General features: G+C 40.9%; 3 protein-coding genes across 3 annotated transcripts; 2 read left to right on the top strand and 1 right to left on the bottom strand.

Annotated features, from left to right (window-relative positions):
- Positions 1–11,780: 11,780 nt before the first annotated feature.
- cttnbp2nla (CTTNBP2 N-terminal like a) lies at positions 11,781–27,454 on the top strand. The gene is made up of 7 exons (XM_073468436.1): positions 11,781–11,865; positions 14,757–14,861; positions 22,812–23,045; positions 24,193–24,300; positions 25,035–25,223; positions 25,333–25,503; positions 25,664–27,454. Exons 1-7 carry the CDS (start codon positions 11,827–11,829, stop codon positions 26,585–26,587), a joined length of 1,770 nt encoding a protein of 589 aa, XP_073324537.1. The 5' UTR covers positions 11,781–11,826; the 3' UTR covers positions 26,588–27,454.
- Positions 27,455–32,881: 5,427 nt separating this feature from the next.
- wnt2ba (wingless-type MMTV integration site family, member 2Ba) lies at positions 32,882–43,258 on the top strand. The gene is made up of 5 exons (XM_073468990.1): positions 32,882–33,414; positions 36,453–36,673; positions 37,517–37,794; positions 39,380–39,644; positions 41,359–43,258. The coding sequence occupies exons 1-5, from the start codon at positions 33,248–33,250 to the stop codon at positions 41,586–41,588; spliced, it is 1,161 nt and encodes a 386-aa protein (XP_073325091.1). The 5' UTR covers positions 32,882–33,247; the 3' UTR covers positions 41,589–43,258.
- Positions 43,259–50,167: 6,909 nt separating this feature from the next.
- Positions 50,168–69,634, bottom strand: st7l (suppression of tumorigenicity 7 like). Its single transcript, XM_073469053.1, has 15 exons — positions 69,466–69,634; positions 69,000–69,082; positions 67,472–67,631; positions 67,333–67,387; positions 67,040–67,155; positions 66,777–66,855; positions 66,486–66,574; positions 65,682–65,782; positions 65,413–65,527; positions 65,197–65,269; positions 64,995–65,097; positions 57,666–57,816; positions 57,079–57,171; positions 56,853–56,992; positions 50,168–53,183 (listed from the first exon to the last, which is right to left on the bottom strand). The coding sequence occupies exons 1-15, from the start codon at positions 69,632–69,634 to the stop codon at positions 53,088–53,090; spliced, it is 1,623 nt and encodes a 540-aa protein (XP_073325154.1). The 3' UTR covers positions 50,168–53,087.
- Positions 69,635–72,089: the final 2,455 nt, after the last annotated feature.

The following is a 72,089-nucleotide window of genomic DNA, read 5'->3' as shown; positions in this document are numbered from 1 at the left end:
AACATGCGGCTAAAGGAAAAGAGATAACTTGTATCACTCATTATATGTCACTGACCTTCAGAAAATAGCAACGTTATCATAGTTCAGTGTTTTAATTAAAACTCTAATGAGTGCAGTGAATGGTCCAAGGACTCCAAGGCTGATTTATGACAAAATAATAAATTACATACAGTAATGAATATTTTCAATTATAGAAGTCCTGGCTGACAAAATCATCAGCCTCAATGGGCTCAAATGAGACAAACGTCATCCTGTATCAGCTTGAATTGGATGTCATTTGGGAGCCATAAGTGTTTTCTATTTTTGCATTATTAACAGTTGCATGTATGCTCTTACTGATAAGCAACAGCAGCACACACATGTGCACAATGCTGTGCTGATGGGTGTAAATGTGACAGCAGGAGGACATAAAAGCCCAACTGGGTCTCCCTGTCTTGACCTAGTTTGTGTATAATGGTTTGCATCATTTACTGCAACCAGTTTTTCAGAGACATCAAAGCAGGAGACGCAAGACAGCCATTCGACTGTCCTGGGAGAGAGGCGGGCTAAACAAGTTAGAGTAAATCCATAATAATATTTTAATGAGTGATGCCGTGCTGAAACAACAAGGAAGTTGATTAAAGCTGCAGTAGACAAAACCCTTGCAAACCTCCCACCTCTCTCTGCTGCATTGTATCGCTCTGCTAAGCCCCTCCCACCAGATCCACAGCTTCGAACGACATCAAAACCTCATTCCTAGTAGGGTCCGGTCTCAGTGGTGTGAGCCCCGGTTGCTCTTGCTGCGACTTGTCATTTCAAAGACGCCCTTCCAGCGGTTTACAACCCCAGGGCAGAGTGCTCGAGGCGTCGGCGGCAGCTACGATGCATTCTAACAGTTGGTTGAGAGGCTAGTACACCACACACACACACACACACACACACACACACACACACACACACACACACACATTCAAAAAAAGAAATAAAATAATGTTGGCACTAGATGAAAAGTCAGTGGCTCACCGGAGTGATTGCCATCGATCCTGTGGGAAACATGAATGTGTGTACCAAATTTCATGGCTATCTAGTAGTTTGGAACATTTCACTCAAACAAACAGATCAAGATCAACCTCATTGTGCCGCCCGATAAAAAAAAGTCTGGGGATCACGGAAGTAATGAGGATGCATCCCTTGGGCTCCATGAATATCAGTACCTAATTTCATGGCAGTTTATTGAACATCTGAGTCTGGACCAAAGTGGCGAACCAACTGGTCCACAGACGACGTTGCTATCCCCAGTGCCAAATTGCTGTGGCTAAAACAGTTTTTCTCGTGTGATGAAGTGCTGATTTTCTCTGTGGTTTTACGTCCTCTTAAATGTTTTATTATTAAGTTTTGTACTATCGACTAAGACAAAACTATAAAAACTTTGGATGGACTATTTTTGGACATTTCAAAGACCAAACAATCGATTAATCAAAACATTATTGACAATTATTAGAAATAATTGTTGGTTGTGAAGTTTTGGGTTCCATTATAGCCGCTAAACCAAGAACCATAAAGACTTTGGAACGTCTCGCATGTTGGAGGTTCAAAAGAGAAGAAGTGTGTGTGTATGTGTGTGTATGTGTGAGACAGATGGAGAGACAAGACATAAAAGAAAAAAAAAATCAAAGAAACTGGTACAGTATGTCCCAGGTTGTGAAGACTGTGGCCAATCAGCCACGGGTCAATGGCCATACGCACACAACGAGATGTCAGCTATGATGTTGTGATGACATTTAGGTGATATTTTCATGGACAAAGTTGATTTTGACTTCAGAGCTACATGCATGCTCTGAACCTGATGGGCTTCAAAAGTCAAACTATTTCAATCTGTCACTTTGCTGAGGACAGTGCAGGTTTCAGACACAGTCTTAGTCAGCATTTCGCTCGCTAGCTACTTTTTACATTAAGGGAGTAATTTATTCAATGGAGCACCTTTAAAAGACTTTGTTCTGTAACAGACTCACAGCATTAATGGTGAAGAAGATTGCTGTTCTGACATTTTTGTGCAGTTATTCTTTAAAGTATGAGCGTACAAGCGCATGTCGCTCACAAACAATGCATCATGACATTGTCTAACTTGTATCCATTTGATTGTCATATCCCATAAAACAAACCATAAACTTTACCATTTACTTTACTGTATCTTGGGGTATTTTACCTTCCATGTGACTAGGTAATCCTAAAACTGACTTGATGATATCATCACATCCAATTCTCTTTGGCTATTATTAAACCTCATTTATAAAAGCTCTGTCACTAACCTTATTCTGGGGCTTTAATTTCCAACTCAATTAGATTAGAGTGAAGTATGACTGAGTACTTTACATTTTTTCGGCGGTGATTTTCAGACATTTTTGGCTGTGTCCAATTTCCTGGCATGTTATGTGTGTGATTTGTGGGAAATACCCTATCTAAATACCTACATCCGTTTGCCATTTCTGTTAAGCGATTGATTTTTCCAAAGCCACGTCTCATCCCTCTTCAGCTATTAACTAACAGTTCAAAAGAAAAACCTTTTCTATCAAGTTTCTCTTCATAGCTGTTCCAAATGCTGCACTCTACAATTTGTCCATCACCTTGGAGTTTCCAATGTTCTTTTTTTACTGATGAAAATGACCAAATTTGGTGCCTACTCTAAGGATCTTTGCCTTGGTGAGAAATTGTGGTCTATTTCCAGGCCTGAAAGAGGGCAGTGCACAAAGAAAACCCAATGCCGGAGAGACATACAAACAACAATCTACTTCAACTGGTCTGATTGGGCCTTTGAATCAATCTGTCTGGGGAGCGATAATGACAAAGCTGGAGGTAAACACTGCACTATATGAGCAGTCACAGCCTGTGATTTCACATCAGAGAGCGAATTAAGTTACTCACAGGCAAAGCCGAATGGTATTTACTCAAGTCCAGCCATACATATCGGCTTGATTGTGTTTAGTAACACATACTTTGATGAGTTCAAGACATCTTGTCATGAAAGTGACTAAAGAGTAACAAACTTATATCATCTAGGCATGCTGTAATTGGTCTGTCTCACAAAATCGGCTTTCTATTCAGACTGTGTTTGCTACCTGCTGCTCATCTTCATGTAAACGGTCTGAAGAAAAAAACTTGCTTCACATCATTCAGTGATGTCTTCAAGTATTTTCTCAGATTTTGGTTTTCTTACAGGGATGCACCTGCAAATCCCCTCAAACAGGTCTTTGATGCAGAGGGGGGTGGAGGGACACTTTGAAAGCTCTCACCGTTTGTGTCTCTGAATCGATAGTGCCACCATTTCAACATAAAAGTGAAAAGTGCCTGGCTTTCAGAACTGCACCAGCTGAATAACACCCTGCCATGTTTGTCCTGTGGGACACTTCCAGCAGCTCAAAAGGCAATCTATCCTTTGACTATTGATCAGATACAGGGGGGAAAAACTGCTGAAAGTACTTTTTTTTTGTTGATCAGTGTGATAAACATACACATTAAAGAAACATGTTATTTAAACAGATATGGATTAACAATATAGAACTGACAGTGCTTATTCAGACAAAGCTCCTGTGGGATTTAGAGTTTATCTCATTAACTTCATGTCAACGAAAACTTGATAAACATGACGAAAACAATACCAATACCTAGGTAATTACAGCACTAACTGTATTATATATCACATTGTTGACTACATAGTGCTATTTATGAACAGATCTAGAATTCACATCCATGTAGGACGATGCCACACTTCACACTTCGTTCAGTACCAACGCAGGAACTAACCATTCAGGAAACCCCTTCCCACAACAGTGTCTTCCCAGTGAGAGCTTAACAACTGCAACTATGAACGGCAGGCCTGCGAAGCTTGTAATAAACCTAATGCAATGTATAAAAAGCATTTAACAAGTGTTGTCTTGTTAAAACCCAAAACACAAGGGAAGAAGTCTAAGTAACTCTTAGCATGCCTGGCCAACTGCTTACTTCTTACAGTAAAACGTCATTACCGCCAAGGCCAAAGAACACATCATTGGTCGACTACAATAGTGTGTAGGGTTACATTTAAAAATTCCTGTTCACAACTCGCACATACATTGCACAAATTGTGGAGGCCAACCATTCCCAACCAATCAGTGCTTGCCGTCTTCCATGACCTACGCAATGGCATCGGAAAGGAGACGCTGATCAACTTCCAGAAGCAAGAATGTAAACAAACAATGACGTCTGAAACTGTGTGTACGACACAGGCTGTCTTTTGTTCGGAAATGCCTCGCAGCACCAACAACATTTTTCTTCTGCTTTGGCATGTTTACAGTTGAGTGGTAGAGTGTTCTGTGCACATTGTTAAATACTGGGCAAGAGAAGGAAACAAAATCTGACAAGCTTGTCTTTTTGTCTGGACGTCATGAAGCGCTCAAGATGCGTTGCTGGTTGTTGTCCGCCTCACTGCATGGGATAAAACGATCAATCATCGTGCCTGATGCCTCGCGTCTGTCAGGTCAGACTAATATCAGGCTGATATCGCGTGTTGTGTAGTCTGAACCCAGCATAACAAGTCTTCACTTCTGGTAAAATTTTCAAAACAAAGGCACCAAACTTGGTTAGGTTTAGGAAAAGATCACAGTTTCACTTAAAAATAATTACTTCCTCACCTGGCAGAAAGTCCTATGAATGAACCACCTCCAGTGCAGTCTTTCTTTTTCATTGAATTGCATTTGTCCATTGATCCCGGTACTGCACCTACATACAGTTTGTACTTTTCCCGCCTCGGTGAGCCAAACCGTCACCCTAATATGCTGACTTCTAGTGGATCGGCGCATCTATTTCACTCTATGCCGTGAGACTTAGCTGCACAGGCCTGCAACTAACATTTGTGTTTTAATAAAACTGTAACGATGATCTTTCTGTAACTTTAACCATTCTAGTTGCCATGCGCAAAGATTGCACGGTGGAAATTTAAGAAAGTTTTCTATTGCTACAAGCTATTGTTATTGTACATATGCCCAGGGGTTTTCTGGGAACATTGAATATTTCTTGCCTGGCTATAGACTGGAATATGAAAGCTCATCTTGTTTTTCTGTGCAGACAGCTGCCAGTGCTGAATGTCACAGATGGACTGAATTCTTATTAAGCTTTAAATCAACAACAAATTCGCATATACTAATAAGATATCAGCTGTATTTTTTTTTTATTATAAAGTCACCTCTGGTGGTACTCTCACTTTTAAAAGTTTAATAAAATTTTATCTATAAAAAAAGTCGCTAAATCTTATCAGCTGCCTCTTATCAACCTTCTCTCTGAAAAAGTCTTGCTCTGCAGATAAGTGTTTAAATGTGCATTGTAAAGCAGGAGAAGAAATGATAAAGGGCCTTTCTTGAGTTCTTACGGCCTGGATATTTCTTATGAAGTAGATAATCTAATTCAGTTTTATAACAGTGTGCATATCCATGTGCTCTCCTTTGAGTTATTACATCAAATCTGTTGAAGATCATTTTCCAGATCAGTCACAAATAGAGTTTTGTAAAATGGAATAAAACAATTGTCCTCAATACCCATCATTAAAATTCACACTGCATATTTGTTAGAGAGGAGCAGACACAAGGAATTAGACTTTTGGAGTGTAGGAGCCATTATGAGATTAAATTACCATTCATAATTTTGCTATCTGGTGCTTTTAGCCTGGATGGTTGCCTGGATAAACAGGCTGCCTCTTCCAACAGAGATATGCATGTTCCGTTTTGTGCCATTATTTATTCAAATAGCGGTTTTTAGACAGTACTTTGGGCATCATTTGGGAGCAGGAGAGAGTAATTATATCTTCAGACTGTCACATTGCCCTTTTATGTTTATGCCTTTGATGACTTTATTAGTTGTCTGCATGGGTGTTATTGATCATGCTATATTGCCAGCTGCAGAGAGGAAGCTGATCTTTTAATGCCACGAAGCCTCCCTGAGTCCAGGAGATTGGGTCGAGTATTGGGTCCAGCAAACTTGTTTAAGCTCAGCTGTTTTTGTGAGGGAAAGCAATGAACCTTTTCATTACTTTTGCTCACATCATAAAGGACTCACAAAGTCACATTTCAAGGTTTTAGAGCTTCTTCGAGTTTAACATGGCATTTCTTGTAATGACTTTAAATCAAACTTTGCTGGCCCCACAGTGCCTCAAAACTGCCAAACTCCCTGCATAGTTTACAAAAAACAACTCACCTTCAGGAAGATGAGCTGAGGTGTATTCAGCCCAGACAGGGTCATAAAACTCCCCCGAGCCCCATGCTGATCAACACACTCCTGGTTTATGACTCACAAGATAACAAAGACTGCAGTGGACTTCCAAATTGATGGGGTTTGTTTGTGGAGAGAAAAGGCCTTTGTCAAAAAAGTTGGTTCAAATGTCGCCCATGGTGCTGATAAATCACCACATAACACGCCAAACCTCCATTTGTCCCTCTTCTCTTGTAAGCCAGTGATTTGTAGTTGGCTCCATTGTTGTCAGCTCATGCCTAAGTGGGCTGTGGTTTGTCTAAGCTTGGAGACTTTTTGTTGTCTCAACCATAAATTAGATTGGTTATGTGTTTTTCAGTTAATCCCTCCAGAGATCATGTTCATCTTTCAGTGACTGAAGTCAAAATGCACTTAACAGGGAACACTTGCCTAGTTTGGCATGGGTTTAGAAGCCAATTAATGCTTTACATCAAAGTGCTGTAAGTAAGCAACTTGCCTTCATTTACAGTGAGTACATGAATAACAAAGAAGTCCTGGCATAAAATTCCACATCCAGCTCCTGCCACATGATTAGAGAACAAGTACGTGTACATCAGTAACGGTGACACAGTCTGATGCTTGAAGACACATTACCACTCCGGTGATATGCAAATGATTAATCAGGACTGCTTCAAGGTCAGGCACTTGGGCAATTTACATTTAACATGGCCAGTGGCAAAACAAATCAATTTCCCGGCCTTAAACGGTTTACCAGCGACACGCATGCAATCAGGTGAGCTGAGCACGTAGACGTGTGTGTAATACTGACAGACTGACTCACTGAGGGGTATTGAGAGGTTACATCCTCCCACACTCTTGAACGCATCCTCTGTACGGGGAATCAGTTGCAAAAAAAAAAGTGACAGATATGGAGCAATAGATGAATAACTAAAACCCCCACAGAACTGGGTGCCAGGCAACAGATGCTGATAACTGCCTCAGATTAGGTCCTAGATTGTCGTCGGCTCCTGCCAAGACTCTGATGCTATATTTACTCCTCCCTCTCTCCATCCCTCCCTTGATCGCGTCTGTGCCACCGTGGTGTGTCATCTCCACATTAGGTCTACGATGGAGCGCCAGGTGTGAAATGGAGATGAAATATTCATTTCGAATGCCGGAAAACTTTCACTTAAGCAGGTAATGATATGGCAGAAGTAAAGAAGATTGAAGTTTCATAGTATATTGATTCAGGCTTGATTGGGGCCCCAGATGTTGGGGGTAAATATGGCTTCATGAGTTTTAAGGGAAGTTTTGAAACATTTTCTTTTGATGGCACCTGGAAAAGCTTTCATACAGCTGAAGAGCTGAGCACATATCATAACCTTTAGCGGAAATATTCTTTATCATCCAAGCAGCTATTTTGAAAGTCAAAGTGTACTTTTTTTCACAATGTTCTGCTCTGTGCTGAGCTAAATGTCAATGTTCTGTTTGGACTTGGATTCAGAAGCCCGCTAAAAGCAAAGCCAGGACACCTTTGGAGAAATTAGATATGGACCTGACAAAAACACCTCAGTCAGCGATTATGTCTGTAGAGATAAGGAAGAGAGTGTGTGTGTGTGTGCGTGTGTGCATGTGCGTGTGTGTGGGTGGGTGGGTGGGGGGCGGATTGGTGTGAAAAAGTACAAAAAAGAACAGAGAGAAGTTGTGCTGACACAACAAAGTTTTGACTTGTGTTTCTTTTGGACTGGAGTTGCAGGGTTTCCGCATTAAATAGGTTTTTCGTATCAAATTACAGAAAAGGGAAATCCAGAGGGGATAGAGCAATTTTCATCCAACAGTGGAGGATTATTCAGATCCTTTACATAAGTAAAAACAGCAATATTACAACAATAGAAAATAAATGAGGGCCCTGTACCAGCCCAGTTTCTTCCAAGAGGGCACTTTCGCTGTGTTTTTTCGAAAACCCCACGAGTCCACTAGTCACGTGCATATTACATGTTTATATGTGCATATGACCGCAGTTCTGCGTTTTAACATCTGTATGGACCGCTGTGTTCAAAAATTTGTAAGCGTGACAACACTGGATGTTTTTAAGGAGACTTCGGGACAATGTCCAGTCGTGTTTGTGGCGATCAAATCATGCCTTTTCAACCAAAACATGATGTTCTTTGTGCCTCAACCTAACCAGAGCGTAAACACAGTGTTGTCACTGAAAACTAAACCTAAGGAAAAGTAAAGTTGCCACATAAAGAAATGTAAATTGTTTTTACTTATCTGTGGTTTTTGCAGAAACGTACTTCCCCAACATTTATTCTGGCCATTGGGTTGCCTGATCTGAAAATGTCACTTAAGTAAAAGTTTTAGTATAAAAGTATTAGCAAAATGCCCTCAATGTACCAAAAAGAAAGGCAGAAGCATCATCTTTTATAAGCTGATCATGTGTTTTGTGTGTATATTCTCCATCATTATGTAAAATAACTACTAACTATGGCTGTCAAACAAATGTAGTGGAGTAATATGTCTCTCTGAAATGTAGTGGAGTAAAAGTATGAAGTAGAATGACATGGAAATACCCAAGTAAAGTTATAAGATCTAACTTTTGAACTAAAGTACAGTAGCAGTAAGCAGAAGCAGTAACTTCACTGCATTTCTCAAACCAAACTAATATTTCTATATTCTTGATATGTCTTCCTCTATTCCATTCCACATCAACCTCTACAAATGTTCTGGTTTCACAGGCCCGCGCTGATAGAATCCTTCTAGAATCTCAAATTGTAAGCCAGCGACCTTTGCCCCGAGTAAATGGAAAACTTCACACTTTATATTGTTGGCAGGGGGAGAGACGAGGACACAGGACAGAGACTCTGAGGACACAGATTTTCCACAGCAGCCAGTCAGCGGGCTGAACGGAGCAGCTTAATTGAAGAGCCTGAAATAGAGACTCTCTATTAAGGCTGGAGAGGCTCCCTGCACCAGCAGCCTATCAGGAGTGACAATTCTCTGACTTTGCTCTCTGTGTACCCTCAAGATAGCAGAGGGAGAAAAAAGGGACACAATTACCAAACAGACACAAAGATGCTGCGTAGTCATAGATTGGAGGCTCATTTGTGCGTGTCGTGCCAATTTAGCTCCGACACGAGGTGGTGTGCCTGGTAACCTGCAGCCAAACTGCTACACCAAAGTGCACTTGTGTTTTTGTGAGATTGCAGTGTTAAATCTTAAATCACAGCTTGAGTATTTGCTGATTATATCTTATAAGTTAATCATAATGAATGTGTTAGACAGTAACAGTATGAGTGCTGGGTTGCCCACTGTGCTCCCCCACAGTTATGAGGAAAAGCCTGTAGTTCTGTACAATTTCTTGCATGTGGACAGTGATTAAACCACTGTGGTTACCCTAACTTGAGTTGTGGGAGCATTGCACTCTACTGGCAGCTATTATGTACTACAGAAAGGGCTCCAGCTTGCGGTTGGGACAGCCTTACATTTTCAGGTCTGAAGGACAGTGGATACCTCATCTTATTGTCGCACGGCACCTGGAGCTCTGTGCCTCACAGCTGACAACAACACAAAAACCATCAACACAGCTGTATCCTCCCCCTATAGAGTTAGACCCCCACAGTTGAGTTTGTGTTGAGTGCTGCTAATAAGACACAGGGAGTTGTGTGAAGTGTGTCTCTGAAATCACAGAATAACAGGGTACCTCACCGTAATACCTCCAACTGTTCCTCTCCTGAAAGCGCTTTTGGAGTTTGACACGGGCTGTCATATTAGCTCACCTACCAGTCTAAAGCTTTTGATTTCCCCAGGTGAACCCATCGACATTTATCTTGCCTTCCCCATTAAGCACACAGACATCTTGCAGCTCCACAGACCAACCACTCTGGCTCTTACAGTGACTGTGCCACCAGATGGCAGTCAATAATACTGTAATCCCACAAATCCAGGAATCAATGCAAGGGAAGCTTTTGCTGGAAAGATTAATAATGCTTGAATAATTCATGTAAGTAGTCAACAGATGGTTTATGTGGTGACATTTATAACATTTAATGCAACTTTCATTGCCTCTGCAATATGGAGTTGTGTTTTCTAATGTTGTGTCATGCCTCATTTTTATGCATAACACATTGTTTATGTCACATGTTTTTTTTTAGTTCCTTTATTAATACTTTCTGTGCATGGTTGTGCCCAATATTGGTATGTTAAACTGAATCAAATCAAATGTTCATCCTTTCAGCAGTGGAAATAAAGTAATTACCCAAAGTACTTAGATGTAAGTAGAAGTATTAAGTTGAAGTATGAAGGGTAATTTCTGGCAATAAAGCTACTTAAGTATCAAAAGTATGTGACAAAGTAAATGACACATATGTTAGCATGTATGTATACATTGTATAATATTAGTTGATTGATTATCTGCTCCAATGTTCAGCATTTTTCCTGTTATTGGAATTGGTGGGGTTTTTTGTTTTTTTAAAATCCAATTGCTGTTAAAATAAATGTATTTATAAATGTGATATAGATACTCAAAAAAGTAGCAGGACACAAGGATTTTAAACATTATTTAGTTTTTTAAACATCTGTTTAAAAAATGAAAATAATTTGACCTTGTACTGCTGTCTGTGAATGTTGTTCATTTCTGTGCAAAACCAATAAAGATATTTGGAAAAGGAAAAAAAAGTGTTACTTTGTCTCTGATGCAGCATACAATGTCACTGGTAATTACATCTATCAAGTAAATATAGTGGAGTAAAAGTATAAAATCTGCCTGCAAAATGTAGTGAAGTGGAGTACAGTACTTGAGTAAATGTACTTAGTTACATTCCATGACTGTAAGTACCTTTACTCAAGCGCTATACATAGGTTTAAGTACCTTAAAATTATATTTGAGTACTTTCAGATGCTTTATATTCCCATGCAACTAAATTTAACAGGCAGATATCATTTTTTAAATCCACCTAACAGTTGTAGTTACAAGTGACTTTTCAGATTACAATTACCAAAACATGATCAATCTCTAAAATTTGATGCATTCATAGAGATTTAACTACCTAACAGATGAGGTGGTTGAAATTATAGGGTTAGTGTTACTATAAGTAAAGTATTATAAGGGCCTATGCACCACTGCATCCTAAAATAACATGATAGTATAACTATAAACAATATCAATGCATCAAATTTCAAAGAATTATTCTGGACATGTTGGAAAAGTATCATAACAAACAACAACAACAATGTAATACTGTAAAAAAAAAAAAAAAAAAGTGCAATAACGTCACTAGAACGTCTACAAACAAACCATATGTCACGGTTTAACATTTTGTCCGGTAAAACAGTGTAAAGTCATTAAATAACTTGCTCTACGTGCCCATGAGAAATCCTTGAAGAAGAGGCAGCCACTGAAGAACTGCTAAACAAAGAAACCCAACCAAAACCCAAGAGGTGGGACGTCACTGCTCCTGCCCCCTTTTCCCAGAAGCTCGCCTCTCATTGGTCAGCGTCCGGAGCTCTGCCTCGCTTATTGGCTGTCTCTGCTGCCAGTCAGAACAGCGCCTGGTCGTCCAGTGTCCCGCTGCGTCGGGATCAGAGGACGCAAATCAAGTGAAACAAATCTCCTGACAGGAGAAAAAGTTCATGCCGGAGTTTTCACATACCTCAGAGGGACATATGAAGGTAAGAAGTCCGACAGAAAACTTGTTTGTGTTAAAGTGGAGGCGATATTTTCGCCGTGTTTTTGTCGTGTTTACAGTTTTGGTCCAAAAGAAGAGGAACACACACACAAAAAAAAGATGTAACGTTAGTTAGCAAAAGTAGTCTAGAGGCTACAGGCCGAACCGCTTGACCTGCATCTTCTTCTAAGATAAAATGGCACGAAAATGTGTTTTGTTCGTGAAAAATGTCGGCTGTCCTCATCAAAAAACCTTTTCAGCGAAGAAGAAAAGCCACAGTAACATCTCAGCGAGACGCTGATGGCCGTTTGGTCTTCTTCTTCTTCTTCTTCTACTTCTTCTTCTTCTTCTTCTTCTTCTTCTTCTTCTTCTGCTGGATAAATTCACATCCATTGGCTCCAGTTGTTAAGTAACTAACGCTCGTGTTACTCAACAATCTAGTTAAACTTATTCGTTTTTAACATAGGCTATATATTTTACAACTAGGTTGCATCAAAGCCATTAGGTAGCAAGCTGACCTACACAAAAAAAAAATAGGTTGGCCACCAAATCCAATTTAGCATACAGACATGCTGCATCTGGTCACACATCCTGATTACCACAACAAGGAAATGCGGCAGACCTCTCAGGCTGTACTTCCCCTCACTTGACCCTCATGCCATGTTCAGGTTTGTGGGCCAAAGAGGTTTTTACAGTCTGTGACATGTTTTCGTGCACACACTGTGTTTTTCCTAGTAAAACCAGCTGGAAGTTGATGTGAGGGAAAACTACTAGAGCCACTGAAATCTAAAAATAACCTGCAAATTGTTAGTGTAACTTTTGCTGCCATTCAACGTGAGCAGTTGACTTGAAAACAGTCCTGCGACTAAGTTGGTTTGGGTGATATGATTTGCTGTACACATTAAGAGTCATAAAAATCTACTCAGAAACTGAGGGCCCCCTCCTGGAGTGAAGCATATGTTTTTGCAGTAAAAGCTGCTGTGTGTTTTTAATAAGGTTACAGTGTTGCAGACGAGGCACATGGCTGACCGGGCTTAAAACAAACATGGATAAAAGGATTATGGACACAAGGCTTTCCTGATCGGAAGTGGAGCCACGGAGAACGTGTGGGAACATTTGTATTTCCCATGCTATCTCTCAGTGTTTGTGTGATTACCAACTCCAACTCGGTTGGGAATTAGGTGAAATAATATGAGGATCCAAACAAGCGTGATGACACATGTAGGCTCCCGCTGGGCCAGACATTTCTCATAACACTGCACACACTCTTCTCACAGTGATTACAGCGGCCTGTGAAATTAGCAAGCAAGCCTGTAAAACCAAAACCGAGGGAGGTGTGTACGCTGCAGTTTAATTAGCATTTTACCCATGTGGTTAAGCCACAGACCATGAGTGCTGGTGAAGGCAGGACTGAAAGACTGTGTGCCTCCTTTGTGAGAGGACGCTGCTGTAGGGATTAGGCTGTAGGTGCAGTTCACCAGGGTTATTCCTCTTCTCAGTTTTGCACAGTACTCTGCACAAGTTTCACAGTGTATTTCAATGCTGTCCTGCTCATCTGCAGCACCAGTTTAGCAACAAGTTTCCCTGTGGCAGAAGTTATTGAAGATTCCTGCAAAATATTGTAGCTTCTAGTTCTGATATGAAAGGTCGTGGCTCCTGTGTGTCATAATGCGACCAGTGCTCCAAGAGATCAGTCCACCCCCTCCGAATGACTTCATGATGTGGAAAGTTGTGGTGACCGCACAGTGCTCAGAGTCCCGGCCTGTTGAATGAAGGCTAGTTCAGGTGTTGATTGAAGTCAAGTAAACGGCAGCGAGAGAGTTTCTCAGAGAGAATGCTTTGGTGGATCGAGCTGGAGTTTTACTTCTGTTATTAACTAGTCAGCCAGTGCAGCGTGCCTCTATCCCTACACGTCCCACACGACGATTCTCATCCGACAAAGCATGCTTAGTGTAAGAACATCAACAGCTTTGATCTTATTTCAAAGAGCGGCCCGCATGCGTTCACTTGGCCAGTGTGTGGTTGGATGTTTGAGGTGTGGACACCGCAGGGCTTGTCAGCAGAACCAACACAGCTGTGAGATTAGAGTGCAGGGACACTACAAAGAGACCACATCAACTGTCATAGAGACATTATGAATGGGACGTGCAGTGGGAAAGCAAAACAAAGTGATTTGGTATTATTTTCATTAAACTTGAAAGTTAAGTTACACGCACATTAACAGTTGACTGTAAACAGACGTGGGACAGCTAGGATGCTGGAAGCTGACTCTCTCTTATTTGATGTGTGATGATCCATCTGTGCCTGATGAACATGTCGGCTTGTGGTGTTGCCATGTTTTTGTCACCTCAAAGAGCTGGAATATCCAAAACACACTAGGAAAATGAAATGCACCTTTAGACGGAAAATGTAGCCTTCAGATCTGAGTTGTACTGTTGCAGCTGTAAATTGTGCAGTTATTTAATGTGCCTGGATGACAGTAGTTTCCTTTTTTTAATTTTTCATGTTTTGCTTGAGCTATATTGCACACCTTGACTACTTTAGTAGATTTGTTAGCTGTCTGTTTTCTTTTCAAACAGGAGAAAAATGTTACTACATTTTTGCACACTGGTTCTGCGCTTCGAAATTACTCTCTACCCCAAGATAATGACTACATATCCACACAAAGCTCATAAATCAGTGGGCGAGATCAGTTAGATCAGATGTCTGTCTGGATGTCTGATTTAGAGTTGTTGGAAAACACCAGGCCTTTTTTTTTTAAGATTGAATTTAATAACTGAGAAATTATTGAGGGAGAACAGTTTTCCAAGTTTCATATAAAGGTTCTCAATTTTAAGAACTAAACCAAACCAAATCAACCAAGTTCTTCTTTTTTTTTATCTTATGTCCTCACAGTCCAAGCTGAATATGGAGAGTATGACCAAGCCAGAGTTGCTGATGCTTTTCAGCATCCTGGAGGGAGAGCTGGAGGCGCGGGACCTGGTCATTGATGCCCTGAAGGTACCTATCAATGGAGCTGTTTACATGAATATAACATTCAAGTGATTTGCACTGCACAAATCTGTCTTTTTAATATCAAACACACACTCCCTCTAGACTTTAAAGTGGCTGTTTTTAGATATGGAGCCATTTAATGGTGAGAGTCTTTCACAGCAAGGAAAAAGTTTTGAAGTATCAGAATAAACCTCTTAAACCACTGCTGCAGCATATTGCCACAACATGGCATGCTTATTTTGGTAGTTTGCATGTGGAGCTTCTTACATTGGCCACTCATGAGAAACATACGCAAGAGCTGTCACATTGTATGTGACTAATAAAAATAGTGGACGTCAGAGAAACAGCAGCTGTGGTTTGGGAGGTTTCTGTGAACATTTTGATACAGCTTTTCAACTACAGCCACAATTCTCTATGACAGAACAAACTACCAACTTTAAAAGCCTACAGGAGGTAGGCCTGCGCAAACCTACATTGGATGGCTACTGATGCCTGTTAAGATTTGTTGGTCATGGGTATATAGAGTTATGGATGCTTTTAATGTATCACAGTCATGCATTTGTTCGTGTAATCATAAGGATCCATACATAAGGATCTGGCAACAAAATAAGAAGAAAATATGCTGCAGATTTAATCAAAGTAATTCTCATTTCCTGTAAGAAAGGTTCTCTGTAAAGAAATGACAAAGCCACATCTGTGAAGTTAAAATTCCTCTGGATCCATCCAATTTGCTTGCAACAAACAAGTGTCTGTGCCTCTGGAGAATGGAGTAGATCTCTCAAGGCACTGTCTCATATATCATCCTTTTCATAACTTTAAATGAGTAGATGCGTCTCAGTAGACTTGAACATTAACTCAATTAGAAATAGCCACAATGTAGAGTATACACACACACACACACACACACACAGTTTGACACAGAGCAGCTAGCTCCAACATTAAGTTGTCTTACTTTGGCAGGATTAATGCTGCATTTCAATTAAAGGATTGTCAGGCTATTTTCCCACACTTTGTCCTTTGCTGTGCTGTGTCCTGCAGGCCGACATACTGTGGGTTTCAGAAACTATTTGCAGGGACTTAAGGATGTTTTGTCATTTATTTAAACAGTTGTGAATTTAACTCGATAAACACTGTCACTGTGATGCTGTTAATAAACCACAAACTTAAGATAAGCAGTGAATAAGAGAATTAATGATGGAGCGTTTTTCTGCAAAATATTCCCGGAACGCTGCAGACTTCATTCCAGCTATTTCATATTTGAGATTTACAGCCATTACGGTCTAGGAATGCAATTCACTTTCCTGGTGTAAAATGCACCATTGAAAGAACAAACTGGAGAGGCAGCCAGTGAACTCGACAGCAGCCGTTTAAGAAAGTCGGCTGCTGAATGTTCATGTGTTGTGTCTAGACCACATTCCTACATCTCTCCTGGGATCTGGCCATCTAAGGCAAGAGGAGTTACAGCACGCTGGGTGCCTGATGACTCAATGTGAGTGAGAGTAGGAGTGAACAAATAAACATTGGCCTTAACTGGAGCTTGAGAGGAATATGGCTGTGCTTCTTTCATGGCTCCATCGGCACAAACTGTTAACCCATTCAGATCTGGGATTGGATCAATGCTGCAGTGTTAAGTCTGATGGACGCTTTAGTTAAGGGTGTAATTACTGACCTGCAGGAAATGAATTGCAGGGTTTAAGTGAAAACTGAGCTTATGGAGGTAAACTAATCTCATCTCTGCAGGATACATCATTTGCCAAAGGTGACTTCATACCTTCCTGCTGTTGTGCTGTTAAGGAAGTAGCAATGTGGAATCTTGGGTCTCGCCCTCACATGAAAATGAATTGTTATCAGTACAGCGTCCCCCCGTAATACTTTTGTTTTCAGCCACACCACAGGCATGGCTCTGATACATGGCTGTTCTAACATTCATGGTCAACAGAGGACTGGTGATTTTCTCACTTTACCTCTGGACGATGCCACCATTGATGGCTGACAGTCATCGACTACTGAGCCCTGTGCCATCGTAACATCATGATTTTAAAGGCCCCACACCAGTGTGTCCCCTCAGAGTTGCTGGGGTTTGTGACATGGGAACAAAATTGAAAAGAATATGTTGTTGTTGCTGGTCAATGCACTACATCTCCATGTCCTATCTTAATAAACCTGCCCAGTTTGGTGACCCAAGACGTTCAGTTACATTGGTGGAAGTGATGTTTCATTTCCACGGTTCGCCTTTGGCGTGTTTCTCTCCAATTGTGGCATTGGTATTTGCGTCTCCTAAGCTTAGCTTTCTCAGTATAAACAGCAGGCTAACTATGCCTGCCAGGAAGAGATGCGAGAGTTGGTCTTTCTCGGTTAAGGGGGACAGTCAGAGATTATTGGCAACAAAAGTGACAAACAGTGGTGACTACAGTAGTAGTCATCATCCATCTTGATGTTTCACTGCGGATATCGTCATATGACAGTTAGTTAGACATTGCCCAACCCTAACAGACCCCACCAGGTCAACAGCTCTCAACAGCTACTTGATGGATTGGCACCAAAGTTTGCCTAAACATTCATAGTTCCCAGAGGATGAATCCTAATGACTTTGGTGACCCTTTCACTTTACCTCTAGGGCTATCATCAGGTCAAAAATTTACAGCAAAATACCTGCAAAAACAATTATTTTCACATCAGTCTCAGGCAAAGCAAACACTCTAAACTAAGTTGGTGAACATCAACATTGCTGCTAAACAACAGCATGTGGTCATTGTAACTGAGCAAGTTAACATGCTGACATTTTGCAAAAAGCGCTGCCACGTCTAAGTACAGGTTCACTGAGCTGCTAACGTGGCTGTAGTCTCATTCCAACAATAAGACATGGGCATGGACCTACAGTAATTATAGAAGGTTCAGTCATGTTGCTCACGTCTGTCTCAACTGATGTGTCACCGTCACATGTGACATGTGAGAAATGTTTAGCTCAACCACAAATCACCATGGTAATAACACCATTCACTGCTTTGCTTATCATGCCTTTGGTTCATCTGATGAAAAGTATTTAAAGTAGTATTTTTTTATGTGTAGTTGCCGTTCTCAGCGTTTTAAAAATGTAACATTCTTATCATTGATTTTTTTACAGGAAATAGTCCAAGTACAGGATGTGAGGTTAATGATGTGGTTTTTCTGTGGTGCTCTATATTTAATTATGCAGAACTATCACTGGCATTCTAACTATCCACTGCATTTTTCCCCTTGTGACTCACTTTTGCAGCTGCTCACACTGTGGCTTTCAAAAGGAAGTTAGTCTCTGGCAATGCTCGTATTTGGCACACAAAGCCCTGCAGTGATCCAGTAGTCACTCTGCTTTGAGAAAGGCACATGCGTCTCTACTTTAGGTTAAAGGGGGACTCAAATATGGAAATGAGGCTTTTAATTAACTTTCAAGTTTAGAGGTCAACCATGGTTTCTAGTGGAAAGCTCTTTAATACTTTAAGGTCCCATAATGCAGAAAGTTGGATTTCCTGCATTTTTGATTAGATCTAGGTGCTATATTAATACTGTGAATGTATCAAAACGCCTAATCCACAGAGCCCATGTTCAGAAACCGTGCGTTCAAATTAGCCGTCAGGACTTCCGCAAGGTGGTCATAACTATGCAGTCACCACCCTCAGAGATGCCTCCAGCTAGTTTATGGTTGCAAAAACACCAGCAGGGCTGTTGCAGAAACACAGTGGGCAGTGTCTGCTCAGGCCTTTGACAGCTGACCAGTAAGAGCAGAATGGGTTTTTTTCATATGGAGGGCCTTAAAGAGATGGGCACTAAAATGCAATGTGCAGTGCTGCAGCAATGGACAGGATGAGAAAAATTATGTGATTTTAAACATTAAAGCATGTAAAAAGTTTCTAGTTGACAGCCTAAAATTTAGCATACTATGGGACCTTTTATATATAAAAGATCTCTGGTACCAAATGCCATTACCCTGACTTTGTGTGTGAAGCCTCCATGCAAAGCAGTGTTGTACATCCCCATGTGACTGGTGGAGGCAGTGCAGCCATTGGCCACTATCAGAGCCAAGTTCCAACAACTGATTCATTGCATTTCATCCAAAATCATTTTTTAATGATGGATAGTATATCCTCAGATATCCAGTCTCTTTGCAGGGAACATTAAATACATTCATGGGCATTTCGGGGTACTTAGCAATCTCTCTGAGCAGCAATATAATATACAGGACTCCTGGGTAAGAAGTTCATATATCACTTTCCCTCAGTATTACACAGATCTTGTCACCAACACTGCATGGCTGAAGGAGTACAGGCATGTGTCAGCAAAAGATAAGCTGGATTGGAACCAGTGCAGCCATGGCACAAAGACAACTTCCCAAGCAAAAGTACACAGGTTGCCAAGAACTGTAGCCAGCAGACAAAAGCATGAATAATGGAGGTAGACTGTGATGCATAGCAGTCATGCTCTGAATGATTATGGGTATTGTACACATGCAGTATGATGTAATGAATAAGCATTGGTAGGTTTAGGTGTTAAGAATTAAAAAAGTAATGTCAGAAACGTGTTTGCTGTAATCCCTCATTTCGCTTCCTCCACCCTCTCTGCATCACTGCAAGATTGGTGGGGAAGAAAACAGCCTTCCTTTGTGTTGTGGAAGTGTACCTTATTGTGTGCATTGACAGGCTGGACTGGGAGCTGGGAAAGAGACAGAGTTTGTGTTAATAGAGGTCTTGTGATTTAGAAAAAAAATGAAAGAATTTAAAGGCCAATTATCCAGTTATGGAAATGTGTGCAGACTGAATAAATAGGAAATAACAAGGCAAAGCAGCGGCTTACACTTTTTTTTGTTTTTTTTTCTGTTAGTATTGCACATAGTTGCAGTGATTAAAGTCTGAGTATATATCCTCGGGCAAAGTGCTTAGGGTCAAGAATGGAAAACCTGATCCAAGCTTATTTAATTTAAGACCGTAAAAGTGACACATCAGAGCAGAGAGTCATTGACGGGAACAGGGATGGGCTGCGGGCCAAGTGTGTCGACAGATTTCTCTTTGAAGTTTTTTTTTCTTCAAAACTGAATATCTACCTTTTAGAAAAAGAAGAGACCGACCCTAAAACATTGATGAGCAGTATGAAATCTTGCGAACTGACTTCTCATTTTTGCTCTCATGTCTTTATGAATCATATTTGGTAGACAAATGTTTTTTCAATATCAATGAGATGTGACACCTGTGTTGTATAACATAATAGTGATGACAAGATCCAGGACTACATCGCACACAAGACTACTGTCAATGTGCTATGTGGTCAATGAGCTTTAGATACTGCCCACATTTGAGAGGCATTTTTGAATTCTCCTGGGCACTCTGTGTTTTCCTGTTTCACCCCTCCATGCCGTTTGATCTGCCTTCACACCATCCTCAGCGGACTGGATCAAATAACAGCAGCGGAGCCTCGCAGCCTTGCCCTCTTCTCCTTGTGCCACATCACATGTTGAAGATGACAATCACAAAGCCTCTGATCTGTTGTGGAATATTGTTTGAACTTCGGTTCTCTGTCCATAGTCAGCCATCATCAGTGCCTGTGTTGATCTAACTGGCTTTACTTAGAATAATAAGAATTCAATTGCTTTGATAAAGTGTGTTTTTTGTATGAACATGTCAGACATGATAGAATGCCTTGATTATCGCTCCAAATGGTGGACTTTTGAATTAGTTTCAAATCGCCTTAATTATTTATAAATTATTTCTCTTGACAATATTATGCACCAATCCAACACGCACCTCATTAAGTGGGCCAAGTATCAGACGTGATGTGGCTGATCCACATTACATCCAGTTTCTTTACTACGAACTATGAAGTAAATGTTGATTGCACAACGTAATGGCTATAGAATAATGATACCATCTGTATCTAGATTGGTTCCCTTTTTAAACTTTGCTTTTACTATACCCTTTTTTTTATACGATCCATCCTTGGGCTGGTGTTTTAAAGCGAATTCTGCTTTTTATGTTGCTGACCCTCGTGGAAAAAGTCAAATGGTTAGCGCACATAGCCTATGAGATTTTTACAGTTGTTGTGGTGACATTTCCATCACAAATAAAGTTAATCCACTGGGTCTTCACTTCCTCACTTCCTCGGAATGCCGTTTGTGTTGGTTCTTGCAGAGAACTTGCTTTGTTTACCTTCCACGTGTTGTTGTTGTCGCATTAATGAGGAAAACAGTAGTTACTGGATGTAACTCCAGTGCTGTGAGTGTGTGTTTAGCCCTCCAGCTGCATGTTATCATAGCCACAGTAAAGCACTTTTTATCATGCTAAGACAGTTCTGACAGTATTGAAAGTGTTGCAAAGTCCATGTCATGGCTGAACGTGACACCGGTGACGGTGACAAAACCGTAGTATCACCCGCCCCCTGTTTGTCATTGTTCGTCCAACAATAATACCAATGCTTGGAACTGCTTTAAGATAGCCAAGTAGCCACGGTTCTACTCCAATATAGTGCAATTTGGGAGGGTCATGGTATTCCAGTGTAAAACTCACACACAGTCAGCAGTTAAATGCTCTGTAAGACGGTGAGTCGGCTGAATAATGCTCTGCTGGCCAATCTACACTTCTTCTTCCTAAGTAATCTTGATATCAGTCATCAGGAGCGCTGTCCTCACCCTGCTAGAGAGGATACTGTTCTCTGTAATCTCTTGATCCTCTTTTGTTGAAACCTCACTAAGACACATTGCCAGCTTGGCTGTAGCCCTCCTCCTCCTCCTGTCTCTCCCCTTCTCTCTCTCTCTCACACACACTTCACCCCCTTTTAACGGCAGGCCCAAAGGCATCTGCTGAACCTGAAATGTCTTGCTGCCATTATCCCTCCTTTGTCATGAGTTAAACAGAGAACAGGTCTGCCTTGGCCAAAGCCCAGTCCAGAGCAGCTGTCCTGCTAAAGATAGACAGACACTCACCATCTGTTGCTCCTTCTTCCTGCTAGCGCTATTTCTCATGTATTTTTATGCATTTCCTCTCCCTCTCTTCCCCTTCTTTTATCTGCTGATCATTTAACACTCTAGTTTAAACTCTAGTTTAAATGGGAGAGATATAACAGCAGCATGTGCTAACTAAAACCTTTAAATCATGTTATGACTTCAAAGTTCAGTGGGGTGGATTTCAGTTTTTCAGCTGATAATGCCAGCTTAAAATAATTGCATCTAGGCTTCAATTTGACCAATTGTATAGAAACTTTGAGGACCATTACAGACTGTATACTGGTGCTCTTGCTAGTCTGCAATTCGAGGCAGAAGGTAGACTAGCTACAGACGTGCTAGCATCTCTGAGGCTGTAACAAGTGGCAACCTCAGTGCCTAAAAAATGGAGCCAACGCAGAAGTGCCAATATAGGCAGTTCCTCAAATGGCCATTTGGGGTTGGCTGCAAAAGCGAGTCAATCCCCATAGACCGGTATAGTAAAATGCCCAACTTATGATCACCAAAGGTATTACGATTCATCCTGAGGAGGACATGAATGTGTGTACCAATTTATAACAATCCATCTAATAGTTGTTGAGATATTTCCCTCCAAATGATTAAGTCATTGGGATTAATCCCCTGGGGAACAGGAATTTCTGTTCCAAACTTTCATGGCATCCGATAGTTGTTGGGATATTTCAGTCTGGACCAAAGTTTTGAACCGACTGACTGCCAGCATTGTCATCCCTAAAGCTATGCTGTGTACATGGCTAATAATGTCTCTTCAAATATGCACCGACTGGACTCAGCATCTAGTAACAGCTGAGACTCAGACATGTCTGAGAAGCCAGAAAACCGATCCAAGAGAAGATTCATTTTTTACAGCCAACTTTAAATCCCTCTGTAAATAACAGCATTCGTGCCAGAGCATAAGTAAGCCAAGAATTTCCTACAATATAACCTTCAGTCCACCTGTACTCCTCCTCATTCTTCTCTTCCCATCTCTACAGGCCCAGCGTAAAGAGCTGTTTATCCAGGAGCGGTATGGCAGGTACAACCTCAGCGACCCCTTCCTAGCCTTGCAGAGAGACAGTGAGGCTGTAGGAGGCCAGAACAAGGATTCGGGCTGTTCCTCCTCCACCTCCAACCCTCTGGTGGTTCTCAAACTGGTGGTGAGCCACTGCAGGAGGATGCAGGAGAAGATGTTGGCCCAGCTGGCTGCAGCGGAGAGCAGGCACAGAAGGGTGGGTGTGGATGTGTGGCTCTTAATGAAGGGAGGCAGAAACGAGCTGGTTCCTTATGTGGATAAAAAAACAATTGGCAAACATAAAAGAGAAAAGCTGGTCTCAATGTTGGAAAATATATGAAAAACATGAATGTAGAAGGCAACTAGTAAATTGCACTGGGGATTTCTGAAAGTATATAACAAAGTCTGACAGCAAAATGTTGGTATACAAAACAAATTTGATTACATCATCCCACTTCATTCAAACCTTTTGTTTTCTGGAGACTTTTTCCCCAGGTACAGCAACAAAAACAACAAAAAAGACAGCATTGTTTTCAGCATGAATTTCCAAACACATGAAAAGCACTTTCACAGGTGCAGGGTAACAAACATGAAAGAAGAATTATGAAATAAGTGCACACTGATGTCATTTTCAGTTTTTCCTTTGTTTCATGGGAGCTTGAGATGAGTGTGAGAGTGTGAACTATTTTTTAAGGACAGTCCTGAAACAACACGTCACTGTCTTCTCTTCATTATGAGTGCGACCCATAGACAAAATGAGCAATGTGTGAGATCACAAAATTCCTGTAATCTCATGTGTTTATCACATTAGTTTTACATGAAACACTTCAGTAACTAGAAGTAGATTCGCGGACACAAAAAATTCCAATACCAGAATTCCCACTTCACTATCAAATATTATTTCAGAGTATTTACAAAATAGACCACAAAACAGAGTTTTGTTTTGCAAAGAAGAATGAGGCAGAAGCTGTTTTAAAAATATTTAAAAGTCTACTATCAACATTAAATTAGGCCCTTTTATTATTTAAGTATTCAAATACCACTTTAATGTTTACATTTCTGTCGCACATAATGATTCCCATCGGGTCTTTTTGAACTGAACAAACACAAAGCACGCATCATTTTAGGCTTTTATAAAACCTCTGACTGAAAACTATACTTTTCTCTTCAGCCAGTGCTGAACATGATATTTAGATGAGTAGTAGTTGTTGATGTCATTTAGCTTAACTGCAATCATTGCTGCTTACAATGTAGTAATTATATTGCTTCAGAATAACTGTTACTAGTCTTCATTTCAAGCAGAGCAAACTCATGTGAGATAATGTCTTTCCCGACTCTCTGTCTCCCCGCTGTGTTGGCTTCAGGTCATTGCGGATCTGGAGGAGGAAAAGAGGAAGCATGCTGAGGACACAGCAGAGGGAGATGATGTCACTTACATCCTGGAAAAGGAGAGGGAGCGCTTACAGCAACAGGTGCCTTCGATTTAATAGCCACATTTTAACACATGGAGTTTTAAAAGAACTGTTTTAGTAAGTCACGTTTCCACCACAGGAACTGTCCCCAGGGACTAGGAACCTTTGGAAAATTTTCCACTACAGGGATTATGGTCTTTATTAGGTTCCAGCTCAGGAGGAACTACTTTCCTAAAGGAGAGGAACTTTGAGGTTGGGGCTTGCAGCGATGAACATTTTCTGATTTCAAGCACTCAGCATTTTTAAAAATCTGCAGTGACAAACCAGTGGGGCTGACTTCAGTGCTTCAAAGCTTCTTCCATTGCCATGGTAGTTGACGTCCAAGTCCGTATTTGAATGCGTCAGGATTTGTGTCATTATTTTAAGAGGAAGAAGACGTTGCATCAGCTGCACTGAAAAAAGTTGAATTTTGAAGCTTTGAATATTTGCAGAAAATTCTCAGTGAAGCTTCTATGTCCCAAAAATGGTACAATGGACAAACCCACAACCAGTTTGTTTTTTTGTTTTGTGCTTCGACACAAAATTAAGTTGCAGAAGAAAGTATATAACAGATGGACTGATGACGATGTTGTGTAGTCGTGCACAAACATTAAACATTGCTTTTTCATAGGAGAGCGGACTTAATTGCCTCAGCTTCCAAGTGGTGGTGGGAATGCAGCAAAAAAGTGAAATACCATCCACCAGTAAAACAGTGTTTACTACCTCTGACAGGCTCGTTTATTGTGTCTTTCTAGCTGGAATTTGAGCGGAGCCAGGTTAGGCGGTTGGAAAAAGAACAGCGGCGGATTACTGACCAGCTAGAAGAAGAACGGGCTCAGCACAAACAGCTCTCCTGTGCTTTGGCCAAAGAGTGCAAGTGGGCAAGCGCCAGAGCATTGGAGGAGGGTCACCGGCTTACTGAGCTGGGCCGTAAACTTGACAAGGTATTAACATTTTGTTTCCGAGCATACAAATTTATTTCCTTCCTTTCCGTTGTTACAAATGTACAGCCTGGCTATACTTTACACTGTGTTAACACGTTTTCTCACGCAGGAGAAGGAGGCTTGTCAAGCCCTGAGAAAAGAGCTGGAGGATGAGAGGAGGAGAGCCCTGAGAATGGAGGCGAGGGTCGAGGAGCAGCTGGCCGAGTTTGACACGGAGCGAGAGCAGCTCCGCTCCCGTTTGAAGAAGGAGGAAGCTCACTGCTGTCAGCTACAACAACAGGTGTGAACACTTGAGCACATTCATCATGCAGGTGGCAGTAGATTGCACATTTTACATACTATGACTAGCTTAAGCAATTTCCTCTACACTTTGATTAAATTGCGTTGTACAACCACATTTCTGCTTGAAACTGATCTTTTTTTCCCCATTTTGTGATCAGGTAGAAGAGCTGAAGCGGAAGCTGGAAGAAACAAATGTGATGAGAGATGTGAGGGGGGGAGTTTCAGTTCCCGTGGAGGCACAAGAAAAGGAGTGGGCCACAAAAGTTCCTCCAGGAAAAACAGCAGTAGACACTATTAAGGTTGAGGACATTGAGGAAGACGGAAACCAGCAACCTGCGCAGCCTAAAGTCAACGGTCACTGTCTGATGGAGATGGAGACCAATGGGCACAATGGTGCAGATAACGTCCACGCAGAGAAGATTTGCCTACAGAATGGGGGTGAAAATTCCCCATCCACTCTCCCTCCTTCCTCCCCCTGCGCCTCGCCTGTCCTTGCCAAACGCTCACCAGGCAGCCCCAGCCCTGGTAGCTACCACTCTCCCTACCAAGCCGGGATCAACCAGCGCTTCCACGCTGCTCGTCACAAGTTCCAGGGCACCGTTGAACCGGAGCCTCAGGCGCAGGTCGCAGTGCCTCCCCTCTCACCCAAGGAAGCCTCCCCTGTGAGCTCCTCCATAGAAGCCAGCCCAGTCAAGCAGATGGCCCGGAGCACCGTCACTCAAGTCCTGTCTCGCTTCACCACCGTCCAGCAGGGTGCCACAGCGAAGCTCGCAGCACCGAACAATTCCCCCTTTGGTACAGACTACCGCAGCCTGGCGGCGCCCTTGTCTCCCGTCATCGGAAGGGCCGCAGGAGGAGGACTACCACAGGGGATCAGATCACCAACCATCCCTAGGGCAGACAGGGGCAACCCTCCACCTATCCCTCCTAAGAAGCCCGGTCTGGCCCAGGCCCCTCCCTCCCCGGCCTCAGTGCCCAGGTCTGCCAGCCATTTCTCAGACAGCGCCCTCTCAGGCACCTGTGGCCTCACCTCAAGCCAGGAGGGAGTCAAAGAACTGGACATGGTGGTTTCTTCTAATTAACTGATCATTTGATCCGTCGATAAATTAGTTATAATTAGCTGCTACTCTGCTCGTGACATGATGGTTTAATCCACGTCTCATAATTATGATTGAGATATTGTTTTTTACATGACATGATGCTTATTTGAACAGAGGTCCCTTCAAACACTGTTATAATTGTATTTATTAGAGGTTTTTTTTTTTTAAATATGCGCTGAGGCACTATTTAGGTAGTGGTTCAGGTGCAGGTACTAATTAGCAGTTACAGCTGATAGTTTCACATGTGCCAATACTGTATGTTGGGCAAACCATACTGTTACAAGTCTTTTTATGGTGTTATATTTCCAAAGAATACAAATCAATTCATCACATGAAGAGGTCATTTTTCCCCTGATGCTTTGTCTCAAGTATGTTGCTCCATTATCACAAAAACAGTAATCTTCTGACCAAATGTAATAAGTAGTCCCTGGACCAATATATGCTAAACTGTCTCATTTCAGTGTGCACTCACATGTACTTAGCTGTTGTTTTTATAAAAATGTATAGTTCATTTTATAAATGTTCCTTAGCTATTAAATGTATTATAGTTTTATAATCCAATCAGTGTCATACTGAGCTGTGTCCATGTATTGCTTTATGTATGCTTAGCTATGATAATCTTATAATTTCAGATTATATGCAGGCACCATTGTAAAATATTAATGTTTAAGATTTGTGATTTGATCAATTTCATGCCTTTGTCATTTAAAAGAACAATTATGAAACATACAAGTATTTTATAGTCAACCATGGCTTTGATATTATAAGAGCCGCCATGTTGATTATCACATCCTTTACAGTAATGTATAGCTGGAAAGTGACAGATTTAATAAATTAATCTCAAAGATTGTCATGTATTCAGCTCTTTATTCATACTCTCATGGGAATTATATTTTGCGATATAGGATTGGTGTCGGTGTTAATACCAACAGTAGTACTGATCTAATGAGGGGATTCTTACCATTTAGTGTAGGGCTGCAACTAACCATTATTTTTGTCATCATTTAAGTTACTTTCTCGATGAATTGATTCATCTTTTGGTCTATGAGATGTCAGAAAACAGTAAACGATGCCTGTTCTAACATCTCACATCGTTTTTTTATCTGACCAAATGTCCAGAACTCAAATATATTCAGTTAATTATAAATTGTGACCAATAAAGCAGCAAATCATCTCATTTGAGCAGCTGGAAAAAGAGACTTTTCACTTGAAAAATGACTAAAACGATTAATTGAATATCAGAATTCTAAACTAATACAATCCGATAACTTCAGCTGTATTGTTTTTCCTCCATACCTGTACCTGACCAGTACAAATCTATTAGTAAGTCATTGATAACCATAAGTGACAGGGAATTTTGCTCTGCCAAATAAAATCTGATGGCATGTATTCATTAGATAAAGTTACTTCATAAGAATTTTTTGCCCAATAAGTGAAAGTGTAACTTAAATAAATGTCTAACAAATAAATTAAAATGATAAAAAAGCATTTTACTAGAAAGAAGTCATCAGCTTTTGTGTCTATAGATCATCTTCAGATCCATTGATGGATGACACCAATGTGCTTATTTCTTCACGTTCAAACTTCCTCTAATATAGTATGTTTTTGCACTACAGATACACATTAGTTTTTGTTTTAGTATTGTACTGTTGAAGAGTGTCCTCTAGAGGTCAGTACTTGATAAGTAGCCACACTAAGTAAGTTACAACAGGCGGGGAAATACAAAGATTCAAAATCCACCACTGTTTCTCTCACATACACACAGCAAACTGGATGTGTTCTTTTTGTTTTAATACTCAGTAGACTGTAACAACAATCTGTTGTTTACGGGTGTGTTAGTATCCAGCAATTATCATGAAATATACAATACAAAGACTGCTAAATTGGAACTGCATTGTTGGCTTTATTCTGCTGTCTTGTGGAAGCAAAGAGTTGATATCGTTTCTCGTGGAATAATGGTCAATATTTCTGTACTTGGCTATATTTGAATGCTAACAAGACGACTAACATTTAGCTCCTGTTGGGTCGCGAAGATAAGTTATGAAACCCTTAAGTGGACTGAACTGTTTGTTATTTTGCGCCCTGTGTTGCTTCAACTGTAAACAGTGCTCTAGTGGTATGTTGTTTAAGTGATGCAACTTATGAGAGAGACTGGGTGGTGGGCGATGAGTTTGCAATTGCTCAAGTGCACAGAAAACACATACGTGCTTGACAAAGCTCTTCTGTGTGTTCTATAATGTCACAGCATGTATAGTGTCTCTGTCTCCCTCTCAAACACAGGGACAGATGCTCTCGATCAGTCGGTGTGGCCTCAGAGCAACGCGCTGACTGGGCTCTCCGTCACACTAAATCCCCCTCTTGGTTGTCGGGGAAGGGTTGGCTGGTTAACGGGACGGGTCACCTCTTCTCTGCTCAGCTCACCTAATTAACATTCCAGTGTAGGACAGCAGGGCCGCATCCCAAATCCAGCACAGGCACGCCTGGTCCTCCAGCAAAGCCCCGTCTTTCTCAACCTCCATAAACACAGGCTCAGGTTGATGAGCTGTGAGGGGCCACGTCCTCGCTGCTGTCACTGCCAGCAGGACTGGCCGCTCGCTCTACTCTACTGGGAGACAATCCACAACACTGAGCAGGAGACGTAATAGTCTGAGGGATCCTAAAACCATTCTTATTTAGTGCAATAAATGTCAATGATAGCTTGTACAGTACTCATTCTGGTTTCTTTTTTGGCTCTGAGAAGTACTTACGCCTCACTTTCCAAACTTGGATGTGTTACATATCTGCACTGACCTGAAACATCTTTGTACACATTAATATTCAAGCTCTGACTTCAGGCACTGGGCTGCATGACTTGGATACAAAATTACGCCTTTTATTCAACTTTTATTCAAGCGATGGGTCATGACCCAAAATGGATCTTGGCTCTCCTTCTGTTAGGATTCCACATGACAAGAGGGGTAATAATTAACTTTTTTCCCCCTAAGAATAAATCTCAGAGCAGTAGATTACATTTCTTTCTAAGTGCCCAAGCTCAGAAAGTTGGCAAATCCTTTTTCCTGGCGTGGATGTGAACATTTTATGTTGTTGCAATTTGTTCTTAAGTTTGTGTGAGACATGCTTGTGATTAAAGCATTATATATATATATATAAATAAATGAACTTGAACTTGAACTTGAAAAGGAGTGCTGCAGCCACATGTCTCTCCTGGGTGGATCTGGTGCTGTACTTTATGACTGTTGCGCACAAAAGCAGACATACAATAAGACACATTGGTCTCATGGCTGCAGTGTCATGGCGTGTGAATGAGATGACAAAACTGAGGTCAAGGAGGGAGCACGTAACCTGTCAGGAGTTGAAACCGCAAATTTACGACCGTCTCATGTCAGAGCTGCTGCACAAAAGCAAAAAATACAGAGTCCAGCTGTCGTGATGACTGCTGTCACGACACGGATCCACAACAACGTGATGAACATCATCACTGGAGCAATCATCTGTGCTGGAGCTCTCAGAGCTCCAATCTGATTCTTATCCTCTTGCGCTCTTTTTCTTTCCTCCCTTTCGTCCCCTCTTCTCCGTCCAAAATTAGCCCGGGCCATGAGATGGGCCCAGAATAGGAGCCCAGGCCCCCACACTGAGCCTCTTAAAGACCACAGCTGGAGCTGGCTCAAAGCGAGACAGAGGGAGAGGGAGGGCCGGATGACGAGCGTTATCGCCACCATCACCTGCTCCCTGTAAAGCAATTTGTTATAGAGTTGTCACTGTAAAATCCATAGCTTGTCCTGGGGTAAAGAAAGACAGGGTCACATGTAATGAGGATCCGAGTGTCGCTCCAAATCCAGATATGACATAACTGAAGGACAAACAGCTGGGCTGTGTGTGTGTGTTTTGGTCCGTGTGTGTGATACAGAATAAGAAGTGAGGACGTTAACTGACAGACAGGAGGGCCGACAAAACGTTAATGTAGAGCAAGTACACAGTGTGTCCAGTTATTTGTTGTTTTGGAGAATAATGACAAAAAATGCTATTTTCTGATAAGAAAATGTATATTTTGGAGAATCCTGCTGAACTCCAAGATGACTCCATTACACTTGTTTTCTGTGCTGTGGTATTTTTAGCCAGCTGCATTGTTACTGGACTTTATATACTGTAGGTCTCTAACTAAAAAACCTGGACTTGCACTGATTAAACTGACCTGACACTCTCATTCACACACATAGCTTCTCTTCAGTGTCTTTCTTGTCCTGTTGGATACGTCAGTTGCAATATTACTTGTCAACAATTAAATTAATAGCCAACTATTTTGGGATCAATTCATCGTTTGAGTCATTTGTTTTTTTCATTCCAGCTCCTCAAATGTGATTATTCTCCGGTTTCCCTGTGACGGTAATCTCAATATCTGATGGACATTTTTCAGCATTTTCTGACATTTTATGGATCAAACATTTAGTTGATCAATCCAGAAAATAATCATCGGATTCTTAGACATTAAAAATACACGTCAGCTGCCACTTCTGGACACACAGACAACCTAGTGACTCAGTGAAGTCGCAGGAGCCAGAAATGTCCTTGAGGCAGGTCATATGTTTCCACATTGGCTCAATGAGACCAACCTGTTTCTGGATCGGGACTGTTGATATGAGCTGAACTGCAAACATGCACTCCGGTGGCATTACAGGAAAGGTTCAAGTGCTTGGAGCTGAGGGGGGGTGAGGTGGTTATTTACTCTCCCACCTTGAATCGTATGACATGAAGCCAACTTTTTTACAAGTTATTCATCATTTTCACACAGAAAAGGACTATATTAGAGTAGGCGGTACAACATATGACATAGATGTGTCAAAAGTCAACCACCTTGCAAATGTAAGAGGCTACTTCGACTGACTTGTGTTACTTACCTTTGCTTTACTGCATCTTCCAGTCCAATGTAGACTCTTCCAGCTTCTGGGCTGTCGGTGCCTCAGTCCAGACATCTTGATTTTGGATTTTACCTTTCCAGGACACTCAACTCTTCCCTCTGTGTGAATGGTAGCCTTGGTCCTCTTTGTGGGTCTTTGTGAAAGAGAGAAAGTCATGTGGTTTAAGTCCTACCAGTTCTGGTGGCACGTAGAAGTTGACATCAGCTCATATGTTAGCAGTCCATTTACCTAGTAGTTGTTGTTTTCTTCAGGTCAAGAATTGCAAATAACAACAACACTGGACAAAAAAATTAAATCATCAATCATTTAGTCAATAACAGAAGTAGTCTGACAGTTACAGTGACCTTGCTTTTCACAAAATTGTGTAGTTACAGTGAGGTTTGTGGGGAACCAATGAAAACACAGATGGTTTCATTATTCTAGATCCATGACATTGTGCAATCAACATTTACTTCATACACTGAAGCAGAAAACTTGTCTTCTGCAGTTTAAATCTGTGCAAATCAAAGTTATGAACCTTTCTTTGAATTAGTTTCTCAAACCTGAGCTCATAAGAGTTTAAGTTTTAGTAGACATCACCAGTTAAGAGTGCTCCGTGCAACAGCAAAGATTTGTTTCATGGGTTTAAATCTGCAAGGGCGTTGGCATTGAGACCAACAGACCTATGAAACAATGTCTAAAATGCCCCCTGGGAAGGATTACCTGTCTCTATGGAGACACCAAGTTCCTGTTTAATGATGTGTCAAAGCAGAAAGCTTGACCCCTCATAGCTTCAGGTTCCCAGGCAAAACTTTCTCCTCTACACTGATGACACAGACTGACATCAGCGGTGACCCTGCAACTTTTTATTGACTGGAAACACCAATATTCCATATAATGATGTGAAATTGGCTGGTCTAAAAAAGAAAAAATGTTTTTAAATTTGTGCAGAAATGACCCAAAAGTCTCCACAAACATATTATAAACGGAACTCTACAAAATATAAATGTATAACAACAAGGGGGATATTGCACAATGCTATTAGATACACAGTGAAGGCAGAAACTCCCCACTGGCTGCGTATTTACTGGTTGTTCAGAAGTGCCAAAAAGTTGGATGCGTTCATTTCTAACCAGTAGACTCCACAGACAGGGATTGCTTTCCATCAAACTAAATATACACATCTCCATTCCTGCTGTCTGTTGCTCCACATACCGCTATTTGTAATTTTTTGACAAAGGGGGTGGAGGATGGAGGGAGGGAGGGAAGGGGGGGTCACAGACAGCTGACGCACCGCGGCGGAGCGCTGCGCGTTTCGGTGCGCATCTTCATTCCCGGCTACAGGAGGAAAGGTGCGCACAATGTCTTCCCCATCCTCGGAAACAGTTCTCCCGCTCGACTCGTATCTGATTTGACTTCCACCACTTTGGCTGCCGTGTTTGCGCTCTGCAACTTCTCGAAGCTTTTCCAGTGACATTGAATTCGGTGCGCAACAGCTGAGGAGGAGAGGTGAATTTATTGTTACAAGACTGTTAAAGACATCTGAGATATTCCGCTCACTCATTTATTACAATCTCCGACGACGCTGAAGATTACAGATGAACTGACAGAGGGTCTGTCAGCACCAGTCACCTGATGGAGTTTAAAACCACTTTTCCTCCCTCTGAACTTCTTTCGGCTCTCCAATGATGGACGGCAGACGCTCGTCAAGGACTTTCACACCTGATCGCGCAGCTTTTGCCAACACATGAAAGGAAGAAGCATGTTTCCTCGGAGCTTATCGGACAGCAGCAGGGCTATGGGGATCAGAAATGGGACGAAAATCCAACATCACTCCAAACCCATCTCTAAGATATACTTCATTTTTATTCTGCTCCTGCTCATTTTCACACCGAGGGTGGGTTCATCGTGGTGGTGAGTACATCTGCTGAGATTTAGACCTGTTCTGAATGCACATCTGTAGGACTGGAAGCCTGAATGAAGATGCAGATGCAAGTGCAGGGAAACTTGTGATTTCATCCGTGAGGTAGACAGATTGCACATTGTCTTGAGATGAAGGCAAAAAGGGGTCTAGCTAACTTTCTTCTGCTTATTTGACAAATATGATCTGAAACTTCCATCTTGATGAAGACATTCTGTTGATATTTTTTGTCACCAAACCTCCAAAAAGTCTATATTTTCAAAAATTTCTAGCCTTTTTTTAAAGTTGCACTTTCATCTCTGCATGGGAATGTTTGTGCTGATGTCATTTTTTTTTTTTTTTATCAAACATCAATGCAAGGTGAGATGTTCAGCACAGCAGCAGTGTGTGCCATGAGTTTATGAAGATTAATGGTGTTCGGTTGGGGGGGTGGTGGGGGATCTCCCCTATCCATCCATCTTGCCCAGAGTAAGTGGCAGGTGCAGGCGCTGGTGCATGAATAAATGCCCCTTGATGATTTCTCCTGAGGTTTTAAACGCTCAGGGGAGGAAGAAAAAAAAAAAACCCTGCAGGGGTGTAAGCATGCACCCCCCCTCTCTGTTATCCCACCCACCTGAAATAGTTGTTCTCATGTGTCAGGTCACACTTGCAGAAATTGTTTTTGATGTGTAGCTACTTTATATTTAACCAGCCACAGTGCAGCGAGTCTAATTCTAATTTTTCTTCCTTTCTGGCCCTGCACCCCGACAACAATTACGCTCTGTTTTTCGGATGGATTTAGATTAAAAACGGGCCCTTTGTAGCCTAAATAATATTATGAATTGTAATTTCCCAAGAGAGCCAAATGCATGTTATCCTATTTGCTGCTTATGCAAATACTTTATGAAAAAGCTTTGATTAAAATTGCTGAGAAAATTCCGGAGAAAGAAAGAGAGACACGCAGAGCAGCAGAGGCATGGGTGATGAATACTTATTTAATCCTGGTTTGTATTGTTAGGGCCTATTTTTAACCATTGTGATAATTTAGATAAGCACCATGTGTCTTGCCGCCCAGGACCCCCTTCCCTCTCTCTTTCTATGTGTGTGTCCTCTTGGAGACAGTCAGGGGTCTCTTGGCACAGCCGGTGTGTACAACACACAATAAACACATGTAGTGCCTCTGCTCTGCTTTACTGCTCAGGCAGATAGTCGTAGTTAGAACGGGACTGGAACAGCCATAACGGGAGTGGAAACTGCCTGCTACGTCCGTTTCTGTCTCGGTGGCCAGGCGACACAAATGTGGCTGCGATTAGGGACTATAATGATATCCGGATGGAGAGTGGAGCGTGCAGGCTTAGAGAGGGAGGGAGGGTTGGTGGGTGGGGGGCCTGTGCCTGCATATGGCTGATCTGTGAAGCTGGGAGGGAAAGGCCTGAGCGGTCACTTGCACTGTAGATGACTGTCCTCATGTCCTGTTGATAAGAGGCCCCCCCAGTGTCACAATACCAGCAGCATGTGATCGGCCCTTTTAGGAGTTTAGGGATTATGTGTGAATAGAGCAGGAGGCAAAAGCCTGTCACAGGGAGAGAGGTGCTTTTCACTGAACGTGAGGAATTTAATAATCTCTTCTACATCCTGAATATCTGGGTCTCAAGTGGACGAGGGGTGTGGATGCGAAGAAAAATAGGCACACAAGTAGGAATCCAATCAAGAAACTGGACTTAAGGTGGGGTGAGTGATTCTGGAGTAGGATAGTTGATTGTTGAGTCATGTGTGAGACTCATTCGTCGACCTGGGAATGAGACTCAACAATACACTATCTCCCAAGAAACACTCACACTCCCTTTCAAAGGAAAGGTTTGTTTAGTCTGCACAAAAACCAAAGTGCAAGAACCACAAATTGCCTTTTTTTTTACAGTGAGTGAAGTGCTGATTATTTCCTCTACCCGGCTGCTGGGCACAATCATGATACCGTATAGTCTGGCAACAATAAAATAAAGTCATTTTTGCACTTCCATTTTTGTACAGATCAAAACAAACACAATCTTAAGTTTGGATAGGTGAGCTTTAGAATAAACATATTACCCGAAATGTCAAATCCTTCCTTTTTAAAGGTGCAATACGTCAGAACTGTCCAGAATTGTCGTTTAAAACGGTCAAGAAATGAACTAACATTATCAACAGAGGGTGAGGACACAACACTGTTGACGTGGCGTCAAAGATGTCTGTACTGTGTTGCAGAGATGTTAACTGAAGTTAGCCCGGCCTGTCTTGTTTCGTAATGCCACTTTGTACTGCGAGAGGCAATAATATAGTCCCCCGCAGTTTAAGCCGGGAGATGTATGCTAACAACTTCTGTGGATATCCTCCAATGTAATTATGTGACATCGACAATAAAGAGTAAAAATACAATAATTTCCACCCCTTAATGGTTGTACGCCTCCGTGCACTGGTCAAGTTGCTTTTTTCTGAGCTATACCGTTGACACAGTTGAAGTTGACCTTTGACCTTTTGGATATAAAAAAAGGTCAGAACTACATTATTTTATCCACTGGACACTTGTGTCGTTTGGTCACAGTGACCTTGACCTCTGACCACCAAAATCCAATCAGTTCATCCTCAAGGTGTTCTTGAGATGCTGCGTTCACAAAAACTGGACGGACTGACAGACAACCCACGGCTGTCACCGACGCAGAAGCATAACAAGATTTACTGTTAATGAAGCGAATAGCTGATTTAGACCATTTAAAAAAGTAAGCAGAGACGCTAACGATCTCGGAACAATCTATGTTTTTCCCATTGTTTCCATTCTGTCGACGTCGCCTGAATGCTGCCAAAAACCAAGCTGAATTTACTCTCATTACATCATTATGACATCATCAAGGGTTATTTTCTCAGACTTGACAAAACCCCTCCAGAGCGACAGAGGTCAACATACTGTACAGCTCTAGACAGGCTAAAAGGTTGTCCCTGTTGAGTGAACTCTGTAAAATTTGTTGGAGTACCCCTTTAACTTCTCATTATTAATACTGTGTTGGCTCTTCCCCCGTAGGTACATCGGAGCGCTGGGTGCTCGGGTGATCTGTGACAACATTCCCGGCCTGGTGAACAAGCAGCGTCAGCTGTGCCAGCGGCACCCGGACCTGATGCAGTCCATCGGCGAGGGAGCCAAAGAGTGGATCAGAGAGTGCCAACACCAGTTCAGACACCACCGCTGGAACTGCAGCACGCTGGACCGCGACCACACGGTGTTTGGCCGGGTGATGCTGCGAAGTGAGTCTGCTCGTGTGTGACAAGGATTTCTATCTGTGTGGTTCTCCGCCTGTGCGTGACAGCGGTTGTTTATGCCAGTGACACTCGAGTTAATCATCCTCGTAAATGTCTCCGCTGTTACCAGATAAGTGGAGAATTAATAGGTGTCTTATTATTAAATCAACTTTGCCTTAAAACACAAACAGAAAGAGAAAGTGTTGTGGGGTTTTCTTTTTTACCCTCTTCAGAATGAGGGAAGATTGGGAAAGTGGATGTTCTCCGAAAACAAGTAGCAGATCACCACACTGGTGATGTATAAACAGTAATAGGAGATGTAAATATTTGGGTAGATGTTTCTGGCAGCCAGACAAAGCTTTACTCCCTGACATATCGCCTGTGTTCTGCTTCGTTGCGTGAGCAGGAATGAGGACGGGAGGTGGGTGGGAAAGCCAGACCAAATAACCCCCAAAATCTCCTCTTGCCTGAAATGAAAACAGAGCCCAGTGACTGAGAGAGCTGCCATCTGTGCAAATTAAAAAGGTGAAAGGAGAGTCGGCTGGACTGTGATGTTATAGCTGACATGCAGCTACCTCTGTCTGGACCATCCACCATAAATGGACTGATTTCTGTGCTCCTGCTGTCTGGAATATACCGCAGAAAGGCTGAGCAGTAACACGATGAACCTGAGCACTAAAATCTAGAATCTTTACCAAACACAGGAACAGACCTGGTGTAGTTTCTGACCAAGTTTAACACACTCTCATTTATCAGATAAAAGTAGCAGTAAAGACATATTTTCTCTGATGATTAAACATTATTTTCTTAAGGATTTCATTGCAACAGCTCTCCTTCCTGTGCACCCAGGCAGCCGAGAGGCAGCGTTCGTGTACGCCATCTCTTCAGCGGGAGTGGTCTACGCCATCACCAGGGCCTGCAGTCAGGGGGAGCTGAAGATCTGCAACTGCGACGGCCACAAGCGAGGGCGAGCTAGCGACGACAGGGGCAACTTCGACTGGGGCGGATGCAGCGACAACGTCAACTACGGCATCAAATTCGCAAAGGCCTTCGTAGACGCTCGAGAGGGGATGGGGAAGGATGCTCGTGCGCTGATGAACCGGCACAACAACCGGTGCGGTCGGATGGTGAGCAGCAGCTTTAATGTTAACACTTTAATGTCACTAGACTTTAGACTTATGCTGTTGTCATTGGTCAGTTTTTACACTTTGTGAGTCGTACAGGTGTAGCTCCTGGAACATCGTAATAAATGTTGCCTGAGGACCATCATTTCAAGTCGACATGGCTGAGTGGGATATCACTCAGGATACTGAGTTTTGCATCCCGATTGGAACGTACTGTTCACTTATTATTTTCCTTTTTCTTTTTAATTTTTATGTCGCTGTTTGCTTAGGATTAGGCAGCAAAAATACTTTGTTGGGTTTAGGAAAACATGGTTTGGGTTAAATTAGACCCTTTCACAACGTTAAACGTGTTTGAAACGATAACTTGTCCCATCTTTTTCCCTGAGCTATGACATTAAAAAAACGTAATTGGTCATTTTCAATGATGGTCTGGGAGCAACATTAGTTGTGATGTTCCAGGAGCGAAACCAACACGTGATATAGGCCCGTACATGAAAGACAAGAGCACCATTTACCACAGTTTACCTTCTTATATTGAATAGACCTCATCACTTATTTACTCATTTTATTTAACGAAAAATCAAGTAGGCCTGGGCTGTACACGGTAATTCATTACCTTTGCCAAGGAAGGTAGATTAACAAAAACTACTAAAGGGATTTCCACAAAACTTGGGTGGAGGATGGGCCTTGGCCCACAATAGCCCCCTTTAATATTTCAGGGTGGATCCGGGTAAAGGGACCAATCCAGGACTTTTTTCTTACTTTCAACATACTCTAACATTGTTTTTTAAAAAATATACATATATATATATATATATATATATATATATATATATATATATATATATATATATATATATATATATATATATATATATACTGTATATTCATTAATTTCTCAGGGAATAATACATGGATCTTAATGAGAAAAAAATCAGGTGTATTTAGGTGGCTGGTATCTATGAGTGAGTACAATTTGATGAGGATCCTACATCTGGTGAGCTTAAAATCATAGTGACGCAGTTATGGGTGGTTCAAAATTTAGAGTGATACAAGGATATCGAGTTTGACTGACTGAATTAAAGGGGATTGTTATCTCTGGCGGAGGTATGCACTCTACTGAGTGCCATTCAAGTTTTCATAATTGATTCTTCTGCAGAGCCCTTTAGTGTATAAAACCTCGGAAAACAATGAATAATGCTCACTAGAATTTCTCAAAAATGTATTGTCTAAAAAAAATGGCTCTTTACTGAATTTACAGACAACTGACTATTTCACAACATTTATCAATATGGATATTGCAAAATATTAATTCGATTTAGCTTTTGGGGGAAGAAGAGTAAAATATCCATCTGGCATCTTGAAAAGGCAACACTCACAGCATCATTTGCTTTTATTGCATATATATGTATAAATATATAGTATAGATATAATGTTTCAAAAGCCATTGAAGGAAAATAATGTAAAATCCAGCCAGAGTGTAGAACATTTAACCAGCCACCGTGTAAGCAGAGCTGATCACACTTACATCGTGCCATGGGGCAACTTCATAGGCTTAACACCCTGTCACCTTTGACCTCCACTTTAGGCAGTGAAGCGCTTTATGAAGCTGGAGTGCAAGTGTCACGGGGTCAGTGGCTCCTGTTCTCTGAGAACCTGCTGGCTGGCTATGTCGGACTTCAGGCGAACCGGAGACTACCTGCGCAAGAAGTACAACACGGCCATCGAGGTGACCATGAAGCAGGAGGGGCCGGGCTTCAAGGTGGCAGACGGGGACTTCAAGGGAAGCTACAAGAATGAGCTGGTGTACGTGGAGAACTCGCCTGATTACTGTCTCATGGACCGCGCAGCAGGTGAGTGAATGAGTGAGGAACTCCACTGCAATCACTTTTACAAAATCTATGACATTTTGTTAAAGATATGAGACTCGTCCGCTGGCATTCCTTCACAGCTTAAACTTCAGTGATCTGACCTTTAACATCTCCTTTAATTCCTGGTGTTTGCTTTGTCTTGTCAAGCTCTGCCTCTCTCCTCCAATCCGGCTCCTTCAGTAGAGCGTGAAGGAGTTTACTAATTCACTGTTAATGGGTTAGGTAAGATAGCGCAGTGCATTATGTGCGGGGGACATGATGGCACTAACTTATCAGATTCTCCCCCTCCTCCCCTGCTGTTAGCTTGGTTGCAGCTTGACAACTGAGGAGTAATGAAGGTGTGTTCGCTCAAAGGAAAGGCTGTGTTTACTTGTTAAAAGGTGATCTTAAAATGAGCTTATGACTCTCCTCGCCACTAATCTCCATTGTATAGGAATTCACAGCCTAAGGATACACGCAGGCTTACTTTTCAAATCCTTCCTTTGGTCAGTATTAAGCTCCACTCCCAAGAGCCTGAGGGGAATATCTCTTCTTATCCTTTTCTCTTTACTTCAGGGATTCTCTGTTATTAGATGTGGCATCTGATCTCAGGCCTAGATTTAACACCTGAGTACATGGACACCTTTGTGTTTGGCTCTAAGACTATTCTGTCAGCGTGTCTGGAATCCAATACCCAGCTGAAGAGTGTGGGAAAAGTGATATTTTGCTTTGGAAAACAGCGTTTCAGTTTTCCACTGGTGTTCAGAGGTGTTCAGCTTCCAATATTAGCAGCTCTGGACATCTACAGTATGTCATCACTGGAGGTTTTCCCCAAATTAATGGAGTTTAGCTGATATGTGACCATGACGACCACGAAAAACAACTACTTATCAATGTTTTTATATTGCCATCGGATCAAATAACCGTGTAATGTGAGAGACAACCCTGCCGTCCCCCTCAGCTCTACAGAGCAGAGCTGCAACGATAAGCTGATTAATAGATTGACTGTCAACTATTAAATTAATTGCTGATTATTTTGATATTTTGATAATTCCTTAATTTCCCAGCTTGGGACCAATAAAGTATATCTATTCTATAGACGATTAATAAGTTTAGATACTTTCAGCTATTCAAATGTGAATATTTTCTGGTATCTTTAGACACTAAATAGAATTCCTTTGGGTTGTGGACAAAGCGAGACATTTGAACACGTCAGCTTGGGCTTTAGAAAAAGACATTTTATGGACAAAACACATCGAATAATCAAGATAATGATCAACAAGTTTATTGATAATTATAATCATGAGTTGCAGCCTACCGTTCAGCTCTCAGCAACCTAATGAATGCATCTTCTTTCAGTCAAAAAAACTCCAAATAAACTGTACACTGTAGGAAATGTTTATGATATGAACGTTACAATGTCAATATTGTGTTACCACTTGGTCAAGTCAGTTAATGTAGCTTCATGGACAAAATGCTTAACACTTATGGGTTACGTAGAAAACATTTTGTTTTCATTGGATGAGTCAGGATAAAATTGTAACCATGATTTGTCCCCTCTCTGTTTTAAAAATAATGAATTCATTTTTCATTAACATGAAAAAGTAAAATAAACTAATAACTAATATTCATTTCCAGATGTAGCATGCTTTTTTTCTACTGATGCTTGAGGAAAATTATGATTTTCTCTGTAATAATATATACATGTCTCTTTCAGGCTCCTTGGGCACAGCAGGCAGAGTGTGCAACAAATCCTCGAGAGGCACGGACGGCTGCGAGGTCATGTGCTGTGGGCGGGGCTACGACACAATGCGCGTCAAGCGCGTCACCAAGTGCGAGTGCAAGTTCAAGTGGTGCTGCGCTGTGGAGTGCAGCGACTGCGAGGACATGGTGGACGTCCACACCTGCAAGCCCCACAAGCGTCCTGATTGGTTGGACATAACCTAACGAGGAGATCTGACCAATCACAGTCACAACTGACTCATTAACCTGCGCGCTATTGACTGCATTTTATTATGGGATATATTATTGGGATCTCTTAACTATAATACCTCTGGCTTTTGATCCAGTGACACTTCCTGAGGCAGAGACTTCACAGACCTTGATAGTAAACTGGAAATTAGGCCCAGTTACTGATCGTGTGCTGCTTTAACAAGTGATTATAAGAACAATTTGTTGAGCTTTTTTAAGAGAAACTTTGGATCTTTGATACAAAATGGCTGAATATTATATTATATTATTCTGATGTAAAATGCACCCTTGGTTCAGGCAGAGATAATGAGGTAATGTCTGCTTTTTTAAGAGTATGTAAAGACTGTGTCAGCACGTGACATAGCTCAAATCGATATGATAATAATAGTAATATTTAGCCTGAAGAGAGAGAGTAAGAAAGAAAGAAAGTCTCTTTGAGTTATTGTAAAAAAAACACTGACACTGTATCATTTAAAATGATAGAGTCATTGTTTGGTACTGCAACAAATCATGTAAAAATGCAAAAGACAGTTGCCGCTAATTAGTGCAACTCTAACGAACTAACAAAAAGTCCGGAGCTTACGAAAAAAGTTCCTACTTGAGTAAGGCCAGAAAATTACACTGTGAACACAAACTGACCACAAACCGGAGCGCGAGGACGGACTTTCAAACGGACACAACAACAGAAGACATGAAGCTTCATATGAACTTTGGACTGATATCTCAAAGGGTTACATGTTTCACTCAGTATACCACAAGTTTGACTGTCTGTAACTGGTGTAACACATTCTGGCTGTGTTGCCTTATGGAAAACTTCTTAATTTCTACCTCTGGTTCTTTGTCTTGTGTTGTTTTTGTTTCAGTGCTGCACCAACAGCTTCAAACAAATGTCCGTAGGCTAGGGGTGGGCGATATGGCCAAAATCTTCTATTACGGTATATGTGATTTTATATCTTATACCCCTTTTACATCTGGTATTAAAATAAGATCTGTATCTGGATAAGTTATGCAGACAATAAATGATCCGATCTTGCATTTGCGTTTACACCTGGTATTTTTGATGCATCCTCGTTATTGCCATTGAGATCAGATCTCTGTCCTCACTCGATTTGAGGTGGCCGTAAATCAGCCCCGGATTCCCTTAAAAAAAACACAGCATTTTGTGAGTTGTTGCGTTATGGGAACCCTTATACACGTTGTCAAACACTGTCTGAGACAGATTCTTAATTATCCGCCCCCTTTTGTAAATTCGGCAAATGTAACACGTGAATTTATTCCTTTCTTTGTATTAAAAATATTGTCTCAGTTTGTGTTGGTGTTGCAGTACAGGCGTGAAGGCTACTCTCTAACTTCATAATTTAGATCCCTTGTTCTTTACAGATCAGCTGATTCGATGAGTACAATACACACTGTTGCACGCTGTCTTAAACCACATTCTGTGAAGTTCTGATGAAGGTTTACGATGTCTGCTACTTTTTGATTAGCCTCACCTTCATTACTGCCAGAATTGCGCTGCTGATAACCTATACTACTGCTTCTCCCAAACTAGAAGGCCTGATGTACATTAATAAAAAGTGTCACAACATTTTAATGCTGCTATATTTTCATAGATCCTATATAAAAATGAATAGCAAAATATGTATTGTAAGCTGAAGGAAAAATATTAAACAAAGTTTCTGTTTATGAGAGTTTAAATATGTATTAAGTCCTGTTGCCATTTTCAGAATAGTCATTATTACACGTGCTGTTTCCAATATGTGCTTCTCTGTGCTGGGTTGTATCTTAAGGTTGTAATCTTTTCTCACTGCTTTCTCACTGTCTTAATTACAAGGCCAACAGAGCATGTTTCTTTTATCATCGTATTGTGACAGCACACTTTTAAAATGCAATCTTAGGCAACTGTGCTTTCAGTCCTTTGTGCACATATTCACTGGCTCCGACTGGTTTGTAAGAAGTGAAGTATTTCATGAAACCGGGCCAAGACATTGCAAAGAGCAGTGAAGTAGCTGCAGACCCCGAATTTGACTTTTCAACATCTGGTTATGCAGCCAGACATCATGTGAGGCCATTGGAGACACAACCCTCAGAGGGGTTTATAGATCTAAATGAAGCTGACAACAAGCTGTGGATGCCGAGAGTCAACACATTTTTTCAAGTCCACGTAATGAGGAGGGAAGCCAAAGTAAAGTGCTTTGAACAAGGCCAAACGACACACACCATGTCAAACGTTCACAAGTCAAAAGTTAATTGCAAACAAAAGAGCCTGTTTTGAATGTAAATGAAGGGTATGTCGGCTGTGTTTTTCTTTAAGATTAGAAAAGGTGAGAGCTGTTCACACACAGTGGGGGCCGACCTGCTGCGCTGCTCTGGCCCTCAAAAATTCATGTTTCAGTTCCCCAGTTCGACTGAGAGTAATAAAGCACCGAACTGACGATTACAGTCAGTTATGAAATGTGATGTTTTATGCCTAAATCCACATCAGAAACCACTGAGCCTGCACTGATCTGTACAATGGGTTTACAGTATATTGGTTGTCAGGCTACATGAATTCATTTGGGTGTATTCACAATTTTGATAATGCATTAAAAGATTTTAATTTTCCGATGTGCATTTCAGCCAACAAACAATTATATTCATCTGTTGCCATGAATTTTTCACTGTTACAATTAAGGCTGATGCCACATTTTTATTCCCAAGTCGGTGTTTTCCCCTGTCAGCGTTTGGTGCACCTGTGTCCTAGTTTGTATTAGTGTCTGGGGAGGTATTTGCACCTTTGAAATGCAGGTCCCAAAATACCATCCTGGCTCTATATTAAACCTTGTTGATCCACCCTCTGTCACTTCTTTTAGAGGTCTTCCGTTCTCTTCCAGCTTATGCGGTCTCCTGCGTTTTATCCCACCGTTCAGTCATGGGAGACGATAATGCAAACGATCGTGTCGGTGTTTTGAAGTTCATCAAGTTCAATGTCAGATAATTCCGTTGGTGGGAATCTCGAGGCGCCTCATAATTTGTTTCGATTCCGAGGGTTACATGTTGATGCATCGGAAATTTTTATACGTGATTTATTTTTTACTCACTGTGTAACTACTTGCAGCCACTAGGGGACTCTCTATCAAAACAAAACAAAAGACATTTGCCAAGTGTTGTGTGGGGAGGGCCGGCCAGAGCAGTGGGGCATAGATGCTGCTCATGTGATCAGAGCTAGCCCGCTCTGGAGGAGAAAGTCGGGTGCAGAGCCAGACCTGGAGGAATAAACACCCCGAGACATATCAGATTCTGCTCTGATCTGGAACCTTTTACTGAGGAGAGCTCAGAGATTATTTAAAAACTTTTGGGGTTTAAAAAGTGTAATCAACTTCGCTCTTATCAACCTGATTGCAGCAGCGATCCACAGAGGTGACCGGCATTGTCGGGTGCTTATGTATTGTAATGTTGACTGTCGACTGGCGCTGGAGGGGAAATGTACTGTATTTCATGACTGACCTGAATTAAAACACACAGACACACAAAGCCTGTGCCTGCTGCTGCTTGCAAGCTTGCAGCTAATGTACAGTAAAGTTATCCGGCTCCTTTGGGCTGAATAAAACACTTCCATCAGTAATGCAAATAAACACTAAAAAAATCTATGTGACATGACATAACTTATGGATTTCTCTGGGTTTTAACATTATTTGAAACATTTGGAATAATGTAGGTATACAGAGTGTTAACAGAGGGTTTACCTTTGTTAAGTTTTATCATCCAATTGGTTCCATTAGTGACATACAGGCCGGGAAATTCCCACTTATTGACTTTTCTGCATTGAAATAGTCTTTCAAGAGAGAATTGCATTGCATCTAAGAATCGATTTTTTCCTCCACGCCCAGGTAATTCTAGCGGACTGGCAGCGTGGCAGGATAGCAACAGAACTGAAACCATAATGCAGTATCCCCAAAGTCTGCAAACAGTATAACATCAACTTTTATGGAATTTTCTTTTCAGAGTAACCCGTCAAGCAATTAGCTGGGCTCTACACACGGAGAGTAGATTAATGACACTCTGTGGATCGTTAAATCTGTCAGGGTACCCGTGCCGCTTTGTCCCCCCACAATGTGTGATCCAGTTGAAGTCTGTAAAAATAACAGGAGAGGCATCGCAGGCATTCCCTGCCATCATAGTGATATCAAATGGGCATCTCAATTTAACAACATTTCCGAGCTAAAATTGGCCTGGGGCGGAGAGACTTACAGTGTGGTCCACATGGATGTTTCACATTCACGGGAACCCAGAGGAGAGAAATGTTGTAATCCATGCTTACACGTTGTAATCAGTCAGAAACCATTCAGTGTTGTGTCAAATTCATAAGTAAACATGTTTAATATTCTCCTTGAACTTGTCCGACGAGACGTCCAGTCCAAAACACAGCGCTCCAATTAATTGCTTGATGAATATCTATGATATACAGTGATATGGGCAATATGTTGATATGTATACATTGTGAAATTGCTGCTCTCTGGACTGTTTAGGAGAAGTGTTGAAAATGTTTGGCAAAATGTCCCCGACATTTCACTGTTTCTCTTGGAAGAGAAGATGACCCTCACGACCCTATGAGCAGTAATTAAGAGCTTTATGTGGACATGGAATTGGACTTGACTATAGCTGCTATAGTGTAGTGTGTTTACTGTCCTTGCCAAGTGACATCATACCCATTTGTTAGTGGGAGAAAGGCTAAAATCCAGATATAAATCTCACATACAGTATGTTTCTAAAGCACTGAGAAAGAGAAAGAAACACAGAGTTAAGATTGTACAGTGTAAATTTACAACATAACTCAAGATCATTATATTCTAGCTGATGGTTATATCCCCCGTGACATACAATGAAGGTAAATATTGGAGTTCAGTGTCTTTCTCAATGATACTTAAGCAGGGCGCACGGCTATTAATGCACACTGGATGTTAAATAATCTAATCCTTCAATTCATTCAGCCAAGTCACATGCAATGGGTTTATTATGTGAATACAGAACTGATATAAATCATCGAGCTTCCCACAACCATCAAGATCAGCACAATAAAGACTAAAGGGGAAGTGGTGATAAAACTTCCCCTACAAGCCACATTAGAGAGCCAATATGACAACGGCCATGATGTGAAATCTATTTTATAGGCCACAAGCACCAGCTGTCATGTGGCTACTTTCCCACTGGGCACCACAGACCACAGTGGGAATACACCAGTTTATGCATTGAGAAGAGTAAATACACCGATAACCCACCTGTTGTGCAGCAGAAGATTCAGTTGAGCTTAATCTCTTTAAAGAGATATCTGGCCATGAATGCAGAATCTGTTTACCTTGCGAGGCAGCTGGATTTGTGAGATTCGCGTGATCATTTGATCAACCAAATCTGTCTTGCCAGGCTTCAAACTATGCACTCGTGGCCAAATACAAAATGGTTGAAACAATCGGTGTCCTTATGAGGAACCACTGGCACGTAGAGACGGCAGCTACGGTCTTGGTTTTGTTGTGACGACCAACGAGGTGAATAACTGATCGTCTAGAGGTTAGCGTAGATGCTGCTATAGTATCTGAAAGCCACTTTCAATGAAAAAGATATTTTTGTTCTTTTCTTGACTGGCTTGGGTAAAAGTCGAATTCACTTTTTTCTGTCTTCTACTGTTGATCTGATTAGTTGAAGTTAGCCCGTGATGGATGGCAACAGACAGAATGTTCATCCAAAAACCTGCCAAGTATTTTTTGAAGGTGCAAGCCCTTTATCAAACAATTTATAGCAGCGCCTTTCCAGATGGTTCTGATTAACAAACCATCTGGCATGTCAGGTTAAGAATCAGTGGGCAAGAGACAAGATTTTGGTTTTGAAAGCATTTCATTATCTCATGTGTAGTCCTGTAAGTATTCAACAATCACGTTTGAGTGGGTTTTGGTTGCCTGCAGGTAAACGGTCCATGCGGATAGCGAAAGATGCTGAACGGATTGGCCGAAATGCAGTCTCGGAACGCATCGGCTATCATCTGAAGACCAGTTAGCATTTTTGGTCTGCTACTTGTGAAACAATCTGGTCCTAGACGTCGTCTCTCAACTCCAACTCCATTCTTACATCCTGCTAATCGAACTGTAAACAATGACCGCCGCACTGAAGTGGAAGTTTATCCAGATATCTGCTGACTATGACTGAAGCCCTAAAACATTAACCATTGCTCAAAAAAGAGAAGGGTCCAGCCAGTGTCTCGCAGACTGCACACCACTCATTTTACCACACAACACACTGTCCTGAGATCTTTCCTAACCCTAACCAAGTAGTTTTGGTGCCTTAAACTAAACATTTTGCGGCTGTGTCACGTGGGAATGTCCAGTACTGTGTGTCCGCAGATTGATTTACTTGCCATTAAATTGTCATCACACAACAGCCAATGGGTATCGACATTGTTAGACACTTCAGCTGTGTCTGAGCATATTATACTAAAAAAAAATAAAAATGTCTTGAACAGACAATGTCCTAAAAACAGATAAGCAAAAGAAGACAATCAGCACTAAAACTTAGCACAGGAGCACAGTGGGTTCGCTTGAAAACTTGAAATAGTTTACTGTTGCTTGTTAAGTATGAAGTGTGGAGAAAATGTGAATTTAATGACCTATGTTTGTGTCTACCATGAAACCCTATTTTACACAGAAACAATGTGAATGTAAAAAGTTGCTTAGTTGTCCACAGCTAATATAAATTATTATGCCCTGCTACAGACTTAGGGACACAAGAGGAAACACACTAAAACAACAGAAGCCAGGGGGAGAAGTATATCACAACACCAATCAGCCCAACAACCAAAACACTTGATCTCACAGTAGGATTATCATTATCGACTGTGTGTAAACAGCAATCACAAAGTGGGCCCAAAGGTAGATGAAAGCAGAATAAAAGCAGAAAATAGCAAAAAAAAGAAAAAACACTGTTCATGAGCAAATCTGCAGGGAAGCATCAGAACAGCCAGCAGCATCAGAATTGCCATAACGTTAGGTCAGTAATATTGCCAAGCACCAAGCACAGAAAAAGCCAAATGAGTGCAAATGACATCTGATGGCCTGAATTACTCACAGTAAGCCAGCAAAAATAGGATTCAACTGTTAGCAAGTTAGCTTCTTAATGAAGCCATAGACATATACAGCAGTTTCAGCTGCAGCGCTTGTAGCAGGAAGCGCTTTTAGAAGTGTTGTTAGCAGAGGAGCACATGACAGTCAGCAGCCTGTCACTTTGCCTTAACAGGTTAGCTTGATATCACAGCATTTGACAATGGATGGCCTCATAAGGTGTCACAATTTATGAGGATGGACCTAATAAAGGCAGCTGTAATCCGTATGATGTCTCATTGGGGTATGTCCTGTCTTTTTTTCATCTAAAGCACTGGTAAGGCTCTGAACATTATCTGGAGGATCTCTGCCTGTAACACACCTGGATGACATCCCAGACATGCTCGACTGGGTTGGGGTCAGGTGTCAGGAGCCATCACAGAGATACCTTACCTATGCGAGTATGTTCTTTTGATATCGGAGACATTTAAAAAAAATAAATAAAAATTTCATACTGTATGTGACCTTCAGGGACCCACTTGGCAAAAATCCAGTTAATTAAGTCATTGTGCTGGTGAGCTTACTGGGCTGGCAGCACATAAAAACTCTTCTTTCAGTCAGGACTGCATCTGTCCACTGGAGATTTTAAGTGTTTGTGTGCCTGTGTGGGGTATCGTTTACCACTTACCTGGCTTTTACACACATGTAAGTGCTCCAAATAATCATTTCAGTGCTTAATTTTCTTATTAACCTTACTGGCTATGGCCGTAAATGTTGTAAATGTCTCAAACATCTCTTATAGTAAGAAATAAACTGAACCTATTCTGTTTCTGCATTCTGTCTTTTTTCCTCTGCAGTTATCCTGACTGTGATGCACTTCGCTACAGAGGTCAATGAGCAATTCATGTTTCAACATGCAGCATGAAACCGCGCTTTGGCACCGAGAGCAAACACTTGAGCACACGTCAACAGCCCTCGACAGCGATTTTCATTACCGCTGCTCGCCACTTTAAGCATGAGTGTATGGAGTATGATTATGGCACCAGTGGTTCACTGGGAACACGCCACATAAAAGCATCTGCTGATGGCGGTGGAGTGGTGTAATCATAAAGTTGAGCATGATGGCTCTTGGCTTTATATAGTCCGGGAGCAGCAGCAGGCTGCAGAGTGAACCATTTGTCCTTGAACAACCAACTCCCTGTCAATACAGACTTGACTTTAAAAGATAAAGGAAAATGACATCCACTGTACAATAGTATTTAAATGCCTCCCTGTTTATGTTGAAAATGCTGTAGTTTGCTTTGGAGATTACCTCTCTATCCAAGTCTGTAAAAATTGTTAATTATGATCAGACAAAAAGCTTTTTTATAGTCTCAGCGTGTCTAATCTGATCGCAGGTACTTGCAACTAAATCAAAGTATACAGTATGTACACATTCATTTTGAGAATACACAGCATTTCTCCAGAACAAAAACAAAAACCACAGAGGAAAAATACACTGAAAGAGTAGTTTTTTTTTATTGTGAGTTTTGCAATCAAACTCATCCAAGGGTAGTTACATCTGTTCAAACATTCTCCTGTCTTCAGCATGTACTCTTACATTTCGGCTGCACACTATAAAATGAGACATTTCAAGTGTCACAAATTTAAACACACAATTATTATAGGCCAGAGTAAAATGCGAAGAGAGTCTTTGTAGTTCAGGGTTATTGAAAATATTATCCAAATTTGCAACACACACACATTTATGTACCATTACGTCATGACCAGCTTGCCATTGTCGACATTTTCACAAGTATGTTTGCCATCGTTACTTGGCTGCTATATCCACTTATTCTGTTATAAATTCCAGCGCTGTTTTTCAAATTCATCCATCAAAATTTAACAGAGTTGCCAGTAAACTTGACATCAATATTGTAGGTGTAATAAATACCAAATTGGTGTTAAACTATTGTGATTCACTAAAAGGCACTTTGACATGTGGAGTGAGGAGTTGTCAGTATGTTTTTAAAGGATAATTTCACAAAAACGAGGAAAATTCAGTCATTATCTTCTCACCCCAAGCCGATGGTAAAACTGGGTAAAGTTTTGTGGGCCACAAAACATTTCTGCAGCAAAACAATGTTGCAACATTCTCCTAAATAATTGAAGTAGATGGGGACTTGTTTTAAAATGTAACAAAACAACTGAAAGAAAACATGAAAATCTTTCGGCGTAGTTCAAGTCTCGAGAAGCCCCATAATCCCAAATTGATTTCAAAAGACAATATTCACACCCTCGATGTGCGTTCAAGCTCGTGCACCCACTTCACTTGAGGTGTGCGCTAACATTTGAAGCTTAGCAGCTACAGTGGAGATTTCAGCTTTAAAAAGGGTGTAACTTACAGCTTTTCAAATCAATTTGGGATCTCAGGGCTTCCGGAGACTTGGATTACACCGGACAAGCTGTATGGAGCCATTTTTTAAAAAAAAAATTCAGTAATTTTTTTACGTTTTAAAAAAGTCCCCATCTACTTCAGTTGTTTGGGAGAATGCATTTCAATTCACCTGCATTTCCATCAATAAAGGGCAAGTGTGAGGGAATAATGTTTACATTTTCATTTTGGGGTGAACTTATCCTTTAAAGTACATCCTGGGGCATGAACTCTACATTACTGTAGAGCTAATAATATATAATAATAATATATATAATAACAATCAAGTAGCATAACTTGACAAAGTGTCGTAAACATCGCCTTCTTTAGTGGTTTAAAATTTAATAAACCAATTAATGTGATAAAAAGTTGATGATAATGCATTATTTTATCATCACCCATGACTAAGTTGTTTAACATATTTTGATCTGTTTGTTTTCTTTTTTAATAAACTTCAAGCATGACATTTTTCATGACTGATGGGAATATATATAATACATTTACAGACTTTATCATAATTTCAAACCAGGCACATTTGAATTCTGGTTATTTTAAACATTATCAGCCAGTTTACAGACAGAGATGAGTTAATCTTTCACAGGGGGATAAATGTCCGGTTACAGTACAATCAAATCATGTACCACTTCTGGCAAAATGAACAGACACGGTCAAAGGCAGAGAAAGAGATATTCTGTGCATGGCTGTTAATTTTGGCCTCGTCTCCAAATGCTTCTCTGAGGGATCGTCAGGTTTAACTTTGCTCATGGAAGAACTTTAATAGTCTACTTAGAACTACTGTAATCTTGCATAACGTCTCTGTCCAGTCAAAACCACACATCTCCAAATTTGGTGGTTTTTTAATAAAACTGAAGGACGAAGTGCTCCTTTATGAGCGGAGCCAATTCTCCTATTTCTCAAGCCAAACAAACCATTTACAAAGTCACTGAATCATCTGAAAAATGCATCGCCACAAAGCTGGAAACATGGCTGTTTGTCTGAGCTCTTGAAAAGCTGACATTTTGGAGACAAGTGGTTTTGACTGGACAGCGACGATATTACAGCTGAAGTTAGATTTCCTGTGCCGTCCGATGACCGCTGCAATGTGTGCCTCTTTAGGTTTTTGTATGAAGTTGACCAACGCCCTGACTTATCACATTCTGTAGCGCAATCAGCACAAATGAGTTATGCCACGAGAGGCCTAACTGTGACCGGTGATGATCCCATTTACATCTCGATGTTGCGGGGGCGGCGGTTGCCCCAGTGATATAGTGCTGAGGTGTCATGCCATGGTAACAACTGTTGAACTGCAGAGGCGTTGTATACACTGCAGGCACTTGGAGGCTGTAAATCACAGTTCTGTTTTTAGGAGGCCTTACAGACTTTAAAAATCTGAGGGTTCAGAAAGGACGCACAGGTTCCCATCACAAATACCTGATGGGATCTTTTTGATGCGCATGAATTACTGAGCAGGAAAAAGAAAGGGATATCCATCATGTACATGTTGTTTCTGTTTCCTGTTGTCAGTAACATACTGGTTCAGACAAACTCATCAGACTAGACAGAAGTTAGAGGAGGATTAAAAACATGCAGTTTTAGCTTTTCATGATTTTGAAAAAAAAAGAGGACCTCTGGCAAATTCCTTATTCAATTTCTGTTCAACAAATCTGCAGCCAGGCTTTGTGGGATACTTAAAAAACCTCAAACTGGCCACTGCTAACATAATGGCAAATGACCCTGTGAAATTGTTGCAAATGGTATTCACTTAATGTGGTCTTGGAAAAACTCTGGCTGCTGGAACAGTGTGGGAGAGCATCTGAAGAGTGGTATTGCCGTGTTGATACAACCTCAGCTAACATAATCAGTAACAATGCAGCAAGTGGACAGTAATGCTGAAGACAGGAGAGCAAACACTTTTTGTCTGAGGGTTTGGAGTGGTACTGGTGTGTGTGTGTGTGTGTGTGTGTGTGTGTGTGTGTGTATGTGTGTAAGAGAGAGATGGGGTCAGATTCGAGTCAGCTGGTGCCAAAAACTGGACGGCATGAAGCTTTCCATCTTGTCTGCGAAGAAACCCAGGGGTGCAAAGAGTGTGCTGAAGAACTGAAAGGGAGAAAAAGCAGAATGAGCCTTCAGCTGAATGTCAGTGAAACCTCCTCTCCTCACCCATTCTTAGAAAATGTTTAAGTGAAATACACCCACAAGCCAACGATTTCATAAAAACAATGTTCAAACTTTTCCTCTGTTACCACAATTAAGAATCAAAAGGTAAAAAAAAGTCAAAAGAGGGCACAAAATCCCAACCAGATGTGTTTATAAAGACATAAATTGAGATTTCTTAGCCTGCTGTCCTTTCTGGAAACAAGACAGATGTGACATTAAGTGTTCTGATCACGCTTAAGTTTTAATTTTAAAGAGATAAAATACAGGAAGGCGAGGAGGAGGAAGGAAGGTTTTTTCAGGTGACGGGGGGCAAAAGGTTTGAGTTACAGCACTGCAGTCCACAGCTGAATACATTTATACTTGTAATCCCGATCTTCCTCCAGTTCAGGGAGGAGAAAGCCAAAGAAGCAATTTATCCAAGTGTTACCATTTTTAAAAATTTGTTTGCAGAAACAGTGCTGACAGTTTAAAATACTTATCTGATTTGTGGATAAACTTTATATAATCCGTGATTTAGACGTCAACACACTTTTACACATCGAATCAATCACGTCCGTTCTTTCCGTTTCTCTTTCGATTTTCTTGGAGACAAATAAATGTTTTTCTTTGTTTCGTGCAAAATTGATTCAAAAATTGGCAGAAGGCAAATGATACTTCACCACTAAAATGATCATCATCCTTTCGAACATATTTCTGATGTAATAACTAACAACAAGAGTAAAGATAATCATGAAAAATATACTGTGTGTGCTTCTGTAGTAATATGATAATATGGCAGATAATGTATATTTTAACATTATTTGCACATTTTTTGGCCATTATCAGACATGATTTCCCTGGTCATCTAAACCAATAGGCTAACTCGGTGCCTTGGCATTCACATGAGTACATCATCATGAGCTCTTTAATGAGGTGAATGGATGCACTGAGCAGCCATTTACACGTCCCATTAACTGGTCTAAACAGAGATACAGGGCTCCAGAGAGTGCGACTATTTTGGTCGCACAAGCGGCTAACAATCTGTCAAGTGCAGCTTCGCATTTTCATTGGTCGCACCGGTGCGCCTGAAATTTAGCAGTTTATTTTTTTAAACAATTGAGGCGATCCCAATTTCTTGTTGCTTGAAATTTAAATAAAGAAAAACCCGTATTCCTGTTGATAACCCTTTACATAATGTGCTAGGAAATTAAATCAAAATGTATTGTGTGTGTTATTGTGCGCACCTAAATTGTTTGATGGTGCACCGTAATGAAAGTTTTGTGCACCAATGTAAACAGTTTGAAAAATCCATCAGAAGCGCTGAGCTACTTATTAAATTCAAAAGATACATACTGTATTTATGATCATTATGTTTTAAAAATCTATCTTTCCAACACATTTATATTGACGTAACACTGCTAGAGTATATAATAAACTAAATGTATCCCAGAAGCATATTTAGACATTATTTGTATTTTCTGCTGTCAGTTATAAAGTAAAAGCAATATATATTTTGTAATTCTCTAACAAATCCGACAAATACTCCTTTTGGAGCCTAGAAGGACAGAACAACTCAACCACTTGTTTTTTATGATTACCAGCAGGGCATATATCCATTTAGATCTAAGATTAAGATCTAGGATACACAGTTTATCAGGTTTGTGTAAAATAGAGCGTTTAAAAGGCACATAATAATGATTTAAGTCAGCTGGTAACAGTGAAATGTCCTCTAAAATATTACAATATGGTTTCTCTCTGAAGCTACTTGAGGTGTGCTTGATACACTTGACACTTTAATAGTCCCATAAGTGGACATATCAGCATGGCCAGACAAGTGCAAATCAAGTACTCCTCTAATCTCATTTAATATATGAAACATATTCAACTTCTATGCTATACATGTCTGGTATCCATAAATAAAAGGACAGGCAGACTGCCACCACCGCTGTCCTGCCTTGCTTGGATCTTCTGTTCAAGAGCAGCAGATTCAGAGAAATCTGTTTTTCCTCAGAAGGCAGTGAGGACCTCTGTGTTCCTCCCTCAATGGTTTTCATGCACTCCATCTGAACATTACACAGACCAGGCTCGCCTGGGCTGCTGTAAAAATCCTATCTGCACTCAATCGTTCTCATAACAAAAAGGAGGAGCACTAAATGTTCTCTGTGGCCTTGTTTTCGCTACAAGTCTATGACTTTATGTAGAGGCAGGCCGCAATAAACAGGGTGACCATAAACAAAGGATTAGCCAAAGTAAGGAGTTTGCCAAACTGACTACAACAGATAACACAACACTTCTATAATAAATAAACAGATAAAGAAAGTCATGCACATGTTTAAAGTTTCTAAATCTTTAAGGCTGTAAGATACACTGTGATGTTTTCTGCATTAAGCTCACATTACTCCACTGTGGTCATTGATAACTTAAGTTGGACCACAGCTTGTCCTGGCTTGACACACAGACTTTACAGACCTACGACTCCCATGAGTCTCCAGTGTTACCGACAGTGATAGAAAGCAGCAATTATCACGGGTTAAAAGGTTCAGTTGAAACAGATTCTGAAAAAGCCTCGATCGGAGATGAACTGAAGACGTTACCGTCAGCCAACTACGTAAGTGTAAGTTAAAGTGAGACACCACAGGTGAATATGGGACCATGAGACCTTACCTGTAGATTTTTTGTATTACAAATTTTCTGAAATGTTTAAATGTGTAAATGATGGATTATCCAATGATAAACTAATTTGCAAACAGTTCCTGAACAGAAATCTGAACATTGATTGAATTTTGAACACCAGTTTCAAAATTGTTTCATTTTGTTGACATATTAGAGTCAAAGGTTTGTAAGAAATCTCTTTTTATTACTCTATGAACCAGAAAATACTGTCAAAAGACAAAACAAATACATTTTCGCCATATTCTTAAGAATAAAATGTTATATATAAATCAGGCTACGAATGATATATGAACAAAAACTTTTGCAAAGCTTTCAGGATATAGATAGGAATCAAATTGGACAGTTTGGTGTATGTAGTTCTCCTTAAGTAGAGTTTCTGGCTCAGAGAGAGAAAACAGCGTTTACAGATATTTATTGCAAAATTCCTTACATTTTTAGACAAAAATGTGAATCGGTTTAAGTCACCATGAATCTTTCTGAGTTCATTACTTATATTAAAGGTGCTATTTGTAAGAAAAGTTGATTTTTGACTCTCAATGCCAACTGAAACCCAAACTGACGCCTTGGGATGGTAGCCGACCCGTCCTACCATCCCAAGGCGTCAGTTTTTGACGAGTCAGGAATGAGACTCAAAAATCAACTTTTCTTACAAATAGCACCTTTAGGACAATTAAATTTGCAAATTATGCCTATTATAAGTAGCATACATATCCAGAAGAAAAATCTCAACTAAATTAAACACCCGAATGGGTATTTCAGACGTTTTCTTTCTACTCTGCTAACTCAGCTAACATTTAAGCACAATAGCTCAAAAATTTTAAAATTGACCTTTTCACCTGTAGTGTCTTCCCCTACACTTGTGTGATGATGAGAGTGGACTATTTGAATCAATATCTATCAAATTTAAAAATGACAACATTTAAGAAAGAAATCGAGATGTGTAGTTCAAGGACTTACTGCTTTGGCAAAGACACCCATGAGCTCAGGGAACTGATGTGTGAGCATGGCCAGCATGGCAGTGAAAGAGCAAAGGCCTGCTGTGAAGAGGATGAAGAAGGGCAGCTCTTTTTTTGGGTACACGGACACCTCGTGGAACGCTGGAGCAACGGTCAGAAAAGAGAGGAAGTCATAACCAGTGCAGATGATTACAAAAAAGCATGTAAGCTTTGGCTATTGTACTTACAGGGCAGTAGTTCCCTATCTGCTGTTTCTGTGCATCCTGGGTAGGGGTAAAACAGGTGACCTTTCTCTAGTGGATAGGGAATTATCCGGAAGGCTGTAAAGACAAACAAAGACGTAAATAGGAAGCTGAATTAAGATGAATAACACGCCGAGTATGACTTGAGAGTACAATGTGAAAAACTATTTTAAACAACATCCCTGGTATTTTAAACTGTGGCTAGAAGAGGCTGTTTATAACAGCTGACACAAATTTCATTTAAGTAAATTATTTAAGCAGCAGAATATTATACAGAGTGACAAGATACTAACATCCTAATAAAATATAACGATAACAATCTTCCTGTGCTTCGTGTGAGCGATGATCTTGTCCCTGTATAATCACAAATAGAGTATCTGTGGGTGTGCTGAGTGTACATGACCTCTGACACAATTTAAAAATTGAGGAGCATGCAGAGAGGGAAGTGCTTTGAATCTCAGTTATTGCTCATCTCTATTAAAGCGTTGTATAATCTGAACATACATAAGGTGAAGTGTGCAGGTCATTCACATTAAATAAACCGTAAATGAAGAAGTAATAGTGATACGTACTGCCCTCCCAGGTGCAGTGTAGTAGGTTTAAGGCTCCCTCTGCCCTCTTCCAGTGCTGCAGGTGGAAGAAAGCATATGCGACTGCCTCGCTGTCGCCCCTCTTCAAGATGTGCTCTGGAGGCAGAATCAGACTCTTCATCTCCAATAAGTACTGCAGGACAGGAGGAAGGAGAAAGACAAGAACTCTGTAAGTATACACTACACAACATTGATGCAGCTCCTGGATGTGGTAATTAATAGCAGAAGTGTTGAGTACAGGTGCACTTCATACTGCCATCACAAAACGTGATAAAGTGCAGTGATCAACTGTTTGAACAAGAGTTCACCAAAGTCTGTTTATTTGTGCACAATCTGCTTTCTCTCCATGTTGTCACTGTGTTTTGAACATTACTCAAGCTCTCACATTTCATAGGACCTGCGTGAGTGCGGTTTCCATTGGAAAGTAGCCGTCGTGACTTTCGTCATACAGAAGTAGTTGTGGTTTCATCCAAAGTAGATCGGTCCATTGCACTCACTCAGAGATATTTGTTCCATATTGTCCTACTCTCCATTCTTACAATCTTGTATCGCATAACTGCGAAATAATGGCAAAAAATTGTTTTGCAACATTACACAAGGAGGGAAGACTAAACTTTCATTCTCAACCAAACCACAACTAAAATACCAATTTAAGAAAAATAAAATAAATGACCATAAAACTGCCGCCTTGTGGTTAAAAAACATTTCACATTGCTTTGAAGGTTTCATTTACATCCTATCCTTGCTTCTCAGTCAGCACATCACTTAATCTATTGTGCAATTCCCTCTGGCTAACTCTCTGTAGACTAAAAACATATTTTCTTCATGTGAGGTATTTGTTGACAGCCATATTTTGCAATTGTTCAAGGTGGGAGGGAAAAGCTTCACAAAGCTCTCAGAGTGTGTGTTATTGTTTCAGTACAGTACATTCATTCCATGAATGTGTAACGTCCCCCCCACCCCCCTTTCCCTACTGTGTAAGTTTGTCCCAGCGAGTCAGCCGGTTCACTTCGCTGACAACGTCCCACATTCAAGAGTTACAACCTATAGAACAGGTATGCTTTTGGAAATAACAGGGAACACATGTAGAAACATCAACATGTGTATATTGTGTATTTATTTTCTGTAATACATATTTTAATGAAAGCCTAGCTCTGTCAATTGATAAGTCATTAGCTGGTGTATATTGACTTTGACGAATCTGCCACTCTATGTACTTTATGTCTGTGGTGCCCAGTGTGGCAGGGGTCTGTGTTAAACAAAACCTATGTGTGGGGCTGGGGCCCCCTGGGCTGGATTCCCAGGCGGCCAGCTTCACAGCGCTCTGGATCTCAGACTGACACTTTGGGAAGGTTACCCCACAGCTAATCCTGTCTAATCCCCTCCATGGTCACAGGCTCAGCCAGCCAGCCATCCATCCATCTAACCAGCCAGACCATGCTGCTTCGCCCATCTCCCCCTGCCTTACCCTCTTTCTCCGCTCTCGCCCCCTCATGATCACAGCCTGCCCAGACTCTTCGACCTGGCTCATCCTTGTCTTTCTCCTCTAGCTTTAAAAATATGAGCCTGGGTCCCAGGACTCAGACTGGATAGCTGCCTCACTTAATTGGTGGGCAATGTCCATCTGTCGTCCGAGGACACACCAAGGTAGCCACGTCCTGAAGCATACCCTGCTTTACTGTCTATTTTACTCTAAATGGGACCATAATTTACAAAATGAACATCGTTCTGTGTTAAAGAAGACTTGAAACCAGTGATTGAGACCATAAACTCATTAGGAAACTGTTACCTAAGGTAACAAATCAAGTGAGAACTAAGGTAGTTTTCTCATAAGCTTACGTATAATCCAACTTCTTTTCACAACCAGTGGAGTTGCTGCCTGCTGGCTGACAGAATGCAGTTTTAAGGCACTTCCGCTTCACTTTTCTGACTCGAAATTTCAGTCCATTTTTCTATACTGTGTTAGCATGCTGACATTTGCATTTATCACAAAGCACCACACTGTCCCATTACTGACGGACCGATTATTGGCTCCTGAGCCCATTCATTCTCCACACTGTCCTCGTCATCACAGGCTAACACTACCACTGTGCTATAGCCATATTCATTAAAATGCCTGTTTATTTCACTCTGTGTGCAGACAGTTTGCCAGGCCCACCTCAGTACTCTGTTGTCTGTTCCTCGTTTGCCACCTCCTGAACCTCTTACCCTTCATGGATACCGACTCAGATCGAGCACACAACCACCCAACAAGTGTCAACACTCCACTTTACTCAACCATTCTAGTAGACTGTCCTGTCTTCAGGCCTCCTCTCTTTCCATCCTAACACCCTCTAGTAGTGATTACAAGCATCGGCAGCTAGAGACACCCAGAAGCTGCTTGTTTGCCCTTCTCACTTATCCTGTCTGACTTACTTAAATCAGCCCTCTCTCTGCTCTAGCCAAGACATCTCACTGTCCGCCTTCATCCTCCTCAAGCGTCTTGGTCTCCGTTTTACTGAGCACAAAACCTTTCACCATCCTCTACTCCCCCGGCACTAGTGTTAAGGCAGACAGCCAGCTCAAGAGGAAACCTACCACTTCTTGGTTGCACAATACATATGTAGGAACAGGCATGAGGCCCAATTATAAACTTCACATTTTGTCATTTTGATGATCGAGCCAATTTGTTATTTGGATTAAACCTGGATATTTACAGATAACAGTAAATATTTTACAGATATTTCAATCTCTATACTAGTCTGTTGCTGAAAATTAATGACCAGTACATGGCACTCATGTAGGTCTGGGTCCTCTTGTGTTTTAAGATTAACCATTTAGAGCGGCTGGCTGCTCAGCTGTCCTTCCTCGCATGCCACAGCATTAGACCTGGTGACACCTCAGTCCTCTGTGCTGGCCTACCAGCCCCCCCACCCCACCCTCTCGTTCTTCGGTCTGCTTCTCCACTCCCTGTCGCCTCTTTGATGAAGGGATTGAGTTTCATGTGTTCTCCTTTTATCCCTGGCCAGTCATAAGCCCAGAGCATAACTCATAAGCTGCCTTCTGATTCTAATCTGCAGCACTTTGCCTCTCACAATGGGACGCGGGCAACAATGACATCAGCCTTGTAGTTGCTCTATAAGGGTCGGACAAACACGCACGTGTACAGAGAAAGAACATTAAGACAAACAGGTGTCGGGGTAGAAACACAAACAAAGATTAAGAATTTCATACAGTCGGTAAACGCCACTTCCAGCCACTCCAACCTCACAGCATTTATTCCAAACTGTGCTTGAATGAGGCAAATCCTAACGACCGCCTTTTCCTGGTCTGAATCAAACCTCATCCATCTTAATTCAGAACAACCCCAGGACTGCTGCTCTGTCTCAATTTACAAACCAAAAACCCAATTTTAGGGGTAAACTAAGCAAAGGTCCACTTTTTTGAGCCTTGACAGGCGATCTAGATGAGAACATGTCAACCAGAATGAGGTGAGATGAGAAACTGCCTTCCAAAGTGGAGTAAACTAGCAAGGTAGATGGGATAGGGTCACCCAGACTGCTTCGAAAATGAACGTGTATGGACCGAAGTGGTAGTAAATGTAAATGCAAGGCAGATTCAGATAGCAGGAACACTTGATCAGCTATCCAAGCATCAGGCAAACTGTCAGTTTCTTAACCACTGGCTGGTGGAGAAGCTGATTGGAATGGACAGACAGATTGAGAAAAGAGTGGAGGAGGAGGAGGATAAATAGAGAAGGACAGGAAGATGAGGAGGAGAGGAAAATAGAAGTGAACAAAGGGGAGGAGGAGGTAAATTGAGGCAAAATGGAGAGCTGGTGAGGGAAAGGGTTCATGCGGGAGGAGGGCAGAAACAGGCTGAAGCATGTGTGTGTGTGTGTGTGGATATGGGTTTAGTGTGTGTATGGCTTTTATTGAGCAGTTTGAATAAGCTCATGTGATGTAGCCTAACATGATATTCATATATAAGCTCCTTGGCAAGCTTGATAACACACCCACACACTTAATGCTTGAGCCAACAATGTTCCTTCATTTCTCCACTGGCCATAAGGTTTTTAGTTTTTTTCAACCTTTACTCAAAAAGGTTGAAAAAAAATTGGTGTCGGTCTGTGTGTCCTGAAAGTGTTCATGTCCCAGACAAAACCAAGACACTGGCCAAATATTATCCGTGTTTATAGGAATTCATTCATTGTTATTTGCCGCAGTGGGAATAATGAGGCTGAACTATCTTTCTCCAGAATCGCTTACTCCCCTTTACAACATATAAAATACAATAAAATACCACACAATTAACATTGTGCTTAGAGGGAATTATTTTCATTGGACATTATTACTGGGCAGATTTATTTCAACAGATTTTTACAAAAAAAAAAAAAAAACACGTAAAAACTGGATCACAGAAATCCTGATCCGCGGATCTGCTGAGCAGTTCAACTTGAGGCATTGGCGATTAAAAGGTCTTGGTCAAGGTGCACCGCACAGCAAGGTGCTGTTAATGAGGGAGGAAAAACTCTCTTTTCACCTTTTCCATACCCAGATTTATCCTGCTTGTCCAGAGACCAAACTGGCTACTTTCCAAGCAAATTTCTCTAAACTTTGAGTCACCACGTTCCACTGGTACATTGATGATGATGGCTGAGAAACTATGAAAAATCCAGACGGCCTCAGATTTGCCAAATCTGATCTACTCTGCTTGTTTCAGTTCAGTGCAACACTGGCATCTGGTATGGCTTCTCTATAGCAACACAAACACACAGAAGCTGTTACTCAGTCACCTCCGATGCATCTCCTGCCACCTAACACAGATGTAGTTTAGTCATTAATATTTTGTTTAATCATTATTTATTTTTGCTTGCACAGTACATGAGGATATACATTTAAATTATATGAGTATATCCCCTTTAACACTGTCAATGAGCTGTATGATCCGTTAAAAGTATTTTTATTTTATTTTTTTTATCCAGAGGCTGCAGGCTTGCAAGTGTAACGAAATTTAAAGGAATAGCTTTTATTCCATTTCTTGTCGAGAGTAAGACTAGCAGATAGACACCACTCTGATGTCTGTTCAGTAAAAGTAAAGCTACAGCCAGCAGGCGATTAGCTTAACAGGAGGAAACAGCTAGCCTGGGTCTGTCCAAATAATAAGTTCACTTATTAACATGGTATATTTGTTTACCCTCCAAAAAACATGTTGCATTTTAAAGAGGGTTATGTGCCACAACAGAGTAGAACAAAAAAAACACTTTGCACTTAGCTGACCTTACTGATGGTAGCTTCATATTTAGCATACAGACACTGACATTTTAATCTATTACTTTGAATCGAAGGGTTAGGGTTAGGGGTTAAAAGATATGTCACTAATGAAAGTATAATTTGTTAAAGCCCTACTTGACAGTGCACTTTTCTACACTATCTACACAAAAGGACAGAATAATGCTCCATTCAACTTTTGTACAAAAGTCCTTTGCAGATCCAACTTTAGGGGCCAGCCCCTGTTTAAAAAGGCCACAGACACAGGTGCACTCATCATTCAGACATGCCAGACAACACAAAGCAACAACCCCTCCCCTTATACTCCCAGTTAAACGCTGAAAGGTGAGCCTTCCACTAATCCTTTGTGAAAGGTGTGTTACAAATTTCATACTGTAATATAACTATTCACCTAAAATCACAGAGGTCATTTTGATACAGCTGGCAGAGGTGGCCAACATCAGACTCTGTTTGGCTCAAACAGGGGATGAGAAGGGATAAGGGAACATGAGAGGATAAGAAACAGGATGAGGGTACGTGATGAGTGGAGAGAGGACGGCCGCCTCTGGGCACAGTGTGGAGGGAGCAGTTGGAGAGACACTGAAGATGAGGGCCCACACTTTAAAATCAAAGGCTGGATCAAAGTGCTGGCTGACACCCCCACCCCTCACACACACACAAACACACACTGATTCTCTTTCTCTCTCTCAGAAAAGGAGTCCATGAGATGAAACAACACCACACTACAAAGGCTAAACTCAGACAAAACTCTGCTGCAACTAGTTGTGTATGATATTGTGTGAGCATGTGTGACATCTAATCCTGTGGGAACTGATGTGAAATGCCAGGGAGATATCCAGTTGTAGTCCCATGCTCTTCCTGCTTCAGCTGTATAAAAAGCTGCTCTCTATTATGCAAAATCAGAAACACACTTTGTTATGGGGCCAAAATTTAAATTGAAGCAACCTGTAAAAACTAAAAACGCATGTATGATTCCAAAAACGCTCTATTGTCTTGTGAGAGTGGTTGATGATTACGGCAAATACACCTATCAAATACATGATAGTGGTTTGTTCAACTGGATTGAATTTAAACCACTTATATGGAGAAAGGGTAGATTTATGGTCTAAATCTGACACTACAGGTGATAACATAATTGAAGGGCTGTGCTGTATTAAGACCTACACTGACACCTGCTGGTGAGCAAGTATAAAGAACGTCTGGAAATAAAGACCGCTCTATCTCAAAGTTGAACTACCTGTTACTGCTGCTCATCTCTGACTGTCCGACGGAAGTTCCCATTAAGAGCACAGAAATCAAACAGGATGCACACAGCCAGGAACAAGATGTGAAAAGTTAACTTTCATTAAGTTAAAATGCTAATACTCACCATTTATTAATCAGCTATTAACTTTTGTGAAGGTTTAATACTGATAAACATTTGAATGCCATATGCAAAGATTGGTTTTCAGGATGACTGACAACTGACAATTTTGGTATTTTTAAACCTGGACCCTATATTTCCATGTTTTGATATGTAAATGATTCATACTCACCAAAAGGTTTGGAAAACGGTCCAGCAGATGGACATCAACATTAAGGAAAAGTTGAAACCTTTTTGTTAACAGAAACACAAGTCTCGCTCTGAAATTTTGCGAGAGTTGAGTTGTTGCCACGGAGGCGACGGTGGAATCGTAAGTCAGAATCTTCTTGCAACAACTCACCTCTCGCAAGATTTAAGAGCAAGACTTCTCCTTGAATAAGATTTGTGTTTCTGGTTTCAAAGAGGATCTTACTCTTGAACTAAAAGGTATATCAAAATTGGACAGCCGGAACTGCGCCAAAGGATTACATTGCAGCAATGTCGGGGCTGCCAGCTGAGGTGATCTACTGGACCTTATTGAAAATGTTTGGCAAGAATGAATCATCTACACACCCAAACATGAAAACATAGGGCCCAGGTTTAAAAACTACAGGAATTCCCCTTTAATTAATCGGTGGGTTTCCGTAGCCCAAAACAACCCTCAGAGTCTATGTGACACTCATTAGTCTAATGACTGACCTTTGGCACATGTGGATTGAACTCAACAGCTCTGTGTATGGCCTCTACAGCATTCATCTCTGCTGTGCTTAGCCCTCGCCTTGATGCGGCTTCTGGAGAGAACCTGAGACAAAACACCTCATATGACACACTGCTCACACAGTGATTCAATTCTGTTGTTACTGCAGCCATATAAAACATGTTGAATGACAATTTAACATACTTATCTGATACAGCCCGTGCTTTCAACAGTGCAGATGTGTAGCATATAGTGGCTGATTTTGGCAAGCTGATGTCTACAATGGCAGAAGAGATCGGGGTCAAGCGAGATCGGTCATACATTTTCAAGACAGACTCTTGGCACAGAGCTAATTTCTGTCAAAACACATTATAATGACTTTAAGAGAATGACATATTTTTTGCAGGGGTTCAGTTTTACCATCATATTTGGCAAGGACTGCTTGGACATCAGCATATGCCTGAAGCTCTAGAAGTGCCTCCAAGAGGTTTTCGTGTATATTTAACATCCCCAACAGTGGGAACTCCTTCATTAACTGCGAAGAGATAAAATATCACACCTTAACATACACTGTCTTAGTTGTTTTAAATATAGTAAACACGTCGCCTCAGCAGCTGCATGAGTCATTTGACAAATCGCACACTACAGCAGTTAACACTATGAGGTGACGGTTTTTGATGGAAACTCACATCTCTCATCATTTTTACTGCTTCTTTAATCCTTCCCAGTTTTCGTGCACACATTGCCAGTCTGCGTTTAATGTACACCAGTAAGTTGATATCTTTTCCAGCTGTGGATGGAAAACAGAACATATAAAAGATTTAATAAACAAGACACTTCAAGATTAACTGTGCAATACCATGTGCAATTATTCTACTGCTGTTCCACCTTTTGATTTCTTTGGCGCACTGTAGCATTTACACTTCAAATTATTGTCGGTTATATTTAATTCTAACTGCTTTAATACACATATTCTTTTCTTTTGCATTTTATTTTTGACATTCTCTTACATTTTATTATCTATTCTTGATTTTATATTTTTGTCATAATTTCCCTATACTGTGGCATTTCTATTCCAGAAGGAGCAACTGTAAATTAATTACCACCCTCGGGGATCAACAAAGTATTTCTGATTCTGACTTATAAGTCTATAGAAGTTTCAAAAATGAATGACGTGGATAGAATTGTAAATAGGCCTCAGATGTCAAGAGCAACTTCAGGCTATATATCTTGTGGTCTTGCGTGGAGGAAGATGCATTGATGGAATATTTTGCTTGCAATTACATTCTTCATCACAGGTGGGTGTGGACAGATGTGGTCCGTTCTACTTACAGCCACAGTTACGTGTGATGTGGAGTTGCACCATAGCGCATTCTCAAGTGCTGCACGGCAGAGGGTGCGGCAAAGTATGTTGTCGGTGTAGTTACTCAGTAATCAGTTATCGGTCCGCTGTGTTCCTGCTACTATACAATGAGAACTTAATACATTCTTACCGATACTTAGTGCTTTTTTGAAGAGGCGTTCAGCTTCTGTAATAGTTGTGGCTTCTTCTTCTGCTAGGAGAACATAGGCTGCAGCACATCTGCGCACGCACAAATGTAAAACACAAAGGGACAAATTTTCAACATCTCATCCCTTATAATATTTTCTTTGTCATACACAAGAATATCAAAAACTTAACGCAATCGGTGATTACAGCAAGAACAATCACAGAAACAGAGTGTTATGTTTATAGACACAGTATTTAAGAAGATGATATGTAACAGTGTAAGAGGAGGACTCACTCATGGTTCATTTCTATGGCCTGGTAAGCTGCTCTGATCCTGGCTTGAGGATTTCTTTCTCTCCAGGCTTTCTGCATCACTGTAGTGAGACGATGAACTCGAGCTTATTATAGATGTGACCTTACAGTCCTGACACATTTAACTGTATGTGTCAAAAAAAAAAGCACTTCCAGCTAAACATTTACAAAACAAAGTTCCACATCTCTTTTTCCTGCATTTTTTACTAAACTGGTTGATTTAGTTCGTCTCTGACTAAAACTCACCAGCATCTTCTGGCCTTAACTGCGGAGTGTCTCCTGTGAAGAAGGTCTGATGGTCTTGAGCAGACAGGTTCATATCATAGTATGTTAAGGGTTCCTTCCCTGTTACCCAGGTGTACCTGTAGTGCACAGAGTAACATATACATTGATTTGCTACAGTTTATTTATAAACAGTGAATCAAATGAAATTGAATGAACTCTCTTGCACCAAAGGCACAGTATGCGTAAGTTCACAGTACTATTCGATGCATTCCACACAGCTAAATCTGAATCAAGCCTCTGAAATCAACACATACCTGTTGTATTCTGCCCCTCTGAACAGATTCAATGGGTTCCTCCAGACCTTGCACTCTACCAAAAGGAAGACACTGTTATTAGTGCTAGCAGTAATATGAGTAATCTTGCTGTGACAGTTTGCATTATGTACATATTTACCTGAAACACTGGGCCTCGGCTCTGCCTCTCCATTAACTGATGCGAACAGACCAGTTGTGGAGCTGTTCTCCACTCCACCGAGAAGAGGACGCAGGTGGCTCACTGACACTTGTTCAATGAACGAGGTCCCATATTTACGAAAATACCACCACTCAAATATCTGTGGTGGGAACACATGGTGACAAAAAGCACATGATAAGACAGGTATTCGTTTATACCTTAGTTGCAATTTGCAACAAAACCTTTTCTGTCATGCCAACCTGTGGAAGCTGAAAAAACACAATTTAACTCATGCAACTTAAACTGCCTTAAAACCCAAAAGACACAAGGCTCTGTGGCTGTAATGACAATGAACTTGAGAGAAAGATAAACTGACATTTTGTCTGGTGAGTTTCATGTCTTCCCTGTCAAAAACCTGTCCATCTTCTATATCGCATGTCATTTCTCTGAATGCAGTCTTGCTAACCTGATGTAGATAGCCTTGCCAGCATGAGGGCACTCTTGTTGATGATTTAGGCCCTGTCCATACGCGGTTGTTTCTTACAGCAAAGCTTTGTCTATGCTTTTTCCCCTTTCATACACACGCTAATGCTGAAAATGGACCTTATTAAACTCCTTCCAGGGGGAACCTATTCAGTGACTCCGTTGTCAGTGTTTATGTCTGGACGGGCAGAGACTGAGATTTTTGGAAACAATGACGCAGGCACACTCTCATCAGTGTACTGTATGTAGCATCACTGGTAAATGTGAACTCGGATTATGTGTTATGATATTGTGGAGGATTTGAGTCCATACACAAACACAAACTGACACTGAAACTACAATGATGCAAAAGAGAGACATGAGCAATCTTTTAATAAAAACAACATTATCCAAGAGGATGCTGTCAAGAGCAGTCATGTTTCACTGCCTCATCAATTTTGTCCTGTTTTCAGAAAGAAAAATTATGTGTTGCACTGGTACCCTCACAGGTACCTGTAACATATATATATAATAGAAACTAAAATTAAAGTAAGTAAAGAGAAAGTAAAAGTTGATCATGGTATTTTGTGTGACTAAGCAACCAACCACAGAGTATGAAATCGTCTGCCTGTTAACATGAACGGCCATGTGATATGGCCATTCATTATTATGTCTTATTTCTGAAGGGTGCACTCGATGCGCTCGTCTCGACAGGGTTCGTTTTTGTTTTAAAACAGGTTTCTAAATACTATCTGTGTACATGTGGACTAGGCCTCAGATTCATTCTTCATTTCCTCTGCTCCATATTTTATTCCCCCTTGCGATGGCTGGTTTAGGAACCACTGAACTAGACTGACGGGCTTGGGTTGATGTTTCTGGGTGTTTTTTTTTATAATTACAGCCTTGCACTTGGTAGTGCCACTCTACTAAAACTAGGCTTCCAACCATGTCTCTAATCTTGGGTTTCCTGAATGCGAATGGGGTCTACTAACAAGCCTGCAAGCAGATATAATTTTGCAAAGTGTGGGCATTTAGCATGTGAGAAACAACTCAGGCGATAACTTACAAGGATGAGTCCAGAGATGAGAGAGGAGGTTCCAGTGAGAGCCACATAGAACTTGGGGGTCAGTGTATTCAAAAACACTGAGGCTGAGAGAAGAGAAAGAGAAGACAGTCAGTACAGTGTCCAACCTGAAAACCATGCATTAACAACATGGCTCATGTGCCAGCATTGATGCACACTGGTACATGTAGCTGGTGACATATAGCCACATACAGTATGATGACTGAAGTAGCATACTTGTTAACACAACAACAAACTGCTGAATTTTGCCTACATGCAACACGAGCTGCTGTTAGAAAATAATACGACCAGGAGCTGGAGATAAATATTGAAAAACTCGCACAAAAGCTGACTCAAAAGTCTCCTGCTCGAATCAGCGAGACAACGAACTGTCAAACCAGCAGCTCCCGCTTGCTGCCAGCTAAACCCGAAGGCTAACAATAGCTAGCTAGCAGCTGCTTAAATTCACCTGAGGTAAGAGTTTCCTGCAGTTTCAGCGGGCTCCACAGGACGTATATCATGATCAGCACCATGCCGAACCAAATGAAGCACACGTAAGTCCATGACCATGAGAGCCAAGATTTTAATTTCTCTGTAAATCCGAGAGATTGGGGATTACTGCCAGCGGTGTCCTCCATGTTTCTCCGGATGCCTGTAAACAGTGGAGTCACGTGACCGCGAAGTAAGATGACTTCTATTTTGAAATCTCTGCGAGAACCCATTTCCGGAATACAAAAAATATATACATACATTATAAATATGACTGTTTACTCATCATATGGAGTAAATAAAATATTAGCAACGACACAAATAGTTAATCGGTTTCATACAAACAGTTTAGTCTAAAGTGTATCAAAGCTATATCTTGCTTTAGAGACAGAATAAATGCTTGAAAGTAAAGATAATAAACATAGGAACAGATATGTTTTACATAGAAAATGTACTTTAAATTATATGTGTATATATATATATATATATATATATATATATATATATAAATCAAGATCAGCTTGTATACATTTATAAACATGGGACCCTTGTGCATAATGACTGTGTTTACTTTTGATAACCTACTTTATGTTTTACTGGTACTTCTGCAGTTTTACTGATGAGAAATGTTGGTAATGGGAGACACGCTTTATTATTGCTTACTCAAGTAATAGGTCGGAGCATGTCTTCCACCACTCACATTAATATTAGGGCTCTGGCTCGCAGTCATTTAGATTGTTTTTTGTTATTTTTCTTTTATCAAGTAATCTCTGCTTGGTAAAATTTGAGAAAATACAAAAGCAATCTCATCATAGTTTTGTTGAAGCTGACACTTTCAAACTGCTTGTTTTGTGCAACCAACAGTCAAAATCCAGACAATATTCAATATTCAGTCACATAAAACATAGAATGGGGCCAGCTGATCACATTTGAAGAGCTGGAGCCAATGATGTTTGGCTTTTTTGTTGTTGTTGTTGTTGTTGTTGTTGAAATAACTGATTAAGGAATCAATTGATTATTGAATTTGTTGGCAATTAAGTCTCTGTAATAATATTATAATATAATATTAATGTGTTATTCCTAAACTCCCAGATCTTAAGAGCGATGGAGCTTCTGTAAAGATCCACTGACCTTTAATAAGGAGATTGTAAATTGTAATTTTGACAAGTAAATAATCCTCATCTCTCACCCAAAAACTAATTTAATACACATTGAGTATTGTTTGAAAGCTGTATTTGTCTCCCCTCAAATAAATCATAAGCTTGATAGATGTGGGCCTTGAGCTCTTGGGGATATTTGCTGACATTCATCATCTCAGACCCTTCACAAGATCAATTCTCAGCCCATTTCAGCCTGTACTACCATCTACCACCAGTGAGTGGGGCCATTACTGCATTAATACATTCACTCCTGTTGCCATCTACTGACTGGAGGTGGAGACAATGCTCAGTTTTGTTTACTTCTTTGCAGACTCTGAATTCATTACAATATTTTAGAAAACCATGTTTTAAGGCACGCAAGTACACTCTTTCATTTTGAGCTCATATCTTCTGCAAATTAATAACAGGACATTTTTTTTGCAGGGCTCATCACAGGCTGAGAGCTGTATCTAGTGGCTTTGTTCAAACTGCCAATCACAGTGCATTCGAAATATTCTCTATTCTCGTGATCTACGTACCAATAGATGTCTACCTTCTCAAAAAATCAATTCAGTTAGATTGTAGGTATGTGGTATTAGTAGATTTTTGGATGTAGACAACCCGCAGCACTTCTCACCTTGTGTGATTGACTTACATCCTAACAGTGCAGGAATAAATGTGATTTGTTGGAGTGCATTCCAGTTGGAGGTTACAGCCACTGAATGACAGAGAGCCAGATTTGGTCCTGCTCACACATGCCCTTGGGTGTTTTCTGCCTGATGCTGATGGACAAGCACACGCAGGGTTAAAGGCCTGTCATATAAATCAGGTACAATCACTTTAGAGGTGAAAACATGCACGATGCCACTGACAGGGAGGAAGAGTAGGGGGGTGAAGAAAGGGAGAATAAAAGAGGAATACGACAGGTCTGCAGAAGTTATCTGGAGTGTATAGCATGACCTGCATGTCTGAATGTATTTCCGGCTGATATGATATTTCCAAATGACCTCTGCTCAGTGACTCATTCTTTGATAAAACGTACATGTAGCTCGCAAGAATATGCTGCTTAACAATGTTATCTTCTCATGTGTTCACACTGCAGCACTTATATCAGTTAAATATCAACGCAAGTCAAATAAGACATACGTTTAAATGAATGCAAGGACATTTGCACAGTTTCTGCGTGCATCTTAATAAAAAAAAATCATGTATTAAAGTGTTTATTCAGCACAGGGACAAAAACTTTAATTTCATATACATTAAATTCCAAATATAAAACACAACATTGATATAAAAATCGCAAACAATGGACAGAACCTTAGCACAAAGTGTGATATGACCTGTACACAAACGGTCAGCCGGTGTCCAGCCATGCAGAAGCAATATCTCTCATCATTCTGCAGTCACCTGTATACTTAAGGTTCATTTACAATTTCACGTCTGGTATCCATCCAGCCATTCTGGA

This window comes from Pagrus major, chromosome 6 (genome assembly GCF_040436345.1).
Source record: "Pagrus major chromosome 6, Pma_NU_1.0".
In the NCBI taxonomy this organism is placed as follows: domain Eukaryota; kingdom Metazoa; phylum Chordata; class Actinopteri; order Spariformes; family Sparidae; genus Pagrus; species Pagrus major.
This window is presented reverse-complemented; position numbering and strand designations above follow the sequence as displayed.

Bases quoted from the DNA above. Each gene is read 5' to 3' on its own strand.
- st7l (XM_073469053.1), bottom strand. From the start codon at position 69,634: ATGGAGGACACCGCTGGCAGTAATCCCCAATCTCTCGGATTTACAGAG. The intron at 66,575-66,776 runs GTGAGTCCTCCT...GTGCGTGCGCAG, and splicing joins GCCATAGAAATGAACCATGA to ATGTGCTGCAGCCTATGTTC. The intron at 65,783-66,485 runs GTAAGAATGTAT...TTCCATCCACAG, and splicing joins CAAAAAAGCACTAAGTATCG to CTGGAAAAGATATCAACTTA.
- cttnbp2nla (XM_073468436.1), top strand. From the start codon at position 11,827: ATGCCGGAGTTTTCACATACCTCAGAGGGACATATGAAG. The intron at 14,862-22,811 runs GTACCTATCAAT...CCATCTCTACAG, and splicing joins TGGTCATTGATGCCCTGAAG to GCCCAGCGTAAAGAGCTGTT. The intron at 25,504-25,663 runs GTGTGAACACTT...TTTTGTGATCAG, and splicing joins GCTGTCAGCTACAACAACAG to GTAGAAGAGCTGAAGCGGAA.
- wnt2ba (XM_073468990.1), top strand. From the start codon at position 33,248: ATGAAAGGAAGAAGCATGTTTCCTCGGAGCTTATCGGACAGCAGCAGG. The intron at 33,415-36,452 runs GTGAGTACATCT...CTTCCCCCGTAG, and splicing joins AGGGTGGGTTCATCGTGGTG to GTACATCGGAGCGCTGGGTG. The intron at 36,674-37,516 runs GTGAGTCTGCTC...CTGTGCACCCAG, and splicing joins TGGCCGGGTGATGCTGCGAA to GCAGCCGAGAGGCAGCGTTC.